The sequence below is a fragment of the Limanda limanda genome, chromosome 8, assembly GCF_963576545.1.
Source record: "Limanda limanda chromosome 8, fLimLim1.1, whole genome shotgun sequence".
In the NCBI taxonomy this organism is placed as follows: domain Eukaryota; kingdom Metazoa; phylum Chordata; class Actinopteri; order Pleuronectiformes; family Pleuronectidae; genus Limanda; species Limanda limanda.
In genome coordinates this window covers 3,128,254-3,200,342 of record NC_083643.1, presented here as the reverse complement: position 1 = coordinate 3,200,342, position 72,089 = coordinate 3,128,254, and the positions used below count along the sequence as shown (strand labels likewise).

Below are 72,089 nucleotides of genomic sequence, written 5' to 3'. Positions count from 1 at the left end.
CCCTCCTCACCCTCCTCCTCCTCCTCTCCCTCGTGCTCCAACCTGTCTCTCACTCTCCTCTTCCTCCTCTCCCTCCTCACCCTTCTCTTCCTCCTCTCCCTCCTCTTCCTCCTCTCCCTCCTCACCCTTCTCACCCTCCTCTTCCTCCTTTCCCTCCTCACCCTCCTCGCCCTCGTCCTCCAGCTTGTCTCTCACCCTCCTCTTCCTCCTCTTCCTCCTCTCCCTCCTCTTCCTCCTCCTCACCCTCCTCCCCCTTGTCCTCCAGCCTGTCTCTCACCCTGATTCTCAGCGAACGGCTCAACAGACGCGTCAAACTTTGTTTCTGAATCGTCCATGTTGTTGTCACTGTTGTGTTACTTCAAGTTAAGACTCTGCACTTTAATAACTTTTTGTTGGGGAGTAAAGGCTGCAGGAGAAATAAAACAATACATTCCCAATAATGCATTTTCCTTCTTTATGTGAATTTTCACTTCACATTTCACGTTGATTTTGACACTTTAGCGGTTTGTCGCTGGAGCCATGGTTATGTGGTCTCGAGTCAGTCTCAGCTGTAAATCATCCAGTTACGTAGCATCAAATACTAAATTAAAACAAACTTATCAAAACACATGAATACATGAACTTTCAGCAGTGAGATAAGAGCAAATGATGTGATAATTTGACGCATGTCGTCCATCTTTATTAACAGTCCATGGATTCACCTTGAGTTTCATTGCTCGTGTGTCTTCACAGTGAAAAGCGAGTTTGTCTCATCCAGCTCCGAAGAGAGAAACTGTGAAATCCCAACAGATCAGTATCTTCTTCTCTCTCACAATGTGTGTGTGCCTGCATTCATTTCATTATTAACATTATCATATGAATCTCCACCTGTTTCTGCCTGAGTTCCTCCGCCTGCAGCTGCATCCTCCACCCCCCCCCCCCTCTCTGTCTCCACTTATGCCTTGTGGGCGTTATCTTGTGTATTCTGTGCATCTGCAACGAGTCTTTTTATATCCCTGCGTCTCCCTTTGTTTGTCTTGAACATGTTCGATGTCTCCTGCTGTATTATAAGTTATGCTTAAATATGACAATTTATACTTTCATGAGTAATGGTCTGAGTAATACTTTGAGTCAGGGTCAATTAAAATGCAGCCTCCGTGTGTGTTTTGCAGCCAGGATCAATATATGATCATTTCTTAATGCTTGTTACACAGATCCAGTCAGTGGGCGGAGTCTGTGGCTCCTTCACTGCCACAGACTCCAGACTCAGTCCAGAAGCTTCACTGCACAATGAGCTGAGACAGTTTGGAGCTACACAACAATACAAAGTCACAGAGAAACCAGCGTGCACGTTTGCATTGCACCATTTCACTTTGTCAATGTGGAACCCCGGGGGTCCACAGCTCCGAGCAGCTGTGTGAGACGCAGGAGGACGTGGTGTGTGCCAGATGTGCTGGGCCGGGTCGGGGGGGCAGCAGGTGAAGCGTGGTAGTCCAGATGCCCTCAAATCCACACAAATTTGTTCCCAGCTCCTCCTGAGGGAAGTGAAGGTGTCACCGAGCCAGATGACACAGGGTTTGTTCTTCAGGTTCTGGGATTCAGTTTGAAATAGAAAAATGGATCCTGCATGGAAGAGTCACGGCTTAACTTTAATTTGAGAAGTTTGGGGAGATGCTTAGAGGTTTGAAGAGAATCAGAATCTGTTATTGGCCAAGGAAAACAAAAACTGGACAAACAAGTTAAAGAATTCATCATTTATACTGCTTACGCTTTTAAAAAAGTAAAAAAGGACAAATGAAAATAAGAATTTGTGATGATCAAAAACATGTTAATTGAGGAAATCCTGGAATTCTGAATGATGAAATCAATTTATTGCAAAGATATTTACAATTAAAACTCCATCGGGTCATTTTTTACCCATGTGTGTAAACTTGATGTAAAAATACAAAAAAATAGTTTAGTTCATAAATTGAGAAAGATAAAATGGAAAAAATGATTTGTGGTAATAATCAAAAACAAGATATTTAATGAATACTTTAAAAATCAAATGATGAAATAAATTGATTTCCAAAAATATAGCAAAGAAACACTCAGCCGTGCATGAAATAACTAAAACTGGACAAATATGTTAAAGATTGATTCAATCATCCATTCAACATTCATGCTGCTTGTGCTTTTAAGGGTCATGTGGCGAGTTGGAGCCAATCAGAGATGTCATAAAAGCTGTATAGAAAGAGATGAAAACATTCCAGAGTTAATGAACCTCAGATGTCACGAGAGGAATCAGAGCTTCTCTGGATCGACCAGCTGAGGTTGTCATCCACAGATCTCAACTGGAGCAGATTTGAGTCACTGTGGAAGCCTCCATCATTTTATGCAGAATCCATTAAACAAACAGAACCTGAGAGACACGAGTGCTGATTGCTTGAATACACAATAGAGTCACAACAGTCTCAGAACTCAGTTAACTTCACACACAAACATTTAGTCACTCTCTCTCTCCATCTCTTCTGCCTCCTCAGATTCCTCTGCTCTGTGTTATTCTTGTCATTCCACTGCTGCTTAACACTTTACCAGCCGGAGATTTGATGATGACTTGTAATCAGAGCTTCGTCCCGGCCTCAGTGTGGGAACTGACTCCGGCTCACATCGCTCTTCATTAGCGCCGCTGCAGCCAGTTAGATTCTGCGCCAATCAGCCTTGATGTAATCAGTTGTGTTCAACACACCGATCGAGCCGCATGACAAGATAATTACGGCCGGTTGCCGAGGGAGACGTGTAGTGGGGGGGGGGCCACGGAGCCCGAGTGGGAGCCGGAGCTGCACCATTAGGAAACAGTCCCTTCAGTTTAATCAGGGTTTTTTCCCTGGATGCTTTTCAGAAGCTTGGGTGGGGGGGTGCAGACATCATGGAGGATCTAATTACCTGCACTCTGTCATAAAGCTCCAAAATTCACTGTTTGGTTCATCTGCTTATGGCTGGTAAACAGAATAAAGATCTGCATGAGTCGGTGCTGAGCTGAACTAAAGAAAAAACACATGATTTACGACTGATTGCCAAGTTGAATGAGCTTTTAAAAAGCAGAGTGTAAATCTGGAGTTATCACTAGATTCCACACTCACACAGAAACAGGCTGCTGGTGAACGTGAATGGCGAATGTCTGAAACTGTCCTGTGGAGCATGATGTCACTTTAACACTTTAATTCATATTTTTTACACAGTAATATAGTATTTAAAAGTTGGAATATCAGATTTTTGGAGGTGATTTTGGTCTCATCTTCCTCTCCTCTCTTTATCCAGTCTCTTTTGTTCACGGCTGCTTTATTCCATTTGGAAATCCTGCAGTTGAACCACTGCAGCCCTCTGAAGACATCTCCAGCTTCTGATTTGAGAACTGCCATCTGATTGAGTGTCCTTAAATATGATCATCTGCTGTTTTAACTTAATATAAATCAAGTGCAAACAGAAGTCGCCTCAGATTCTGTTGTTTAAGAGATGTTGGATCACATTTCCTCCTTTCTCCCAACTTTCCTTTTATAGTAAAGGATGTGCTATATGTTTTACTCTTCAGACGCTGACGTGTCACGTGTTTACAGTACGATGTGAACATTAACGCGTGGGATACAGTGGAAATGGAGACAGTAAAAATAGCCTCGGATTGATGTAGACGTAAAAATAGCTTAATTTACATATCTGAACAGGTTTAATAAGAATCCACATTATCTGTGGAAATAAGATACTGCTCATACATGCTCTCGACCAATCGACAGTCAGTCTTAGCTCATTTCAATCCATTTCATAGCCTCTATTAATTAATTAAAACAAAACATATCAGAAGTATGAACAATTGTACATATTTCCAAGTTTGGTCCATGTCCCATCCACCAACACAGAGGACCTGTACTGCAGCCAGCCATCAGGGGGCGATCAAGACACCTTTGTGGAGCTGTCACGTCGTCCATCTTGACAAAAAGCCTCATGTTGTTATTACAATAATTAAAATTGAATAAAGTCAAGGATCTGAACAATTCCTCGACCGGTAATAAAAAATGTGCGACACATAACGGGAGCCTGAACAAAAGAAAAGAAAAAGCTCCTAACGGATCATCTTTCATAAGAGGGTTATTCGGTGAAAGCCATTTCAGAAGATGACATATTTCCTGTAGCAGCTTCAAGCCTCATGAAAGTTTAATGAGCAGGAGAAAAACCTGTTAATGTTTCTGAGTCTGAGCAGGGAAGCTGCAGCTTAACAGAGACGAGAGCACAAAGAGAAGCAGTGAGAGAGCTTCTGTGTCCGGGGCCGACTCCACGAGGTCAGAGGTCGGAAACATCTCCATCTGCCTCCGCCGGGCTCCACAGATCCTGTCTCTTCTTGCTCCGGCCCTGAAAGAGGATGTGAGACTTCCGTGTTTGTTTCCGAGAGGCGATAAACTAAAACTCCGGCGACTTTATTCCCGCGACGGGTCCGAGGGCAGAGAATCCATCACTCGCTCCGGCTGAGTCACACCGCGGCTCGGCTCAAGGTCAAAGCAATTACTGGACTTTCCATCCCACCCTGACCTTCCTCTTCTCCCTCTTCACTGAACTCCACTCCTCTTGCCCCCCCCCGACACCCGTATTTTCTTCTTTGCTCTTTTCTTTTTCCCGACTCTGTGAACTTACTTGCCTTTACTGCTCCCTCCATAGGAAACCATTCAGTTTTTCATTTTTATGCGTTGTCTAGCTATTACTTTTAATAGTCATCTCGCGGGCCACAGTTATCACGTACTCCATTATTACTTTTCGGCCCCACCAGCAGAGGTAACCCAGGGTCAGTAGAGTTTATGAAAACACTCATGTTCAAGATGTTTTCCTGCCGGCCACAAAGTAACATGTCCAGAAAATGTCTTAGTACATGTGAGGAGACAGGAAATCCACACTGAGCGAGTGGTTGATGGTTTGTTGTGAGGTTGATGATGTTTCTAACACACAAGGACGAGAATCGATGGCTTTTGATGATAAGGCGGATGCTGCTTATTTTTATACGTATGTCCTCCCTCCTCCTGCTGCTCGACCCATCGCCTGAATGTTCCTGTTGTTCTGAATGTGTCTGGCTCGGTCAATCTCCTGCCGTGTTCCTCATATGTGAAAGTCTGGAGCATCTCCAACATGTCTAACCATGTTTGACCATGTCTAACCCTGGTGGACCATGACTGATTAAGTCGTAACCACGTCTAATCGTGCCTGACTCTGCTTGACGCTAACCAATCTGACTTAAAGTATTTTCCGTCCCTCCTTAAAGATCCATTTTGACGCGAAGCCGTTACATCTGCTCCTTTTGCTTTTAGTTTTTTCTCACCCAGAGGTTTTCTAAGGTCGGCCCATCTACTACAATATAACACAAAATGAAACTGCCACAGGCAATTTCTGAATCATCACCTTAGCTTCCAGAGACAAAGCACCGGTTTCCAGCCGAGCACATAACGACCTTTGCCTTCTTCCCAAATGAAAGCAGAGGGAAGGTTCAAGTCGGTGGTTTGATCAATTGTCTGCAGTAAAGTCTTCATTCATAACCTTGGATAGAAATGTCAGAGACTCGTTTCCCTCGAAACACCAAAGTAACTGAAGCAGTTTACTGGACCTAAGTGATGGTGAGGGGGTGAGAAGAAATCAGACAGGAAGACGGGACCTGAATCCAGCAGCAGGACGGAGAAAAGGACCAATCAGTCCCAAATCCACTTCAGTCCCAGATCCACTTCAGTCCCAGATCCACTTCAGTCCCAGATCCTCTTCAGTCCCAGATCCACTTCAGTCCCAGATCCTCTTCAGACCCAGATCCTCTTAGGTCCCAGATCCTCTTCAGTCCCAGATCCACTTCAGTCCCAGATCCACTTCAGTCCTAGATCCTCTTCTGTCCCAGATCCACTTCAATCCCAGATCCTCTTCAGTCCCAGATCCACTTCAGTCCCAGATCCTCTTCTGTCCCAGATCCACTTCAGTCCCAGATCCACTTCACTCCCAGATCCTCTTCAGTCCCAGATCCACTTCAGTCCCAGATCCACTTCACTCCCAGATCCTCTTCAGTCCCAGATCCACTTCACTCCCAGATCCTCTTCAGTCCCAGATCCTCTTCAGTCCCAAATCCACTTCAGTCCCAGATCCACTTCAGTCCCAGATCCACTTCAGTCCCAGATCCTCTTCAGTCCCAGATCCACTTCAGTCCCAGATCCTCTTCAGACCCAGATCCTCTTAGGTCCCAGATCCTCTTCAGTCCCAGATCCACTTCAGTCCCAGATCCACTTCAGTCCCAGATCCTGTTCAGTCCCAGATCAACTTCAGTCCCAGATCCTCTTCAGTCCCAGATCCTCTTCAGTCCCAGATCCTCTTCAGTCCCAGATCCACTTCAGTCCCATATCCACTTCAGTCCCAGATCCTCTTCAGTCACAGATCCTCTTCAGTCCCAGATCCACTTCAGTCCCAGATCCTCTTCAGTCCCAGATCCACTTCAGTCCCAGATCCACTTCAGTCCCAAATCCTCTTCAGTCACAGAGCCACTTCAGTCCCAGATCCTCTTCAGTCCCAGATCCACTTCAGTCCCAGATCCTCTTCAGTCCCAGATCCTCTTCAGTCCCAGATCCACTTCAGTCCCAGATCCTCTTCAGTCCCAGATCCACTTCAGTCCCAGATCCACTTCAGTCCCAGATCCACTTCAGTCCCAGATCCTCTTCAGTCCCAGATCCACGTCAGACACACATTCAAAACACTTTTCTGCTGAAACTTCCACTTTCCTCAGGAGCTGTAACGCCGGGCGATTTATTTTTACTGTAAAGCCGACGCCTCATTTCTCGTCTCGTCTCCTGAACGTGTTTCTCTTCTGTTCCCTCATCTGTCATAACATGTTTTTTCCATTTCCCTCTTTTTTTTCTGAGACGACATTACTGCTGAATATTTCTTTCTGGGAAGTTAAGTGACTCCGTAAACACATAAAACAAATCAGAGAGTTATATTTAAAACAGGATGATCTGTGGGTTTTTATGCTTTTTCTTCGTGTAAATGCAAAATACTCGTGCACACACAGCAGCCTGATGTTTTCATGGCATCAAAGCTCATCACGTTGCATCATTAGTCAGTCTGGAGGCCCCCCCCCCCCCCCTCCAGCTCCATCTCTACATGGACAGAAACAAACTGGTCAGGGATCTGAACTCCAGGTCTAAGGGTTTATTGAGTTGTTTGCTCTGGAGACTCAGTCGTGGTTGATCAGACCCCGAGTTGGTCACAAGCATCATGTTGTGGTGAAACTTAATCTACAGCCTGTTGTTTGGCACCAGGGACGGACCGGTGGAGTCAAGACCCTGAAGGAGAAACCCCCCAACTGGTCCCCAAGAATTAAATGTAATACTGAAGAGAAAGGACCCAGTGATTCCTGTGTCATCCTGCAGTACTCCGAGTATTACTACAGGTTTGCAGTACTCTGACACACTTGAGTTTATATCATTTCTCTGACAGTAAACTTTAATTTTCCAAAGATGGGATTTGAAGTGTCTGTCAGCTTTGTAAGCACAATAATGCATTTTTTTTCACATCTGCTTTATGGACAAACAGTGAACGCTTGTATTTTTGTTGCTTTCGTGGTATTTTGTGTGTTTGTAGTTTTGCTGGTTTCATGTTGAGGAGAAGCCGAGCGCTGCACACACACACACACACACACACACACACACACACACGTCCCTGCTGTCACACATCCAACCAACTCAGGGAACACGGCACTTATTAAAAACTCTGCCATTCTCCAAGTAATAATAAAATGTTGTGTAGCACCGTTTATTAGAAGGATGTTGTGAAACCTTTAGGATTTCAGCAACACTGGCTTCCTGCTGAACAATCCTTGTGTAGATAACATCAGAATGTGAGGGACTCGGCGGTTCGATCCCTGTCCTCCGGGACGTGTGGACCGAGCTCCGTCCCTCCGACCCTGTGTCCCTGTGGTTGGACATAAACCTGCTGGAAGGTTCAGACTTCCACAGATCTTGGTTGATCTCTTAGTTGATCTCACGGTTAACGGCTTATTCCACGTCCACGCCCTCCTGCTTGTCGTCTTCCTGGATCATGTGACACGTCTCCATCCCTCGGGGTATATTTCTCTCTCCGAATATGTCTCTCTCAACCCTGAGACTTCACTTCCTCCCTGTCCTGACCTACGAGAAAGTAAAAGTTTTCACGGGCGTCACTAAGGATAAACAGTGGGTGTGATTTTTCGCTGACGCAGCAGATTTACAATATCTATAAATCCAGGAACCAGCAGGGGATTTGTTTCCTCTACACAAACACCGGGGCCTTAAATTGGCTCTATTCAATAAAACAGCGTGTTTTTTATAACCTGATATTTCCTCCTTCGCCTGCAGCACCTTCGCTGCCGTGGTTACAACAGGAAGCGGTCGTCAAAGTCTCGTAAAAAACCTCGGATCTAATTGTCGCCGTGCTGCATTGTTTTCAACACTGAGGCTCTAAGTGTGTTTAATGTGGAGCATTAAAATTTAACGCAGATTGCTGGAATATGAGCTATGGGGGGGGGGAGAACGAACACATATCTCCAGGGGCAACCGCGAAGACTTGATTACCAAAACAGAAACATTTCAAACACACAGCCTGAAACCTACATGTGAAACGTTAAATTATTGAAAATTGCACCGTGATTTGAAGGGAGCCGGGTTCCAGGGGACGGGAGATAAGTGCTTTGTTTATATCAGATGATGGCGATGGCGTCGCTTTAAGGAAACACGGGTTCTGGTTCTGTACAGTGACATCACAGCGGGGGGGGCTTGAGGGACAAGTCAATTATAATGTAATTGGACAGATGATACAGATTCATATCCGTGTCACAGGTGGTTGATAAATAACCAAATAACCTGCACAGCTGAAGTCGATACGTGTGTGTGTGTGTGTGTGTGTGTGTGTGTGTGTGTGTGTGTGTGTGTGTGTGTGTGTGTGTGTGTGTGTGTGTGTGTGTGTGTGTGTGTGTGCGTGTGTGTTAGTGTGTGTCAGTGTGTGAAATAATATCTGACAAATGATTAAAAAGATGTTCCTGGATGAGGGGAAATAACGATTTATTTTAATGTGCCTCTTTCATCACGTGTCATTAAGTGTTTATCTTTGTGGTGTGTGTCTTAGTGAATTGTTACATGTGTGTGTTTGTGTGTGTGTGTGTGTGTGTTCCTGTGCAGTTTGACCTAAGCTGTGAATTGTATCCGACTGAGTAACAACGTATCGGCCCACTCATCCATCTGCTCTTGTAATTGCATTAGTTCAGTGTTGATTTATTATTATTAGACACCTTTTCCCAAAGTCCCCAGACTCATTTTCCTTTATTAGAGCGAGTGTGAAAAGACAATCTCCCCCCCCCCCCCAAGCCCAACTTCATTCCAAAGTGAGTGAGGGATAAGGGGGGGGGGGGGGGGGGGGGTATCCTGAATCAGCTGGTTCATCTGTGTGAAATACGCAGCGTCTGAAAAGTGGAAGCAGGAAAGTTAATTCTCGACTTGGGAAATAGCATTTTGATGCAGGTCTAACAAATATGTATTTTTATATTCACAACCATCAATTATGTTTGGTCAATATGTTATATGGAAAGGAAAAGAGGGAAGGGAAGGATGGAGCAAGAGGGCAATGGAGGGAAGGAAGTGACATAATCCCTCTCTCCTTCCATTGAATACATTCTTCTCTCTCTCTCTCTCTCTCTCTCTCTCTCTCTCTCTCTCCTTCCTTGTTTTTCCTTTTCTTCTTCACCCTTTTCTCTCCATCCTCTCTCATCTCACCTTCCCCTCTCTCACTTTGCATGTTAATGGTTGCTCCCTCTCTCCTTCCTCCCCCAGTTGTTGTTCTCACCTGACCTGCCTCTTCACCTCCTTCTCCCTCTCACTCCGCTCTGTTGTTTCTCTTGTGAAAAGGACTCATGAAAATGGAATGTGTCTTTAAACAAGGGGTAAACCACTGTGATTCTGGGCCATTACAATAATTTCTATCAACAAACGAGACCATTACAGGAAGATCTGCATCTCCTGCCGGCCTCCACCGAGGATCCTGAACCACCCGGCAGCGAATCTAAAACCTGCGCCGCTGTTTCACCAGAATAAGAGGGTGTTTTTCTTTCTTTTTCTTTCAGACTAAATGGATGCAAAACATTCACAGTTACTGGTAATGGTCGATAGTGAATGGAGGGAAAGAGGGATAGAGAAAATCGCCCTGTTTATCCTTTCTAAATATTTATCTAGAAGGCTGGAAGTGTGTGATTACAGACGTTTGAGCTTTCAAGCTTGGGAAAAACACGAGTGTTGGGTTGAGTCTGAGATGGTAGAGCATCGCTATTACTAAATTAAAGTAAATTAACGTGTAATTTGGACATTCTTATCATGGTGCTGTCCCTCACTCTCCCATCGGACTGTAGGTGAAGATGTTCCGGCTCGTGAGGAGAAATAGAAGCAACATAAAACCGACTGTTGGTGGGTTTTTGTTTTTGATATCCTTGGACAGATGAAGTCCAAAAGGGAAGAGAGAGAGAGTGGGGGGGTAGACACACAGCAAAGGGCTGCAAGCTGGAATCGAACCCGCGGCTGCTGCCAAAGACTGAAGCCTCAACCCACCGGGCCCCAGCTCCACCAGGCGGTCAAATAAATAAAACATTAAAGTTCAAATGAAACCGAAAGCATCTGAAACACTCTGAGTGATTCCTCTCGAGAGCCTGAGGAGGAAAGTGCAGCTGAATCCAGACAGACGTTCAAATTCTGTTTCTCCGACACATTTACACATCGCAGAGTTTAACAACATCCTGTCGCTGATTCTCTTTACACCTTCATCTTCCGTCTCTGTGACGACAGCAGCTGTAGTGACACCGGATCACAATTGGTTTCTGTCTCATTAACACAAAGGGAAAAAACACAACAATTCAATTCAATGCACTTCTGCAGCATTTATCTGATCCCGGATCAGTTCAGCTGCTGATCAGTGAATTAGAACCCGTGCAGACGTTCCACTTGTTGTTCTCAAAATGTGATGAAACACCGAGAAAATCTGGGCGTTGAAAATTGAAACAAGCTGTGATCATGCAAATCCAGTTTCTTTGTGTTTCCCTCTGTCGCTCTTTGTCAGATCGTTGAATGACTTTTGGTTTTATAACAGTTTAGTTATTTTGAGCTGTGAAGAATCCAAAGGACACATGATGAATACGAGTCTCTGTCTTCATCTCATTGGCTGCTAAATGATCCAATACTTTCCTCAGACCTTGTCATACTTTAATTTTACACATTTGCATGTATTTATGTAATGTATGGCATTTCTTTTTTATTCTAAAAAATGCTAAGTGAAAGCATTCTTAATCCATAAGTGTCTGATGCTGTTATCTCTCTGGTCGGTGGATTCATCCATTGCTCAGTCGTCCTTCTCTTTCTTACTCACTATATCACTCTGCCAGTGTGTGTGTCCCTCTGGCTGTTTATATTCAGATACATGTCTGTGAGTATGTGTCTGTGTGTGTCTGTGTGTGTCTGTGTGTGTCTGTCTGTGTGTGAGAGGATGGTGTGAGGTCTGAGAGGCCGCAGAGCCCCCGGCTGAGAAGATGGACAACCACTTGTCAACTTCTTTTCATCCACACGCACTGAAACACTCACACACACACACAGGCAGGCAAACACCTGCTAGCACGTACACACACATAGACACACACAGACACACACAGACACACACCACACTTGTTTTCTCCACAGCGCCCCAGGGAAGCGAGAAGGCTTTCAAGGCGACTCTGGAACCTTCAGTCAGCCAGAAAAAAAGGATTTTCTTTTTGGCACATCTCAAACTGATGCTGTTATTTGTGTGCATGTGTGTGTGTGCATGTGTGTGTGTGTATGTGTGTGCATGTGTGTGCGTTTAAAATAGAAAGGACACATAAAGGAGGAGAGAAAAGACTCTTATTAAAACAGAAAAGACAAGTGGACTTCTCACTTGAGTCCCAATCAGCTGCTGCACTGAACTAAATCATCTGTGTCCCCGTGTTCGGCTGAAGTATTACCCATGATGCATTAGAATGTGCTGTTCAGTCCATAAAGCCGCCATAAGGCTCTCGGGGGGGCTTCAGAGAGGAGCCCCCCCGAGAGCCCTCAGCCCGGCACGGTGACAGACGGCTGTTATTAAACAGCACGGAGCCATTAGGTTCTGATAAGAGACACTTTGTCCAGGTGCCTGAGCCTTTGAGGAGTGAAACACACGTCGCCCTCTGTCAGTTTGTCACTTCACCTCTTTTCTTTGCCGATGTTTCTTATTTTAGTCTCTTTGTTGTCACCAATTTACTGACGTTACTTCTCTTTCTCTCTTTCTCTCTCTTTCCTCTGCAGGGAGATGAAGTTCTGACTGTCATCAAGACGAAGGCTCAGTGGCCGGCCTGGCAGCCGCTCAACCTGTGAGTATCACTCAGCGTCACATTCATGAAAGGAGAAAACACTCCTGAGAGAGATGCGACAGAAATATTCAGTCCGTCGATAAGAAGAACAGCTTTTTTATTCCTCAGGCAAATTTAAATTTAACATATTAACTGTTAAAGGTTTAAAGAAACGTAAGTCTTTGCAAAATTACACAACAAATTCACAAAATGAATACAACCTAACCAAACTACAATAATTTAACACTAAATAGCAGTTTCAGTGCATAATATAGCAAAATACTCATAATACTACTAATAATATCATATATATATTATCAATATGTTGTTATTACCAACTGTTTGTTCATGTTTTCAACAGTATTGTGTCCAAGTCCATGAGACTGTGTGTAGCTGCTGGAATAAAAGCTCCATCTTTAGTTTAAGAAACTGTTTATAAAGCTGAAAGTGTTTTTTGTCACTTCATGAAAACTGAGTCTCATAAAACACTTTGTCATCTTTGTGTCTGTTGAGAAGCTTCCTGTTGGTTGAAGCCAAGGTTGTTATATCATCAGTTTGCTCTGAATCAAACAAAGACATTCAGAACTCTTGTTAAATTATCTGTATGTTATAAAAAAACCTTGTTTCCATCATTCAGGACATTCAATATTAAACAAAGCGTATTCAATTTCTCTGTTAATGAAAAACCTGTGATAAAGAATCACCATGTTTTCATCTTCCCTCTGCACAGCATCAACTCACCATTAACTAGCACTAACGTTTAAAAAGGGTTTTAATTTGTGACCCAATTATCAATATACAACTGTTGTATGAATATTGATATAAGTACATTGTATTGTTTCGTGATGCTGTCTTTTCAAAAGCCTCTTAAAGCCTCACTGACGTGTCTGAACACTCTCTGGCATCGTGTGCACACTTTGGAATTGGTTCAAGAGCAATTAGAAACCTATCACAATTCTAGCCCTCAGCACAGAGTGGGTACACACACACACACACACACACACACACAGACACACAAAAACACACACAGACACACTAATGCACTGTATCTTTCACCAAACATCTGCTTAATTGCCCCTCCTAGCGTTTTCTGTCATTTGCAATATATTGTGCCACTATTATTTTTACTAATGAGAACATTTACACTTACATGTTTCCCCCACACAGACACACACAGACACACACACACACACACAGACACACACACACACACACACAGACACACACACACACAGACACACACAGACACACACACACACACACACACACACACACACACACACACACACACACTGTGAGTGTGAGAAATGAGCTCATTTGGTTCAATTTTTGCCAGCAAAGTTGTCAAAGTTGTTGTAGAAAAGTTGTTTTCGTGTGGAAGTCGTTATTAAGATGCCAGAGATGTTTTTCCAGCAAAAAACCCCCCCCCTCCAATTTATCCGGTTATTACACTGAGCAGGTTTCAGACATGCAAAGACAATTCCTCATTATGAGCTATTTTCTGCCTCTAATTGGAGATTTCGGAGCTTTAATTATTCAGCCATTAGCAGAGTTAGTCATGGGTCAGAGGTCAGAGGTCATGACATCACAACTTGCCATTGTTAAAGTAATTCATCGAAAAAGGAAACGCTAAGAGAATGTAAGTGAATCTGAAAACAATTCTACTGGGATGAGGATGTTAAAAACACATCTTATCTGTGCTCTTTGTTTCTTCCTCTCTCTCTTTCCTGACTCGCCCGCTCACCAGGCGAGCAGCTCCGTCGGCAGAGTTCTCCGTGGACCGCTCCCGCCACCTGATGTCCTTCCTCACCATGCTGGGGCCCAGCCCGGACTGGAACGTGGGCCTGTCGGGGGAGGACCTCTGCACCAAGGACTGTGGCTGGGTGCAGAGGCTGGAGGCGGAGCTTATCCCCTGGGACGCAGGCACGGACGGAGGCGTCACATACGAGGTAGAATCAGAATCAGAATCAGAATCAGAATCAGAATCAGAATCAGAATCAGAATCAGAATCAGAATCAGAAACAGAATCAGAAACAGAATCAGAATCAGAATTATAATCAGAATCAGAAGGTATTTATTGCCAAGGAGGTTAACACCTACCTGGAATTTGCTCTGGTTATTGGTGCATACAATGAAAATAGAAACATAAAAACACAATAAGTACACCACACATAAGAAAAACAATAAAAAACAATATATGTTTACTAGGGTTGCAAAATTCCAGGAATATTCAAAGTTGTAAACTTTCCATGGGAATTAACGTGAATTAACGTGAATATACGTGAATTAACGGGAATAAACTGGAAAAGTTGTGGGTAATTTATTCTAACTGTATTTACCTTGTCATATAAAGACACAAATATAAACATTTTGTTTTGTAATAACATTTATTTGAGCCCTGAAGAAACTTTGGGCACTTGCCATACGCAAAATTTAACAGAAACTTTCCGCCCCTTTGCAACCCTAATGTTTACTCACTATTTACTTCTTATTTACTCACTTTTTCTAATATTTATACAAAGTAACATTTATTTAGACATAAACATATCTATATAAAAATATATAAAAGATAAAAGATATAAAAAGTGAAGTAAAAAGTGAAATGCAAAATGCAAAACAGTAGAACAGTGTCCAGTTGCAATATGCAATGTAATGCAGTATAATATAATATAATATAATATAATATAATATGTGTTAATTTTACACATCCTTGAGGTGTGGGGGCGGAATAAAAGTCCAAATCAGGTAGTTAACCCTTATTGTCCTGATCGGTTTGAATGTTGTAGAAACGTTATCAGACTATAAAGGGATAGTTCACCCAAACATTTTAATTCAGTCATTATCTACTTGCCACTTTAATGGAGTAGGTGGATAATGGACTCCACCTACACTTGAGTCCAATGGAGGTGGACTCAAGTGTTTTGAGTCCACAAAACACTTGTGGAGTCTCGGAGGTAAACAGTGCTGAATCCAAATCCAATACAACTGAAGTAACTGGTAATCGATTGGATCCCAGCATCACAGCCGACTTCCACCTGTTTGTATTTTCCCTTCATGCTCGGTATGAAAGGTGCTCATCCATATTCACCTCCTGTTTGCAGACTACAGCAATTTATTTATAGTTTACAAGCTCATGAATAAGCAAGGAGCTTGTATCCGGCTGAGGGGAGACTGGGGTAAATAACCGTCAGATAAAAGGCTCCAACACAAAAGCAGACAGCGCCTCTTTAATACGTTTCTACTTTGGAACTCAAGAGAAATGTCCTGTAAAGATACAAACACTTTCACCATGTCATCACCTCGATTTGAGACCCACCGTTTTAAAAACCTTGAAGCCTGAGATGTTCTTTCACTCTTTCTTCCTGGAAAGTGTCCTTCTAAAAATAAAACATCTAGTTTTTTAGGTATCGTTCACTTTATTGCAGAGCCGATATTAAATGACTGCCACCTACAGGCAGAGAAATGCCATTACCCCTCCTCCAGACTCCTCCTGTGTCCTCCTGACTCGTCCTGACTCCTCCTGACTCCTCCTGACTCCTCCTGACTCCTCCAGGCTCCTCCAGGCTCCTCCTGACTCCTCCTGAGCCCTCCTGAGTCCTCCTGAATCTTCCAGACTCCTCCTGACTCCTCCTGGCTCCTCCAGGCTCCTCCTGACTCCTCCTGACTCCTCCTGACTCCTCCAGATTCCTCTTGGAGCCTCCAGACTCCTCCTGACTCCTCCTGAAGCCTCCAGACTCCTCCTGACTCTTCCAGACTCCTCCTGACTCCTCCTGTGTCCTCCTGACTCCTCCTGACTCCTCCAGGCTCATCCTGACTCCTCCTGAAACCTCTTGACTCCTCCTGACTCCTCTTGACTCCTCCTGACTCCCCATGACTCCTCCTGACTCCTCCTGACTCCTCCTGACTCCTCCAGGCTCATCCTGACTCCTCCTGACTCCTCTTGACTCCTCCAGACTCCCCCTGACTCCTCCAGACTCCTCCTGACTCCACCTGACTCCTCCAGACTCCTCCTGACTCTTCCAGACTCCTCCTGACTCCTCCAGACTCCTCCTCACTCCTCCTCACTCCTCCTGACTCCTCCTGACTCCTCCATACTCCTCCTGACTCCTCTTGACTCCTCCTGCAGACTCCTCCTGACTCCTCCTGAAGCCTCCAGACTCCTGCAGACTCCTCCTGACTCCTCCTGACTCCTCCAGACTCCTCCTCACTCCTCCTCACTCCTCCTGACTCCTCCTGAAGCCTCCAGACTCCTGCAGACTCCTCCTGACTCCTCCTGTCTCCTCCAGACTCCTCCAGACTCTTCCTGACTCCTCTTGACTCCTCCTGCAGACTCCTCCTGACTCCTCCTGAAGCCTCCAGACTCCTGCAGACTCCTCCTGACTCCTCCTGTCTCCTCCAGACTCCTCCAGACTCTTCCTGACTCCTCCTGACTCCTCCTGACTCCTCCTGACTCCTCTTGACTCCTCCAGACTCCTCCTGACTCCTCCAGACTCCTCCTCACTCCTCCTCACTCCTCCTGACTCCTCCTGACTCCTCCTGACTCCTCCATACTCCTCCTGACTCCTCTTGACTCCTCCTGCAGACTCCTCCTGACTCCTCCTGAAGCCTCCAGACTCCTGCAGACTCCTCCTGACTCCTCCTGTCTCCTCCAGACTCCTCCAGACTCTTCCTGACTCCTCCTGACTCCTCCTGACTCCTCTTGACTCCTCCTGACTCCTCCTGACTCCTCCAGATTCCTCTTGGAGCCTCCAGACTCCTCCTGACTCCTCCTGAAGCCTCCAGACTCCTCCTGACTCTTCCAGACTCCTCCTGACTCCTCCTGTGTCCTCCTGACTCCTCCTGACTCCTCCAGGCTCATCCTGACTCCTCCTGAAACCTCTTGACTCCTCCTGACTCCTCTTGACTCCTCCTGACTCCCCATGACTCCTCTTGACTCCTCCTGACTCCTCCTGACTCCTCCTGACTCCTCCTGACTCCTCCAGGCTCATCCTGACTCCTCCTGACTCCTCTTGACTCCTCCAGACTCCTCCTCACTCCTCCTCACTCCTCCTCACTCCTCCTCACTCCTCCAGACTCCTCCTGACTCTTCCAGACTCCTCCTGACTCCTCCTGTGTCCATCTGACTCCTCCTGACTCCTCCAGGCTCATCCTGACTCCTCCTGAAACCTCTTGACTCCTCCAGACTCCCCCTGACTCCTCCAGACTCCCCCTGACTCCTCCAGACTCCTCCTGACTCCACCTGACTCCTCTTGACTCTTCCAGACTCCTCCTGACTCCTCCAGACTCCTCCTGACTCCTCCAGACTCCCCCTGACTCCTCCAGACTCCTCCTGACTCCACCTGACTCCTCTTGACTCTTCCAGACTCCTCCTGACTCTTCCAGACTCCTCCTGACTCCTCCAGACTCCTCCTCACTCCTCCTCACTCCTCCTGACTCCTCCTGACTCCTCCAGACTCCTCCTGACTCTTCCAGACTCCTCCTCACTCCTCCAGACTCCTCCTCACTCCTCCTGACTCCTCCTGACTCCTCCTGACTCCTCCTGACTCCTCCTGACTCCTGACTCATCCTTTTCATTGTGTGAAAAATCAAAGCCTCTTTTCTTTTCTTTAGTTTCTGTGTAACTTCTAATTATCTCCAACCAGGCGGAGATGTCTTCTTCTTTGTTCTCACACGAGATCTTTTCCTCCTTTTGGTCAGAGGAGAAAACTTCCCATCATCTCCCAGCAGAACAAAGAGAATAGTGGAGGTTTCTACAGCACTGACTTCACCTCCATTCTCCCTTTGTAGCCGTCGTCCTTTTGTCTAATTCAGCGACGCCGCGTATATCAAACCAGGAAGTTGGTTTCAAACTTCTTGATTTGAAAAAAACACACATTTTTTGGCTGAGAGAAGAAAGAGAATGATTCATATTTGTCACGTTTCATCAGTTCTCTCTAGGGTGGTTGCTTTTTTTTAAAGCTATGTTCAAACACTTCTATCGCACTCACCTGGAAAAACAAAGCCACATATCTCTTATTTAAGAGGTGTTTAAAAGGATATTAATAAAACATAGTGACATCAAAGGGAGAGCAGATGGCTCCTGGTTCAGGATCCTGACAGATTCTCTCCATTCCGTCGGAAAGGAGGAGAAAACCAATGCAGCTATTGTACTATTATTACTTTTTATTCATTCTGCTTGAATAGCCGCTGCCCTGCTGTTCCCCCCCCCCCCCAAGAGAAATGATGTTGTTCTCATTTGAGAAGGTTTTTCCTCACACATCCATGCTCTACACCCTTCTGTTGGATTTGTATTCTGTGACACACAAAATAAATCCCATGCCCTCAATTCCGTCTGGTTTACTTTGATTATTCTCGCCGTTCCCTCGGGTATCTCCGGTCGCCCGAACAGATGTTTTCCTCCAGGACGACGACTAATTTACCACAACGATTCGCTACACAACGCTATCGTGGGAATCGTTCTCCTTCAAATCGCGACCTGATCTTCACCTGTGGCGTCTCGTTCGCTCACGTACGTTTCACCCCTGATTGTTAAAGAGCTGTCAGATGAGTTTCACCTTTAGATTCACATTGAGAACTCGGAGGCCTCCACCCACCTGGGGAGGAGACGACTGTGGAAACCCGAAACGCCCTTGTTCTGATGAAAGAGAGATTTGATTTGATGTTCGGTGCATCGGGGGGGTTGGATTCATGTCCACCTGATGTCCCGTTCTGCTCAGAAATATTATTTATTTCCGGAAAGGTTACCAGGGGGTTTAAAGTTATTCTAGTGGCATCAGCTCTTTTAAAAATAAGATACTAAAAAGCTGAATTAATTAAATTTGGCTGCCGGGGGGCAAAGCAGCTACAAACCACTGGTGAAGGGCAGAAAGTTTAGGAAACAGCAGATTCCCGAAATATTGAAAAGACATGGGGCAACACGAGGAATCACATGGAGTCTGGTGTCCACTCCCTTTATTTGTACTTTCCTTTTTTAGCTCTGTTTTGGTCTCCACCACCACGACTGTCTAGTTGTTAGGTTCACGGCCACAAACTCAAAACAACGAGTTGAAAGAAGCTAAAAGAGAAGCGTTGCTGTGTTCCTTCATTTCCCGGTTTCACTTTCTTCCTGAGTCCTCCAGACTCCTCCTGACTCCTCCTGACTCCTCCTCTCTCCTCCAGACTCTTCCTGACTCCTCCTGACTCCTCCTCTCTCCTCCAGACTCTTCCTGACTCCTCCTGACTCCTCCTGACTGCTCCATACTCCTCCTGACTCCTCCTCTATCCTCCAGACTCTTCCTGATTCCGCGTGACTCCTCCAGACTCCTTCTGACTCCTCCTGACTCCTCCTGACTCCTCCTCTCTCCTCCTGACTCCTCCTGACTCCTCCTGACTCCTCTTGACTCCTCCTGACTCCTCCTGACTCCTCCAGACTCCTCCTGACTCCTCCTCTCTCCTCCAGACTCTTCCTTATTCTTCCTGATACTTAAAAGCCAAATTAATTAAATTTGGTTGCCTTGGGGCAAAGCAGCTACAAACCACTGGTGAAGGGCAGAAAGTTTAGGAAACAGCAGATTCCCGAAATACTGAGCAGACATAGGGCAACACGAGGAATCACATGGAGTCTGGTGTCCACTCCCTTTATTTGTACTTTCCTTTTTAAGCTTTGTTTTGGTCTCCACCACCACGACCCTCTAGCTGTTAGGTTCACGGCCACAAACTCAAAACAAGGAGCTGAAAGAAGCTAAAAGAGAAGCGTTGCTGTGTTCCTTCATTTCCCGGTTTCACTTTCTTCCTGGGACCTCCAGACTCCTCCTGACTCCTCCTGACTCCTCCATACTCCTCCTGACTCCTCCAGACTCTTCCTGATTCCACGTGACTCCTCCAGACTCCTTCTGACTCCTCCTGAGTCCTTCAGACTCCTCCTGTGTCCTCCTGACTCCTCCTGTGTCCTCTTGACTCCTCCTGACTCCTCCTGACTCCTCTTGACTCCTCCTCTCTCCTCCAGACTCTTCCTGACTCCTCCTGACTCCTCCAGACTCCTCCTGACTCCTCCTCTCTCCTCCAGACTCTTCCTTATTCTTCCTGATACTTAAAAGCCAAATTAATTAAATTTGGTTGCCTTGGGGCAAAGTGGCTACAAACCACTGGTGAAGGGCAGAAAGTTTAGGAAACAGCAGATTCACAAAATACTGAAAAGACATGCGGCAACACGAGGAATCACATGGAGTCTGGTGTCCACTCCCTTTATTTGTACTTTCCTTTTTTATCTCTGTTTTGGTCTCCACCACCACGACCCTCTAGCTGTTAGGTTCACGGCCACAAACTCAAAACAAGGAGCTGAATGAAGCTAAAGGAGAAGCGTTCCTGTGTTCATTCATCTCCCTGTTTCACTTTCTTCCAGTCGCCAAACAAGCCGTCGATCCCCCAGCAGAAGATCCGCCCACTGACCAGCTTGGACCATCCGCAGAGCCCGTTCTACGACCCCGAGGGGGGGGCAGTCACCCCTGTGGCCAGACTGGTGGTGGAACGCATCGCTAGGAAGGTAACGGGTCGTGTGTTTACGTGAGATACGGAAAATATGTGATGAAAACGAAGTCTTCTCATAAAAAAATTAACAAACTTGATCTACTTTAAGTGGGATTTGGTTGAAAGTGAATTACCGGGCCCTTAACGTTTGGTTCATGTTATAAGAAGAAGCCATCAGGTGCACATCTGTTTACATGTGTTGTCTCTGTGTGTCACAGGGGGAACAGTGTAACGTGGTCCCAGACACCATCGACGACATAGTGGCTGATATCGGACAGGAGGAGAAGGAGGAAGGTAAAGTTCTAGTCCCTGTCCTCACCTGATGTTTGTTACCTGAGTCTCGTGTGTCACACATAGGGTTGCAAAGGGGCGGAAAGTTTCCGGTAACTTTCCGGAAACTTTCCGGAAACTTTCCATGGGAAGTTTAAAATATTTTCACAGACGATTCCAATAGTTTAGCTAACTATTTATATCTCTGGCATTGCATTAGTGTTTTTTTACAAACTTTTTTCTCATCTTATTCTACAGAACAATGCCACGTGCACTCTCTCATGTGTGGAGACATTTCACCCCATCCAATGTAGAAGGAAAGGCTGTGTACATTTGCAAATACTGTGCAAAGACCTATGTTAAGAATGACACAACGATGCAGAAGCATATAGTCAAGTGCCCAAAGTTTCCTCAGGGCTCAAATCAGCCTATGACACAACAAAATGTTTATATTTATGTCTGTATATGACAAGGTAAATACAGTTAGTATAAATTACCCACAACATTTCCAGTTTATACGGGAATTAATGGCCCGTTAATTCTCGTATATTCCCATTAATTCCTGTTAATTCCAATGGAAAGTTTCCAACTTTGAATATGAATTTTGCAACCCTAGTCACACACAGACAGTGACGGGTTCAGGGTTCTGAGATGTTCGAGGACTCCCAGTGAGCTCATTAGAGTCACATCTGGTCTAACTGGAGTCTCAGGTGGGAGGTCAGACAGACAGAACACACATCTGGAAAAGACCCTGAGCAACACAACTGCGCCTGGAGCAAGTCCTGTCATTATCAAAACCCGTTTAATATTCTGAGATCCTGTCGGTCGGGACACTGCAATTCAGGAGAACTCGTGTGAGGATTCTCTGTCTGTATGTGCACGGATGTAATTTCCTCTGTAATTCCATCGGCTCTGCTTCAAACTGCCGTCGCTCTGGTGAAACTTCCAGAATCTGAAGCAGGAAGCGAGCGAGTGGCGGACGTGAAACTGGAAGAATACAAATATCTCCGGATGAGCGAGAGGAGACGAACACGTAGAAGAGGAAGATGAAGCTTTTGACAATGAAGCCTGATGCCAGTGTTGATGTCAACAAAAACACTGAGCTTCCCAAACCATTATCTACACCATGTGCTGCCCCCTGCTGTTTATACCCCTCACCGGAAGCTTCCTGTTGTTGTGAATGTGACCGATCTCCTGCTGTGTTCTTCATATTTGAAACTGAGAACAGTCTGGACTCAGTTTTCTACACATTTTCCATTTATGACTCCTGTTGTCCTTGTTTCTAAACGTTTCTCCTTCTTGGACCTCGAGCTTTTCCTACTTTCTTTTTCTTCTGATGCGATAAAAACATATTTAATGTCACAAGTTGCACAAACTCTTCCTCTCTGAGTTCGATAGAAACCCAGTTCTCACAGGGATCAGTCGAATCCTGCAGAATCCTTAACAAGGATCTCCTGCCGCCTAACAAATGTCCTCTTCAGTCAGTCATGAACCTTTTCCTTCTTTCCCTCCTCCTCCTCCTCCACCGCTCCCTCTCTTTCTCCCTCGTCCTCCCTCTCTCCCTCCTCTCTGCGTGAGATGACACTACAGAGGATCCATTCAAGCCGGTCCCTGCGGCGCTCGCTGCTTTCACTTACAGTCCAACTCCCCGTCCACCTTCCACCCCCCCCGGCTTCTCTCTCTCTTCCCTCGTTCTCCTCGACTGTCATGACACTTTATCCCAGAGAAGTGGAGCCGCTCAGGTTTTCCTCCCTGAGGCCCGATGGTATATTCCTCCTCTCCTCTCCTCTCCTCTTCTCTCTCTTTCTTCTGTGTCCGAACCCCTGAGAGAGCTTTGTTAATTGAAGCCAGACCCCCTGCTGCTTCTTGTACTGCTGCTCCCACTGGTAATTGGACCAGACATTCACACATCACACCCTTTGCTCCTTCCTCCCCCCCCCCACTGAGATGTCTCCCGTGGCCCCTCATGGTCGGCTACCTGCGCTAATCACCTTCGAATGTGATGTTAAATAATCAGTGTTGGCCCAGTCGCTCGTCCTTCAGCCCCTTATCGAGCTTAGGGGAAAGAAATAGAGAATCAAGTTGTGGAAAAGCAGATTTAACTGCCGACAATGATCTGGGTTTTCCTCCTTCAGCCACTCACCATCCCTCTGTTCTGTTTCCCTCTCTCTCTCTGCCAGACGACACACCGGAGACGTGCATCTACTCGGGCTGGTCTCCGTGGTCGGCGTGCAGCAGCGCCACGTGTGAGAAAGGTCGCCGGATGAGGCAGAGGATGCTGAAGGCTCAGCTGGACCTCAGCGTGCCGTGTCCACACACTCAGGACTTCCAGCCGTGCATGGGCCCGGGCTGCAGCCTGGAGGGTAAACACACACAAACACACACACCTTATAGACTTGTTACCATAGATCTTTAAAACATGTATATATAATGTGTACTGTGATGTCTCTGTCCAATCCAACAACATGGATCTTCTAATGTGACAAACCTTTTTCCTTAAAGTGAATGTAACTGTAAGCGTAACAAACACAAGGTTTAATTGTTGTTTTCTAAACTTTTCATAGTTTCCGTATTAGTGGGCGTTTGTTTCCCAACAACAGAGACAATCAGTGAAGCCACAAACTAATGAGCAGATTAAAGTCGAGGTTTTATCTCAGACTCGGGGACTGTGGGTGTTTCCTTCTGACTTAATCTGATGGAATCCGTCTTTGCTTCATTTGCATTTCACAGCCCGGTGGTTTCAGTTTATTCAGAAATTTTAATTGTGCTGCCGTCAGACGACAATTGAGGTTGTTGTTGTTGTTGTTGTGAAGGATTATTGTGCTCCAGGGCCGGACCTGCCTCAGCTTTGTGTGCATAAAAAACTTTGTGTTCATCCTACCTGGTTAATATGCAACTAAGATTTAATACTCAATGTTTATCATAAAATGGAACAGAAGTTGCTCTATTTTTCAAAATAAAAGCTCTGTATTTCGTCCTCAATCTAAAGCTACAAAACAAGCATTGTGCTTTTACGTTGAAGACAAATTGCTAAAGAGGGAGTGATTACTTTGACTCTCTGGGCCCCCTGGTGGCTGCCGGACGCATAGCAGCCACTTAGTGAGTTTGTCGTGTGCAGAGAAGCAGATAATAAGCAAACAAGTGTCTTCTCTCCGTGCTGTGTGTCGAGAGAGACCGAGATCCACGACATGTATCTGAGGCTGATTCGGTCACATCCACAGAATCTATCACTAAACACAGTAAATCCCTCATTTCACAGAGTCAACACTGATTGGATCCGTCCGGTTGCTTCAGTGAAACAGAAAAGATTAAAGTGGATTCGCTGCTGACGCCGAGCGGACTCCGGCATTAAAACAGGATTCGACCATGTTTGTCTTTGATTGTGTTTACAGAGTCGTGTTAATGAGAACAACAGGAGGATTGTGTCAGAATCCTTAATCAGGACACGGAGATAAAGAAACAACACAAACGTCTTTAACAATTTAATGATGTTCACAATGAATCCAAACGACAGATGGTTGGTTTTTTTAAACCTAATTGGCAACAACTTCTTTCCTGTTTCTCGTCAAAGGAGAAACTTTTCTTTCTGGTTTCAATCAAAGTCGTCAATTTCATGCTCTTTTACCGCGAGGAACAAGCACCCGGCGATCCCACAACACACACACACACACACACACACACACACACAGACACACACAGAAAAACAAACACACATCCCCAGGAGTTTGCTTTCGTCCAATTTACAGTGAAGTTGTCAGTTTGGAACAAATGCTGAGCGGCAGCAGAGTCAACGTCTGTCTTCTTCCTCCTCACTCCTCTTCCCTCGCTCTAAGGAAGTCGACCAATCAGACGAGTGAAGCTCACGCACGCACACACACACACACACACACACACACACACACACACACACACACACACACACACACACACACACACACAAATACACACACACGCACACTCACTCCACTCACTCCTGCTCCTCTTATCGATTGTCCGACAGCTACACAGAAAGCTTTTTGTTCCCGAGCACCTTCTCCTTTGTTTTCATTTAGCGCTCCGTTAGCGTTTCGGCGGGAGATTGATAATCGTGGAGTTCACGCTGCGGCCGATCGGGGGGGGGGCCGAGGCCGAGAGATGATTAATATTCCTTCGGAAACACTCCGTCTCTCTGGGGACCTCGTCCAGATACCTGTGTCTTTTATTAATGATTCACTTAGTTCGGCTTTATTAGGCCACAGCCGGTGAGCAGCGCTGCTCCTGGTGGGCGGTGGGGGGGGGGTGGGGGGGGTGGTTCAGGAGAGTCAAGTGTTGTGAGTCAAAGATAAAATCCATGGCAACGTCTCCAGGAGAAAACTAAGTGTGTGTTCTTTGAAAGCTTCCTCTTCTCACTGCTAATGGACTCTCCGCTCCGAGGCTCCGAGGCTCCGCCCCTTCACTTACATCCTCTCGGCTGCTCCGGCCTTTACTCGCCCTTGTGCACACGGAGAGAGAAAGTCCCTGAGACCAAGAGTAGAATTCTTCTCACTTTATAACGTCTGTAAACATTTACCTCAGGAGTTTATGTCTCAATCTCTGGTTTCTTCACGTCTTCTTTGATACGGCTGATTCTCATTCTGTGAATTATGATCCAATCATAGTCTAATAAACCATAAAGCAGCGTTTATATTAAGGCGTGTGATTGAAAGCTAGTGTCGTCCAATGGGTGCAGAGCAGGTGGTGATAATAAACCTATAAGTAATTTGCCTAAGACTGAAGATATAGAAGAAGAAGAATCTGGCGAGTTCCTGTGAGATTTCAATCCTCAGTGTGAAATAGTTTCCCTCAACCTTCAAGTGTGTGTGTGTGTGTGAGTGTGTTCTGAAGATTATAAGTTTAAAAATGGGTTGAATTTGTCGGTGGTGTCCAGTGAAGAGTTGAAAATCCTCTCGTGTGAAGAAGCCCTCAGGATTAAATCCGACATGGAAGTAAAAAGCAGGTTCTGGACATTGATTGGACATTTTAGTTTTAAAACTTGAATCTTGTTGTTATGGATTCCCTCTCAGAAGACGTGTTCGAAGGAGACGACAGTGAAACGGACTCACACAGTCACACTAAGTGAGCAGAAGGATCTCGAAGCCCGGCGCTGGTTAAAAGTGATAAAAGACTTTGTGGACCTTGTTAGGAGAAGCTGCAGCTGATGCACAGCCGGGTCACACATATTGACTCTTCCTCCCTCGGGCTCACGCTGGGAAGACGAGCGTCCCCGCGGCTGCTTGACTTATTAAGAGACGGCCGAGGCAGTGAAACGGCAGCTTCCACTTTGAGATGACTGAGGAGAGGAAGGTGCTGGAGAGAGTTCAGGGTGAAGGGAGAGGGTCTGAGGACCAGAGGAGGCGGGTCCAGAGACTCCTGTCAATCATCTGAGGCTGAAAAACTGAAGATCTTAAAGGGGTCATAACATTCCCATTTTACCAAAGTTGATATGGTTCCTTGGGGTCTTAATTAAATGTCTGAAACATATTTTTGTCAAAATACCACAAGGATCATTTAAAACAGAACCCTTTTTTACCCTGTCTAAAGAAGCCCTCCTCAGATTGACCTGTTTTGAGTGCCCCGCCCCCAATGCTAATGCTAATGCTAGCTCCACCGTCTCTCCCCGGAGCCGGTGAGATGATGGTGATGGTGGTCCAAGGCCATGTAGTGTTAAAAAGACGTGATCTTTTATCCTTTAAGAGAAGTAGAGCCGAACTCGGTTTGCTCAAATCAAGTATTTATTTAGAAAGCAATGAACAGGGAACATCCGGCGCCTGTCTATTTTATAACAGTAGATCTTCGTTCCTCCTCCTCGGAAGTGCGCAGGCGTAATCCATCCCCCTGGCATTTGGAATACGGAAGTAGAACAGGGAGACACTCCCAATGGCGCTATAGTTGCTCGGCAACCTGTTTACTTCATAAAAGTCCTTGAACCACAGATGCAATGTGGGGCAAAATTGTTGTCCAGCGAAGCAAAGAATATTATGTTTCAGCTATATCAACACAAACCTGACTGTGTTAACGTTCGGATCCTCGAAACCAAAGCAATGAAACAGAATTAAAGTCAACAGCGTCACTCTGTCTGACCTCCTATCAAGACAGCTGTGAGACAGACCATCAATATGACGCACATACAATTCCAACTAGTTACAAGATTGAACATTCTGAGAATCAAAAGGTTATTGCCAATATTCTGTATGAAGTTGTTTTTTTCCAGAGTTTTCGGGACTGTAGACAAGCTAGACACCCAAATTAACATGTAGAAGAACTACAAAAGTGGAATTTTCATTGTATGTCCCCTTTAAAGTCCCTGTTGTTTCAAAGCTTTCGACAAGAGAGAAATTTGAATTTAAAATGTTACATCTTGAGATGTTCCTGTCCTGGTATCTGTTGCTGATGTCCTGCTTCTGTCCTCTCCTGGTGGACAGAGCCGTCCACGTGCATGATGTCGGAGTGGATCAGCTGGTCGTCCTGCAGCCTGTCTTGTGGGATGGGGATGAGATCCAGAGAGCGATACGTCAAACAGTATCCTGAAGACGGCTCGCTCTGCCAGCTCCACACCGAGGAGACGGACAAGTGCGTGGTCAACGAGGAGTGCTGTGAGTCCTGGTTGATGCTGTATATTACAATATCTATAACTGCAAGACTAGAAAAGTGTTTGGGTGAAGTTGGCCTTTGACCTTTTGGATTTAAAATGTTATCACATATTATTTTATCATTTTCCTTAGCGTTGGTGTTTTTATTTCATTCACAAGCAAACAGAGACAAACTCCGAAGAATCTTCTAAATTTGTGTCCTTTCAGAAGTCATAATAATTAGCTGTAACATTTTTATCCAAACAGTGTAATATATCTACAAACTGTTTAATGAGTGTTAGGGTTAGTTGTGTTTAGATCTGGAATAGAGAGCATTTTTGTTTTTCTTCTGAAATCTCCTCTTTATTTGGAGAAGATATTAGAATTTCCATAACTGCAAGATTAGAAAAGTCTTTTGGTGAAGTTGGCCTTTGACTTTTTGGATTTAAAATGTTATCACATCATTATTTTATCATTTTCCCTTGCCGTTGGTGTTTTTATTTCATTGAAAAGCAAACAGAGATGAACTCCCAGGAATCTGCAGTTTTCTAAATTTGTGTCCTTTCAGAAGTCATAATAATTAGCTGTGACATTTTTATCCAAACAGTGTAATATACCTACACACTGTTTAATGAGTGTTAGGGTTAGTTGTGTTTAGATCTGGAATAGAGTGTATTTTAATTTTTCTTCTGAAATTTCCTCTTTATTTGGAGCCTTTTGACTTATAAGATTTCAGAATATTCATAACTGCAAGACTAGAAAAGTGTTTTGGTGAAGTTGGCCTTTGACCTTTTGGATTTAAAATGTTATCACATCAATATTTTATCATTTTCCTTGCCGTTGGTGTTTTTATTTCATTCAAAAGCAAACAGAGACAAACTCAGAAGAATCTGCAGTTTTCTAAATTTGTGTCATTTCAGAAGTCATAATAATTAGCTGTAACATTTTTATCCAAACAGTGTTATATATCTACAAACTGTTTAATGAGTATTACGGTTAGTTGTGTTTAGATCTGGAATAGAGAGCATTTTTGTTTTTCTTCTGGAATCTTTTCCTTATTTGGAGCCTTTTGACTTATAAGATTTCAGAATATTCATAACTACAAGACTAGAAAAGTGTTTTGGTGAAGTTGGCCGTTGACCTTTTGGATTTAAAATGTTATCACATCATTTTTTTATCATTCTCCTTGCCATTGGTGTTTTTATTTCATTAAAAGCAAACAGAGATGAACTCCCAGGAATCTGCAGTTTTCTAAATAACCTGGATCTCTGTCATTTTAATTAGAAGTGACATTTTCATCCAAACTGTGTAATGTACCAGTTACAGTTAGTTTTTGTTTAGATCTTAGATATTAGAATATTTATAAGTGCAAGTCACGAGAGTTTAAATAAAAAAATACAGTTTTTACAATATTTTGACATTGATAATGACTAGAAAAGTATTTTGGTGAAGTTGGCCTTTGACCTTTTGGATTTAAAATGTTATCACATCATTATTTTATCATTTTCCTTGACGTTGGAAGTAACTAACTGACTCTCCCTCAGCTCCCAGCAGCTGTGTGGTGACGGAGTGGGCGGAGTGGGATCCCTGCAGCATCACCTGTGGGATCGGCATGAGGAGACGTGAGCGCATGGTGAAGATGCCTCCGATCGACGGATCCATGTGTAAAACCGAAGTGGCCGAGGTGGAGAAGTGCATGATGCCCGAGTGCCGTGAGTCAGCAACACTTTATCTCTTCATGCATTTAGTTAGGGGTTAGTTACAGATGTATTAACTTGTGTGTTTTTGTGTTTGTGCAGACACCATCCCGTGCATGACGTCCCCCTGGTCGGACTGGAGCGGCTGCAGCGTGACGTGTGGCCGCGGCGTGCGAACCCGACAGAGGATGATGAAGTCGGATCCCGCCGAGTGCACGGAGGAGCTGGAGCAGACGGAGAAGTGCATGTTGCCCGAGTGTCGTGAGTGAAACTTCTGTCGCTGTGTTGAAGTGAATTTCTGTTTTTTTTTGCTGTTGATGCTATGACACGTCCTCCCTCCCTCTCTCTCTCCCTCCCCCCCTTCAGCCCAGGACTGCATGGTGTCCGAGTGGTCCGAGTGGTCCGAGTGCAACAAGTCCTGCGGGAAAGGTCACACCATCCGGACCCGCATGGTCAAACTGGAGCCGCAGTTCGGAGGCAGCGCCTGTCCCGAGAGCATCCAGAGGAAGAAGTGCAAGATCAGGAAGTGCCGGACAAAAAAAACGAAGGAGGAGAGAGGAGGAGGTGGAGGTGGAGGTGGAGGAGGAGGTGGAGGAGGAGGAGGTGGAGCAGGAGGTGGACAGAGGAGGAGGCGGGGGAAACAGGGTAGAGAAGCAGCACTGGAGGAGCAGCCAGGTGAGTGTTTAAAGTCTTTTACACGACATCAACAACTCTTAAATCTTTTTTACGTGACCAGTGAGAATCCTGTTGTTTTTTCTACTGTAGAAAAGTTAAGTTGGACAGAACTTTGTGGCCTGAGCTGCACTTTAATCTCTACAGTCGATGAGAAAACTTAACGATAAATCTGAGCAATATTTGCAAATAAAAACTTGAATTTGAAGCAGAATATCCAAACACTTTTCTCCTCCACTTAAAATTGCAGCGATGGTTTCAGTCTAATTGTTCTTGGTTCTTCAGAAAATAATCTTTCAGATCTGTCTCCAGTCAAACAGCATCACCTCCCTCCCCTTCGTGTTCCCACTGTTCCCACAGGGTGCAGGATGCAGCCGTGGACCAGCTGGTCGGACTGTTCCAAACCCTGCGGCGGGGGGATCCAGGAGCACTTCATGATGGCGAAGAAAAGAACAAAGGGCGCTGTGGCGTCCAGCTGTAAGGACCGGAAGGAGATCCGTGCCTGTAACGTTCATCCCTGCTAGGGGGCACTACTGAGCTAACAGAGGAGTTGAATACTCAAGATATGATGATGGGGTTATGCTTGCAGGGGTTTGAGAGAAGAAGAGAAGGAGTGTGAGGGAGGAGGTGAAGACAGAGAAGAGGAGGATGCTGTTTAGTGAAGCCATTGTAGACAGTTAGTGAAACAGGGCTTTTTACTTTAGACCACGACGGGAGAATGAGAGACTTGAGTCTGAGTCCTGCAAAAAAAAAAACTAAAACCATCTGAAATGGAAACTGAGGAGAAAAATCCACTTCAGTGATTTTCACTTTTCATTTGGATCCACAGGGACAGAAAAAAGGCTCATGTTCTCACAGGAACTTTAGGTTTTTAAAATAAACTTGTGTTTTTCTTCAGTTTATCTTTCCTCAAGTGTGTCCACAAAGTTTTTAGTGAATCTAAAAGTTCTGCAAAGCTAAAAAAAGCCTAAACATTTGAGCATGTAAACCTTTTAACACTAATTAAAATCAACCTGAATATGAGCAGAATATGTCTCTTTTAGTTCCTTAGCAACTGGATCAGCTTATTGGTTTTAAATTTAGTTTTGAAACAGATGTACGACGAGAGGTTCCAGAAAAAATAAATAAAAAACATTCCTGGTTTAATTTCAAAGACAAATTAAATCAAACCAAACTGAACATTTGGATTCTTCCTACTTGTCTTTATTTTTTCTGCAGGACCTAGACCCCGGTGTCTCTTCAGTCTTATGGATGTACTGTATATCTAATATCTAACCAACACTTATAAATGACACTTGTACGTAATTTACGAAAAACTCTTTCCCTAATAAACGGACACATTTAAATGGAGATGTTTTATACTGTTGAATTTAGTCTTTATATCCTGTGCTGCTGTTTCTCTGTGGTTTCAGCTGGTGTAGCATTAAACCTGCGATAGCTCTGCGTCCGTCAGAAGATCTTACGTTAGCATGTGTGGAATGAAAACAGATTATTTTGGGTTAGTCGGCTGTAGATGTTGTGAAACAGAGACGTGACTGTATCTAACACCAACAGACCATAATGTGTCTGTGGGACAGATTAATACAGATGACTGTTACCGGGGCCTTGGTTCAAACTCACATCACCTTCATGGGTAGTTTTGTTTTTATTCACGTTCTCCATCATGATCTGTTGAATCTGTTTTTATCATGAAAACTCATCAGTTTAAATCGTAGTTTGTTTCTGTTGTCGTTAAAGTTTCATCAGGAGAATTCTCTGTAGATGTTTTTCTTTCATTCTCTCACTTTTCACTTCTCTTTCTTTTGTTTCTTTGCTTCTGTATCATGTGACTATTTTGTAAGAAACCACCTTTACAATAAAAACGATGTAAATGTGAAGAGCTGGATCTGGTTTTGGTTTCATGTGTTTGACTCTCGCCTGTTTCCACGTGTTTGAATCTGCAGTTTCCTCAGACACAAGTTCATTATCTTTATTCCACAGTTTGTTCAGTAGCTTGATGCTCATTGGCTCAAATGATCTGAGTCCTGTTGGTTCAGGAATCGAACCCTGAACCGTTTTCTCCATGTTAAAGCTTGTATGTGGTGAAAAGAGGAAAGAGCTTCGTCTCTGATTGTGACTCAGAGATCACTCACACAGTGTTGCTGTCGTCTCTAGAAATATTAACTATTTTATGCAGTTTATTAAAATACTATATATCTAAAATAAATATTACAATAATGATTTTGCATTAATTCCTGTTTGCTCATGACTGGATGAGCACTTACAGTTTACCTCCACTAGATGGAGATAGAGGATAGGGCGAGCCTGGGAAAATAAACAGCAGCCAAACTTGTATCTTGTATTTTCAATATTAAAATATTATATAGGTTAAATATCATAGGGTCAAATATTATTACAGCTTTTTTTCTGCATCAATTTTTACCCTGGACATGAATTATTGCTTTAGTTTTGATTTACTGTCATTTTAACCATCCAGAGATCTGACATTCTTCTTTTCAGTCAATAACAAAAGTGACTTGTTTGGGTCTAGTTTAGGTTTTAAGTCCTCCATGTTAGTGGATGGGACATGGGCCAAATCAAAAAGTTAAGTTTTTTTTTGTGGCTGTGGCTCAGGTGAGAGCGGTCGTCTTCTTACCAGAAGGTTGAAGGTTTGAAGTTTCCTTGGGCAAGATACAAAGCTGCAGCTCCATCAAGTGTTCGCTCTGACTCCGGCTCCAAATATTCAAGATGGCAGCGTTTGATTGGGAATATTTAGGCTTCATTTCTGGACAGTTGGAAGAAGTAAAGACGTGTCGTCCATCTTTATTTTCAGTTCATACACGTGCATGTTCACTGGCGTTCCCCCCCACCCTCACCTCCCTGTATGTATATATAATGGAACAGTGTAATTCTCTGAGCCTCCAGGTGAACTCAGCCTCCACATCACGGCTCATGAATAATAAAAACCTGATGAAGACGTCCAGTTGCTTTTTATCGGCTCCTGATCAATATTGAATGATGTTTTGCTGCAGCTGCTTCGTGGGTTTCAGCCTCGAACACTGAGAGCAACAGTTACATTACAAACACCACAATTACAAAGGTCACATTGTTTTGTTCCAACATGTAAATCTGCCTCTAATATCATTTATTATACAACTCTTTGTGAATTTGTAAATCATCACAAATAAAACTAAACTAAATTTCTGGACTAAAATCTTTTCCCTGTTTGGATTAATGAATAATTCACATTTATAAATGATAGAAATCCTCAAATAAATAAATGTTTCACTCGAATGAGTCTGAAACTCAAACACATCAGACCTGAGGCTGAAGGATGAACTCTCATGAGGCCCGTTAGTTTTACATCTGAGACCAAATGTTCTTCTGCAGCTCAGTTTAGGTTCCAGTGGGGCGACACACAAACACACACACACACACACACACACACACACACACACACATACACACACACACACACACACACACACACACACCTGCACCAGACACAGATGTTTATTGGCTCTAAAAGGATTCTCAGTTTTTGACGAGCATGAATTTACAGCAGCAACGTGTGAAACATTCACAGAAACCAGCTGCAGTGAAATCCACTTGTTCTCCGTTCTGTTTTTTAAATGTTCTCTGATCCTCACAGAGACGTGTTCTACAAGCTGCTGTAGGAGAAGGAGGAGAAACATAAACAAACATTTGAAAGAAAGCTTTTTATTCACGTCTGAATTATTGACACATTCTGAAAAGCATCTGTTATTCTACATCTTTTGTTCCCATTGTATCTTCTATAGACGTTTTCCTCTGCTCCTCTTTTATAAAGCTCATAAAGAGATGAGTGTTACATAACCCTTCATGTTCCCCTCTCTCTCTCTCTCTCTCTCTCTCTCTCTCTCTCTCTCTCTTCCTCTTCTTCTCTGTTATTCCTCTCTCTCCATCACATTCCTGTGGCCGTGGAGTAAACACACTGTTGCTCTCTCAGCTGCACGAGGACGTTTTCCAGAGAATAGAAATGATTTCCTCAGCACACTGGTCAGTTTCCTGATCAGAGAGATGAGGATGGAGAAGGAACAGCTTGTGTTTGGGTCTCGTTACAAATCAACACGATGTAGAAGCTTGTTGTAAACATCATTTTATTTAATGTTTGTACGATTCCTCTGTTTGTCCAGAGGCTGAAACACGATGCAGAACATCCAGAGATATTTTAATGATGTCGATGATGCAACTCGACCCAAGTCTGGATATGAACAGAAGCTTTTATAACATGAGAACCACTCGATGGCTCAGGACCACAAGTGAAATAACCTGGTGTGGCTGCAGGGGGCGCTGTTGCTCAGTAACAGCTGCACATAGATAGATAGATAGATAGATAGATAGATAGATAGATAGATAGATAGATAGATAGATAGATAGATAGATAGATAGATAGATAGATAGATAGATAGATAGATAGATAGATAGATAGATAGATAGATAGATAGATAGATAGATAGATAGATAGATAGATAGATAGATTGATAGATAGATAGATAGATAGATAGATAGATAGATAGATAGATAGATAGATAGATAGATAGATAGATAGATAGATAGATAGATAGATAGATAGATAGATAGATAGATAGATAGATAGATAGATAGATAGATAGATAGATAGATAGATAGATAGATAGATAGATAGATAGATAGATAGATAGATAGATAGATAGATAGATAGATAGATAGATAGATAGATAGATAGATAGATAGATAGATAGATAGATAGATAGATAGATAGAGTACTTTATTCATCCCCGAAGGGAAATTAAGTTGTCATAGCAGCCGGTATATTTGAATACAATAAAATACAATACAATACAATACAATAAAATTAAAAATATTGAGGTAGAAAGAATAAAAAACAGAAGCACAAGATAAAATACAATAAAATAGGTAGATAAGGTGCATTGGCAAGATCATGGTAAAAGTACTGATGATATGATGGTAATGGTATTGTTAGACAGTATATAAGAATAGTACAGTATATATAGTGCCCAGACTGCTGAAGGCCAAACTGGAGGGCACGCATAGTGTTGCTTTAAAGTTTAGTTTGAGTGAAACTAAACTCTGAAGGTCCATGTCGACACAGAGGATTGTGGCTCCGGCTGCTTATGGACTGGAAGGGAAACTTATCTCCTGATGAAATTAAAGAGACTTTTTATTACATCTGGAAACTTCACTTCACAACAATGATGATTTCCTGTCTGTGTTCGTTCTGCCTGAAACAATATTCATCCAAATCTCCATCTGAGTTCTACAGGGTCAGTGTTAATCAAAGGTCCAGTGGAAACATAATGAGGACCTGTCAGGTTGTACTTATAAATGATGTAATTGTGAGGCGATGGGGAACATTCGTCTAAAAGCTTTTTCTGCTCCAAGTGTGAAGTGATTGAAGGATTCGCTTTAAATAGAAAGTGTTGAAATGACGGCTGCTCACGTGGTTCCAGTTTCCCAGTGACTGAGCTTCCAGGTGATCGGAGCTGAACTGAATCTGTGATCATGTAACAGTAGAATCACGTGTGCAGGTGCACAGCGGCTGCATGTTCGATGCTGTGCAGGTGTGAGAGAGAGGGAGCGATGGAGGAAACACTGTCACTGCTGCTGCTCATCAGGTGGAGGAAGAATCTGCATCAGTGCCTCAGCAGGAAAACACTCCACAGGTGTGAGGTAAAGTAGAAGATGTAGTAAAGAGGAAAAGCTGCTTATCTTTGTGCTCTTTATGTTTGAGAGTACAGCCTTTGTGTTTGGAGTGTTTTATATCTTCCACTGCTTCTTCTTCTGCTGCTGGTACAATTAGAATTTCCTTCAACAGGATCATAACAGGCTCAGTAAGGTGACTTATATATAGAGATGATGATAAAGAACATGAATATTGAACAGTGTGCTTAATGGTAAAATAAATAATGAGAAATTAAAACACAAATTAATGCCTGACTCACTTGCCTACGTATTATAGCACTACAATACATTTTAAGAGATTTAAAATCTGATATATTGTTGCTAAATTAGTTTTATTCCTGTTTGAAAAACATTTTAAATCGATCAAATGTTATATAATATAAAGTAAAGCAAACAGTAATGTTGTTTTCATTACTCTGCGTCATTTGCAGATGTTCTTTACCACGGTTAGAATCTGTATCTGCTTTTATTCAGGTTCAGGAAATGGAAATTATCTGGAGTTGCCCTAAAGAAAATTTAATTAAATAATGGGAATTTTATAAAATGTCAAATTGGACTTGAACTCGTCCATTTATGGGAAACGGACCAATGAGCCGGCTGCAACATCACAAACAGGATCCAGCTCTAAACGAGTTTAAAACTAAGATTTGTCTCTGTCCTGAAGACATTTCATTTAATTTAATTGATTCTGCAACATGTCACACATGAGTGGAGAGAGATGAGGATTTAAAAACGACAAAAACAAAACCTGTTCGAGCCTCAAGGGTTTATGACTGAAATGATGTTTAGCCGTGACAAGGAAATCAGCAGAAACTAGTCATTACCTAAAAGTCGATGAGTCATTTTTCCCTCTGCATGATAAACCCCGAAACAACTTGATGGGATCATCATGAAACCTGGTGTGAAGGATTTGGTCAGAGAAGAATCCATTAACATTTGGTGCAGATCCAGGAAGTTTTTATTTCCTTTTTTTACATTTTCACAATTTTCCAAGTGAATAATTCATATGAATCTTCAGGGAATTTAAGGACGTTTGTGCCTTTTAGTTATATAATGAATAAAAACAGGCTGAATCCTTATGATTGACAGCTGAGACTGAATTCATTGTTTTACAACATGAGGAAGTGGAGACCGATTTTAATATTTCATTTATATATGTTGGATATAATGTAAATATAACAATTCTGCAGTTTTAGACAAGATATTCATGTATAAATTCCATCTACATGACCTTTTTAAATCTTCTCACCATGATGCTGCTGTAACAGGTTCACATGTTGAACGGATCTGTTACATTATTCAGTTTATGTTCAGTAACAATGAATTCTCATGTTAATTTGGTGCGTTCAATTCATGTTTATGCATTTTTCCTGCTCGGGATCAAAAACAAGTCAGTAACTCGCAGCTCAGAGACAGGAAGAGGTGAGCAGTGCTACCATTAGCATCCCTGGAGAGAGAGAGAGAGAGAGAGAGAGTGTGTGTGTGTGTGTGTGTGTGTGTGTGTGTGTGTGTGTGTGTGTCCGTCCCATAGGTGCTGGTGTGATCACAGACTAAGTAACCTCGTTTTCTTCTCAACCAAATTGATTCTTACTGGTGAGATGAGCTCGGTACAACCTCCCCCACCTCCCCTCTCTCTCTCTCTCTCTCTCCCTTTCACACACATGCATGCACACACACACACACACACACACACACACACACACACAGAAACATGCACGTACCCACTCATGCATGCACACACACAAAAAACACAGCGAGTCTCCATTAGATGAGATGGTGAAAGTGGAGCAGCATCTCCCCTGATAACGAGCTCTGTATTGGAACATGCAATATTCATTCATTCATTCGTTCATCCCTCTGTTCATCCCTCTGTTCATCCCTCTGTTCATTCCTCTGTTCATTCTCTCACATCACATCACACAATGACAAGTTATCATCAGATTCCTTGACGTTCATTCCACTCTTATTGAAGGAGCCCAGTTGACCATGAACACATCAACAAGCCCGGCTCTCGTCTGGGGGACAAAGAACAGAATCCACTGAAAGATTCCAAGCTGTTGAAAACCAGTTATGACTTCCTCATGTTTCTCTTGTGCCTCCAGAGACTCGAAGGTTTCCTCCTCCTCCAGGTGTTCGGCTCCACCTTCTACATCAGCCTGATTGAATTGAATTGAAGGCGTCTCCCTGCTGGAGCGGTTTCTCCGTGGTGATCTGTTCAGAACGGGAACGAGGAGATAAACAGCTCAGGGCGGCAGCACGTGGGAGTGTATTCAAATGAAGCCGAAGCCGAACACCTACACGTCTGCATAAGCAGAATTAACGAGACTAACTGTAACTGACAGCGTTTACGATGAAGGATCCAAATGCGTCTCTGCAGTCGCCTCAGCCAAACTCCGAAACACTCGTCTGGTTTCAGGAGGCATCAGAGAAACCTTCCTGGTTCCAGATCGTGTGTTAGAACACTGACTCTTCTCCTCAGAGGCTCCGGAGGAAGTGTGAGGCAACGGAGGAGAAAGAAGTTTGAAGAGGAATGAATTCAACTTTCTACAGTTTTATCCTGAAGGTTCGAACCCGCAGAAACAACTGTAAAGATGCAACAGTTCTGCAAATTTTGTTTCTGTCCGAAGCAGAAACGACGTAAAACTCAACAACTGACCTGGAGTTAAACGTCCTGCAGCTTTAATGATGGGGCAGCTGGTGTTATAGCAGAAAGGTCAAAGGTGAAACAAGCGTCTTTTGTTCTTCAGTCAGCAGGATTCATTTTTACCCGCCCTTCCTTGTTTCGGTTACATAAAGGATGACGCTTTTCCTTTTGTGCCGTAAATAGAGTCGTCATTTATCCGTGAAAACCAATGTTCCGGTGGCAAAGATGAAAAGTCACATTTTGAAACTGATGTTGCTTCGCGTCTGTTTTCTACATCGTTGGGGAGGTGTTTTTATTTTTCAGTTCATTTTCCTCCCTGTGCTCCTCTGTTTTCTGTGGTTGCCATGGTCACAGGGGCAAGTAAAAAAGATGAACGTTCAAACGTTATCATCGTCTGTTGGTAACACAGTTGTTTCAATAGAGAGAAATCTCTCTTTCTCTCTCTCTCTCTCTCTCTCTCTCTCTCTCTCTCTCTCTCTCTCTCTCTCTCTCTCTCTCTCTCTCTCTCTCTCTCTCTCTCTCTCTCTCTCTCTCTCTCTCTCTCTCTCTCTCTCTCTCTCTCTCTACCTCCTCTCTCTCTTCCTGACCCTCTAACAGTTTCTAACCCTCTGATCCTTGGTTCTGTTCAAATCCATCTAAAATAAAAACCCTCATATTTAGAGCATTAAGTTTCTTTGGAGCAGAAAGCCAACAAATGGACAGGAGTGAAAACATGATCTCCTTGGCGAAGGTAATAATAACGTTTTACATATACTGTTAATACCAGACTTCATAGTAATCCATCCCATAGTTATTGCGTAATCCACACAGACGTGTGTACAAGTTCCCACAGAAGTTACAACCCTCTCTACTTTCCTGGTTTCCAGTTTATTGAGGAACCAAATCTCCGCTGACAGAAGCTCGGCCTGTGGCGAAGCTGCTTGATTCGTCCTGAGATGTTTGTGATTTATGTGTTTTCATGAAGCTCCTCTCGCTCCGAGGCCTCACGGCGACCGTCACAGGAGCCGGAGCAACACACACACCTCTCAGAAACAGCTCCACAGCAGCTGTCTGCAAACCGCTCCTCAGCTCGACTGGGAGGAATTAGTCGGACGAATTGGCTCGTGTGGCGCCTGCCGCTGTCGAGTCGCTGCTGAGTCTCTTCTGGCGCCGGTTGGATTTCATCCGAGATTCACTTTGTCTTCAGCGATGCTCCGTCGTGTTTAAACGTGGCCCAGATTCATAATGATCTGTGGTTTGGAGCCGTCGGTCTGAATGAATGATGTGTAGCACAGTTACAGTTTGGTTGGTTTTATCTGCAGCCGTCTCATCGTGGAAACACTTCCAATGTTCCCCTGCTGCCTTCACACACTCTGGAACTGAAATATCATCCCACTGTGTTTGCAGCGAGGACAGAACGTTATCCCAAACATCACTCAGACAACCCTCCCCCCCGCAGAGTCATGTTCCTGTTCCCGCTGCAAACATCACTCAGCAAAAAGCTTCTTCAGCACAACTTCCTCAAGAAGTTTATGAAACAGATTTAAACTTGTTTAGAAAGTGAAGGGTTAGGGTTAGGGAACCAGCTCCTGACTGAGAAAAGACAAAACTCTTCAACTGGTCAAATAATCCACTTACACCTGACTTTTCTCTGGCTTTTGTGTGTGTGTGTGTGTGTGTGTGTGTGTGTGTGTGTGTGTGTGTGTGTGTGTGTGTGTGTGTGTGTAAAACAGCCAGTTCTGTGTGCAGCTCCAGAGACGAGAGGAAACGCACACTGCAGCAGTTTGTCCACTTGAAGCCACCGCTATTTCATCTTACATTGAATCTCACAAAGGTGTAAAACATGGACCTTTGTATTTAGTCATGTTTTTGTGTTACTTCATAATTTAAAGACTTGGTGTTGGTCTTCACCGGTGAGACCTCAGCTCCAACACTGTATGTTTGATGTGTGTTGGCTTTGTAATATGATGAGGTGTGTTTGTATCAGGACTCTGTGAGCGCCACTCCGAGTGTGTGTGTGTGTGTGTGTGTGTGTGTGTGTGTGTGTCCAGACGACGCAGGTGTGAGGTCAGTGGTGTTCATGTGCCGACTCTATTCCTATAACAAGTTCTCTCTGTATCTCTCACCCCCCATAAATCAGTCCATTCCATATATAAATAGAAATATTTATTAATAACATCGGATGGACAGTTAGCACAGTCTGCCTTAGTTCCATTATACATCTGGTGTTTACACTATGGTTAGTATCTCACAACTAAAGAGATTTTCAAAATGACTCACAGAAAAATGATGCATGCACTGTTCCTACAAACACAAGAGAAACTGTCATTAACGGTGACACGTGTCCAATACGAAGACATTAAACAAAACTGGTTTTAATCCGACTTTCTAAAAACAAACATCTGCAGAGTGAGGTCACAATACAAAGGAAAACATTCGGTCCCGTAACAGCAGAGTTTGTAGAGTAGAAATAATCTAGTCCCTGGTTTTCTGGAAACAAAGACGTCTTCTAATTTGACGACATGATTCTGAGTGATTGATTTCAGTATTGGTTTTTTAATGGGAGACCTTTGACCCCATTAAAAAGTGATTAACCAACGGGTCGATAAGAGCGATGATCGAGATATGAAGTCTATGAAGCTCCATTTAGACGTTAAATAGATTATGGATGTTTTTACGACCTGTTTTGAGGCATTTTTTAAAGTCATTATAATATCGAACAACTGTGAATCCTGATCTGCTGCCCCCTCGTGGTCAAATCAATTAATGCAGCTGTATAAACATCGTCATCCGACATCTTTTAAAAGCTTGTTAAGACGTAACGCACTTAATGTTAAATGTTAGTTTTCATACATTTGTTATTCTACATCTTAATCTCTTTTGCTGTAAAACGGTTTCAATTGTTTGACGACTCTTTCGGGTTGCTCACTTCTGAATCTGAATTTACTCCCAAGAATTTCGGAAAGTTAGCGAACATTACACCGGGGCCAACAAAACGCAGAGTCATGAGTTTCCACGAGCTGCTAATTACATCTCGGCCACAGGGGGCCTAGTTTCTTGGGGCCTTTAGTCTTATTACAACATGGATGAAGGAAACAAATCAGAACGTCGAGGACATCACTGAGAATCATTAGAATTCAAACTGAAAGTTAGCATCTACGTTTCCTCGGAGGAGATCCGATGATTTGAACCTCAAACACTGATAACAACAAACCTGTGTTTCCTTCTTTCTGACCGCACCCTGTAAACAAAGTATTTAACATGCAGTAAATCAAACACTGTATGATCCCGTCAGCTGCTTTACACATTCTTCACTTTACATCTTTACAGGAAGAGTTCTGTGAGAAAGTCTCTCTCTGCAGTGAAACTAAGGTTAGAACTAAAAGTATTTGTTTGAGTTTAGGTCGTGTACTTTATAATCAGTGCAGGAGAGGGTTCGATGCTCAGAACGTGGACTTAGTGCCCTCTGGTGGCTGGCTGCAGAACCCGACCTTTGCACAAATATAGTTTCAAAATGATCTGATATCTACCCTCTTGTTCTTATCTCCGTTCCCTAACTCTCACTGATCTCACACACATCACTAACCACAGCTCCACACGTTCACGTAGAAATTAATGATTTTGGTCCTAAAACTGTGACGTGCTGAGGAAACCTCGACCTGTTGGATTATCTCAACTTGTTAATCGTGTCAGTAATGTTTTTTAAAAGAGAGAAAGTTCTGTCGTTAGTTCAGCTGGAATGTAGTTAAGTGTTTTTGGTTGTGAAGTCACATGAGTAAGTGGTGATTATTCCACAGTTCAGACTAATGACACATCGGTTAGAGGAGATGATGTTACTACTGGTTAGTCTCACCTGGTACTAATACACCTGGTACTTTATGTTTTAATATTTCACTATCTGCAGGCCCATCGCCCATCATCACTCTTCCACCCTGAGGCTCTTTGTGTGTGTGTGTGTGTGTTTGTGTGTGTTGTCATGGTGACGGTGGCGTCTTCAGTGAAGTGGTGGATCCTCCTTGGCTTCCGCTCCCGGCCACTGTCTGTACGACCCACTGGACCAAACGCACAACACAGAGAGAAAAAAAGAGAGGGTGACCCGGTTAGTTACAGACAAACAAAAAGTTTGATTCTCTAAATGTCTTCTAGCTCAAACGGGTAAAATCCCAGGGTCAAGAGGTCAAGGTCGGGTCAGGCAAGTTGTAGTTACACGGTTAAGGTTAGAATAGTTCTCCAGGGAAAGAACGCAAGTCAATCTAATGTCACAGTTTGTGAGTGTGTGTGTGTGTGTCTGTGTGTGTGTGTGCGTGTGTGTGTGTGTGTGTGTGCTTTAACTACGTGGATCAAGCTGTTGAATTATTAATACTCGCAGTTTGTGGTCAGAGGGTCAGTGAAGCTTACGCCACATTTTCCAAATGCCATAAAACTCTCAGCGTGTGTGTGTGTGTCTGTTTGTGTGTGTGTTTGTGCATGTGTGTGTCTCTGGGTGCGTGTGTGTGTGTGTGAGTGCGTGTGAGTGAGAGACGTGTCCAATAGTCTGGATCCCATCAGGGCGTCCGTGTAGATCCTTTAAGGAAACACAGATAAGCCATTAGTGTGGATCTCAGGTCCGGCTGCTCTGGTCCAGTGCTGCTGCTAATGGCCTCGAACAGGACACAGCTCCAGGAGACTGAACGAACCTGTGTGTGTGTGTGTGTGTGTGCGTGTGTGTGTGAGTGTGTGTGTGTGTGTGTGTGTGTGTGTGTGTGTGTGTGTGTTCTAGTGCTAGGCAAATGGCCCTTGAGGCAGCAGGAGAGTTTTTATGTCCCACCAAATCTCAAAGTCCTCTGGTAAACACAGTGATGACTTTTACCTCCACTGGGGAAGTTATGTTTGTTTTCATGGAACTTGCTGAAAAAAAAAAATGTTCCCCACAAAGGAGATGATGATTCATGATCTGTATTATTTAGCTGGCTTTGCTATGCAGCTGGTTTTGATTCAAGGTGTCTTTTGGGCCTTGGTGGAGACGTTTTGTCCACTGAGGGACTTTAATTTACTCCTGCACCTCCATGCAGTGCTCAGCAAAACAGTAAGTGTTTAATTGGGACAAACGGGAAGAATCCTGGGGACAGGAGGCAAATAAATGAAATAATATGACGACTTGTGGTTTAATAAGAGCCTGTGCGTTTTGTTTTATACACAACCAAATCCATTAGGATCTCCTGTCACTCACTGTGACTCAGTGGAGGTGGAACAGGGAGGAGTAACGGCTCCTCTGGTTCTGAGGCTCCGTTCAGACAGTCTATGGTTCAGACTTGATATTAACAAACGTCGTGAGAGAGCAGATCACAAGTGGACGTCTCATAGCATCAGTTCACTTCAATCTGTCTCCTGTGACCACTTGTGATTGGCTTACATACAAAAAACACGTACATAATTTCTGCTCGTTGAAACCTAATGTTGAAGTTTCAAATTAACACATCATTCTGTGAACCTGAGCCATTAAATGATATTCAATCTATAATTTTAAATTACATGAATTCCGCTCATGATCCTTTTTAAATTTTGTTTTTTAAATAGATTTTTCACGGCTCAAATTTTCTCCGCTAGATAAAAAATGCTTGCAGCCGCAGCATCGGGGGGGAAAGCAGCGCACGCCAGTTAAGCACGGTCGGTAATATGATCTAAATATATGATTCTCATTATATGTTATACGTTGGCCTTCTGTCAGGTGGAAATGTCGATGGGGCGGCTGAAGAAAATCAGCGACATGATCATTAGAGATGATGATAATAATCCTGGGGTCCTTGACCTGTCTCGTAATGAGCTTCCCTCCGCTGACCTCACACAGGGAACACAGGGATTAGCCGCTAGATGCTAACGTCTGTCGCGATTTCGCTCCGAAGTGTTTTTATCTCTCGACCTTTCAGCTGAATACCGACACATGCAGCTGTGGCAGCATGAATTTACATGAATCAGTCCGGCATCTGTTTTAACGCGCTCTGTTTTTTTAATGAGTGTGGGCTGTGGGTTCAGAAATAGAAAGAGCTCAGTGTCTCTCTCTCTCTCTCTCTCTGTGTGAGCGAGCGAGGTGCCTCTTGTTCTGGAAACCAAGTCCACGAACCACCAGGTTCATTCTGAGTTATGTCATCACTTTATTTCTTCTTCCCACGGAACCTTGACTCAACACAGACGACATCTTAGCTCTCTTCTGAATTAAAGCTCCTCACTGTGTGTCAGTGCCTCATTAAAAACCAGCGCTCATGCATTTTGGTTTTCGTTGCTGTTTTTACTGAAATATTCAGATTTCTGAATCGTTTTTATTTCATTTCACGCTCGTGTTTAAACGGCTGAACAAATAGGACACGTGGGCGGAGACTCAGAGGCGGATTCCTTACATCTGAAATCAAACCAATTACCGACAGGCTCGGCTTTTTACCTCCGCATCAAACAATGAGCACTTATTATTAATGATGAATATATGATCTTATTTGATGTTCATGGCACTAATAGGGTACCATAGGGTCAGACCCATTCCTGTATCTGTAATATGTTCTCCCTATGTATATGTGATTTATGTATGTCTGTCGGTGAGGTGTATAAGTGTATAAGCTACTGGACCTCAATTTCCCACGGGATTAATAAAGTATCCATCTATCTATCTATCTATCATATATATAAATCATTGTTTATTGGCACAACACTTTAGTCCAGAGTAATATATCTCAAAAGGATTGTTGTCTTAGGATTTAATGCTGACATTCATGGTCCCCAGAGGATGTTGCTTGTGCAGGGAGGCTGCAGGTGAAACATTTTAAATCCTAAATTATATTTTTACAAATGGGCCTTAGAAGATATCAAACTTTCTCCAGGAAGGAGGAGGAATCATTAGTTTCTCTTTGCAATATGTCGTTTATTCCTAATTCACTTTAAGCCTTAAAGGAATGTCTTTCTATTGAGTCTAGTTTATGTATCTGGGGAAAAACAAGTTGAACGATAAGCGGCTAATTACAGTGAACTAAATACACATGTATCCCCACAGGGGGGCGTACCTCTATGAGATGGTGCCAGTGAGCGATGGGTTTCCTCGGGTACGTCAGCATCTCGCTCCAGTGGTCTCGTCCCAGACTCTCAGCGTCGTTGCCCACTCGGCAAACTCCGATCACCTCGTTGTGTCCGACGCTGCAGGACGCCAAAGAAAAACACACTTTCATCACATGGAGGGACACGACAAAGGGTGAACACACATCACTTAGTGGCCTTTATTAACCCTACGCATTCCATAAGCTTCTAAAACAATAAACAATAACCCTAACACAGGGCTTTTCAACCGGGGGTCCGCGGCCGGTTCGCTTTGATATTTCAACACATTTCCAGACTACTCTTGAATATCATGAAAAATATCTAAATTAAGAAAAATATGTCTAAAATAATTTAAAGGTGCTGGTGATCATGAGGTTAAACTTAAGTCAACCTCAATTGTTTGTGTGATATTGTATGATTATCATTTGTGAGATATTCTGCATTACTTTGTCATCTTCCCTCTTCAGTTGTAGCCCCAGTTTATGTTGATTGTTATTGATCACCGTTACTTTAACGTTCTCTCAACATGTCAGCTACATGTCTGTACATTTAAGTCATGAACGTTGTATATTGATGTACATATGGTTCTGAGATGCAGTACAACTACAAACTGCATTATAATTTTGTTTTGAATTCTTAAGCTCTGAAAATCAACCGTTTTTGATGTTTTTTACACAGATTTTTCAAGATTTGTTTGAGGTTTTTAAATAAAACCAACATGGAAACCAAATGTTAAAACTTCCTTCTATCCACATGCACACACACACACACACGTAGGCACATCAGTGGGCCGCGGATTACTTTCTAGTCAGAATGGTCCCTGGGACAGAACCAGTTGAAGACCCCTGCTCTAACACACTGACGGGGAAACTCACGAACCGATCATAGTCCATGACGGCGATGAGCAGGCTGATCTGGTCGATGTTCTCCGGAGGAACGTCGAACACGATGGCTTCGTTGTACACCGGGTTCAGGGTGTTCCTCTTGGTGGACGTCTTCCTCTTCTTCAGCCGCCGGCCTTCACACATCAGAGACACCTTCACGTACGGATCTGGAGACGGAGAAGGTGGCGTTTTCAGTGAGGCTGTTAAAATGTACTGACACATGAGAGAAGCTGGCAGCAAAGATCCACAGTTGGAAATCGGCTTCGACACCCTGGTGTGTGCGTTCAGAGTGTTTCACCATCGCAGCAGGATCAGTGACGTGTCAGTCAGAACCCACCTGAGGCCCCGGTGATGTCCATGGCTTTGAGATTTCTGGCTTTGATCATGGTGATGGTGAGCCGGCCGGCAGTGGGGAGATAACACAACGAGAACATCAGCTCTCCCAGGTCCACGTTGTCCTGCAAACACAAATACCTCAGTGGTAAGTGTTCGTTATTATTATAGACGTAACTGCTTTTTACAAACTTTAACTCGGAGTTTCATCCTTGTTGAACATAATCTCCGTGAGAAACAGGATTTTAGTTCCGGGAGTTTACTGGTTACTGTTTCTAGCTTGGATCACATTGAGCTGTTGGCTTTTTAATGTATCTGCAGTACTATGCTAGTCGCTGTTTACTAGAGATTAAACAAAACATCGCAGTTTGTGTTTTTGTGTTTCAACTTGTGTGTCAGACTGTAAACCGACAGAAGACGGTTCAGCTCCAGGTTTATTTCAGATCCACCTCTCAGACTGAACGTGTGAATTTAACAGAAGGTTCATTATAAGTCTTTGCACCACAGACGTGGATCAAACCTGTGACATCTCCAGTAACCAGGGGCGTTAATGACTCACTGTAAAGACGTCACGACCTGAGCGTCTAAATGATACGAAACCTAGCAATGTGTTTGATCTCAGCACCTGCTTCTACGTAACATCTCCTGTTTCCCTCGGAGAACTTCCCTGAGTTCACAACTTCTCCACATCCAGGCTCCTCCCGACCTCGGCAGCCAATTAACACGTCTGAAAATAGCGTGCGATGATGGTGTGAGATCGACGCTGAGCCGGCGAGACACGAAGCACACGAGGTGTCTGACAGGAGGGAACTCTGGATTCTTTATGTTCTTGTTCTTGCTTAACGTTTTCTACCAGTTTGGCCTGAACCACAGCTTCCTCAAACCAAATCTTACACTGGGAGTTAAAGAGGGATTTTACTAAATGTTTGCATGGAACCTGGCAGGTGTGGTTCCAGCTGTTTCTACATCTGTAGAAGTAGAAGTCATTTAATTCAATTAGAACTGTTATTATACCACAAACTTTAGCTGATTGGTGTTTTGATGGACACAGTGAAAAAGTCCAATTTATGTCTTTGTTGAATTGACGACACAGCGTTTCCATAGAAGTAGCCATTTTGTCCAGCGCCCTCTTGGTTTTTCGACACCATACGCAACCATATTTGGTGTAGCAGGGGGAGGAGCCTGACTGACAGCTTGAGGACACTGCACCCATTGGACGGTACTAGCTGTCAATCACAAGGTATCCATGCACCCAATGCATATGGTGCCTTATCGTCTATTCAACTCTAAATCTGATAATAATTTACTAAATTAACATCTAGAGATTGAGACCTCTTGAAAAATCTATCAGTTTCTCATAAACTGTCTCCGAATCCAGGTTAATTTTAAAGAAAACAGGTTTCTACCTCCATGGGCGACAGACTAAAACACCTGTGATTGGTCCTTGTCTGTGTCTCAATCAGGTTTTGGACACTCGCCCTCCTCTGGTCGTACACATAACCTCTTCCAACATCTTCTGTATTCTTTCAGTAAGTAACCATCGTGGTTTTGACGTAACTTGTCTTCACACTTTCTGTCCAATCTGTGATTAATTCACACGATGTTAATTATTTATTCTCTGTCGGCCAATTATCTCCAAAGCCTCGTTAAAGGTCAGCTGTCGTGGTTTTACCGGAAAATAATCTCACTCCGATATCTGTAAGTGTTCTGTGTCGTGCTGATCAAGATGAATTGGGAACAGGCAGCACACACACACACAGACACACACACACACACACACACACACACACACACACAAACACACACACACACACACACACTAGGATGTAGCTGCTCCGGGTCTTCTGCTCAAAATTGCTGAAAAGGACAATCAAACCACGGCCCTCAGCACGTGTGCCCCCCCGAGCTCGTAAGAACACAAGCATCATGGCCGCTCGGAGCCTCGGGCGTTAATGATGCTCGGCTCATAACGTCTCCGCTGTGTAACACACACCTTCACAAGCTGGAGATTGGCTCTCTTCAGATGATGTGATAACCTTCTCCCTTGACACACACACACACACACACACACACACACACACACACACACACACACACACACACACACACACTCGTACACTTAAGTTTTCAGACTACAGACTGCCAGGCACCACTCAAATCAAGCCCTGCGGTCGGGAGTATGGTCACTTGTGCTCGGCCAATGAGATTACACGGCTGCTCTTAAGCGCTCCAATACAGCAGGGAGCGAGTCCGGACAGTCTATATTCTCCAATTATAACAGTAGCACCCCCCCCCCCCCCCCCCCCCCCCCTCAGGATCCACCGGGGTTCTTCCACCAGCCTCAGTCTAACTCCACCTCTCTCCTCTCTCTCAGTTTGTTCTGGTTTGTTAAACACACAGAACTTCAGGCCACAGAAGCTTTGACAGAAACACGAGATGTTTCCAGACAAATCTCAACGATTCCACTTGAGCTTTAGAACCATAATTATGTATTTTTGCCACGGAAGCTGAAAGAACTCCTTCAGGTATGAGTTAATTACCTCTGCCAACGAGGTTGTGTTTCTCCTCAACTGATTCTTTATGATTTCCCAGAGAGTAATTCATGGATCAGGCATATTAAGATTTATTTATTTATGAATGTGGGTAATCTGGTGCAAATCTAAATATAAATCTGGATTTAGTGAATTTAAATGTTTCCTTAGAGGACTGGTGGAGGTACGAGCTCTATAAGAGTTTATTAGATGTTAAATTGCACAAATATCGTTAAGAGGGTTACAAAGAGTCAAAGAAGTGTATTATAAATTTAGAGGAATACTTCTAAGTTAAATACATTATTAAAGGGTTGCACACTCCAACAAGTATATTAACTTTAGTATTGCAGAAAGCTTGGGGGACCGGAGTCTTTCATCGGAGCCCCGGCTGAGATTTGGTACTTTTCATTTGAAGTGGGGAGGTAGAATTTTCAAGTTCCAAGACAATAAATCTCAACTTGAACCCTTAAGTCGTGGATTTCCTGCTTCAGAAAGTCAAAAGCTTCTCACCAAGCCTCAGAATCCCAGATGTCTGCTCAATGATATGTTGTTCATCAGGAGTAAATCCATTGTACACAGAACACTTCCCAGAGAGTAATTCATGGATCAAGCATATTAAGACTTGTCCAGACAAATCCACACATAAATCTGGATTTGGTGAATTTAAATGTCTGTTCGTTAGCGGACGTCTGGTGGAACGAGCTCTCTAAGTGATTCCCAGATGTTAAATTGCACAAATATCGTTAAGAGGGAGATAAAGAGTCAAAGGAGTGTATTTAATACTAAGAGGAATATTTCTTAGTTAAATACATTATTAAAGGGTTATACTCCAACAAGTATATTAAGTTTAGTATTGCAGAAAGTTTGGGGGACCAGAGTCTTCCATTGGAGCCCCGGCTGAGATTTGGTACTTGGTTCATTAGAATTTTCAAGCTCCAAGACAATAAATCTTAACTTGAACCCTGAAGTCAAGAATTTCCTTCTTCTGAAAGTCAGAAGCTTCTCACCAAGCCTCAGAATCCCAGATGTCTGCTCCATGTGCAGTTATATATTGTTCATCAGGAGTAAATCCATTGAACACACAACACTGTTCAACCTCCGGACACGTTGCTGTTTGTTTGTTTGAGCAGAAAACCACATGTGTTCTTTTCCACATTATTTTATCAGTGTTCACAGACGATAGAGAATAAATCTTTTGATGTCACTGAAGCTGCGAAAAACATTTCTGAGACTAGTTAGTGAACCTCTGACATTAAAGGATCCGTATCCATGGTAAACTAGTTTCAGGTCTTTGTTGTTTTCTCAGCTTTGTTCCAGTTTCACTGCATTTTCTTAGCTTTCTTTCTTAATAAGATGTTTAAAGGCCAGAAAGTGACTTCAAATCATTTATGTTTTCAATTTAAATGGTTCAACTTGAATCATTGCATCGAGGAACTGAGTCTGTGCAGCAGGATTTGAAACTGAATTAGTTTAAAATTTGATTTTAATAGATACCTATGCCACTTTTTATGTAATACATATTTATGTGTTTTGATATATCTATATTTGATATATTTATTTATATTTATTTTGTAAATCAATGATGTGTAATTTATTTATGGAGCTTGCCTGCAAACGTTTTGCACACGATTACACTTTTACAACCAGTGTATGAAACCATAAAACATCTTACAGCTCTTGGATGCTATCTGAAAGTTCACACGTTCATTGAGCTCACAGACAAAATTTAGTTCTGTCAATTTAACGTTCGCTTTCTGTGAAGAAGAGAAACACTTTTTAATTGCATTTAATTGCAGGATTTCGATTTCGCTAAAACTACAGAACAGGAACCATGAAGGTTGTTGGAAAGATGCAACATGAGAACAGAAAGAACCCATTAGATGTTGATATGCATTCGGACAAAGGGGCAGAACATCGTGAGAGAAAAGGTTCCGCCCCTTTGAGAATGTTGTGTGATTTTGTTTTACATTTTAACTTAATTCCCAGGAAATGATTTGTGGATCTTAATAAAGAAATCCGAGGAGACTGATCGTGTGGAGCTGCTTGATTGAATTTAAGGAGAGTGTCGGGCTTTGGTGGAGAAACGAACTCTACTGAGAACTATCCTGGTTTCATCTTGCTTGTTTTCCCCCCCCCCCCCCCCCCCCCCCGCTGCTCTGGAGCTTTACTGCTGTCCCTCAGTTTCAAGTCTGTCTCGGCCAAATAAAGCAATTGTAATGATTCACATTCAATTTCTATTGACTCATATTTCAGTCGGTTCAGTTAAAGAAAAGAGGAATAAATCCGTTTAGCGAACGATGTGAGTTTATAAGACGTGAACAGATGGAGTGTCATTCTATCTTGTATCTAATATTTCACTGAACTTCAAAATTGTAATAACCGTACAATTCATTTTCCAATGATTTTCTCCTCAGTTGCTAGGACACGCACCCCCGTGAACTAACGTATGCACCGGCACTGTTGGGTTTGTGGTCTGACTTAAACTGTAAATGGTTGTCGTGTCGTTTCTCTATGTTAAAAGTGTGGTTTGATTAACAAAAGGCCTGAAGTGAGAGGAGTCTCTGCCGTGAGGAACACAAAGTCGTCTCTGAAAAGCTCCCGTCACACGAGGACTACCAGGACCGAGGATCTGCCTGGGTGAACATGGTGGAAGTAAATAAATCAGCGCCCAGGCTGAACTTCAGTGTACAAGTGAATACACCCTGGCAGAATCAGGTTAGGCTGAAGGATCCTTCATAACGATAAGCAAGGAGAGAGAGAGACAGGGAGAGAACATTGGGCTGCGTGGACGGAGCTGTTTGTCAAAGGAGTCGATGGAAGTGAAAAGGTTCCAAAATGTGTGTGAAGACTTAATTTAAAAGTCTCATGTGTCTCACTTCAGAGGGGGGGAGTCGTTTCAGAGCCTGTAGATGAGAATGGGATAGAGGCCAATGAACAAGTGAACCTCACACTAATATGACTGATTCTGCAAATAGCGTTTCAATAAATTAACATCGTTAGAAAGGTGAGTAAACTTATTGGGAAAAGTTGATATTATATTTAGAGCTACGTGGTTAGAAAGGCTCAATGAAAAACTAATAATTATTCACGTTCTTGCTGAGATATAGATTAGAACATTTACACCATTCTATTGATTCTGAATCCTATAAACCTATAAACCTATAAACCTATAAACCTATCCTATAATCAGTCAGATCCAGTCAACACTTGAGGGAGATCTCCAATTTGATTAACACTCGATTGGTGGCACTCACTTAAAACGAAAAAGGTTTTCATCCCTGATTTATAAAAACTTACACACATACAAACCAACAACTTTGAAATGCAACTGAAGACATAAAGCAGACGCTTTGGTTATTAGTTTTGCTTACGTATTCATTGACAATTGTTATTCCATATTGTTGGAGATATATCTGATGAAATGAAGCCGGTTGCCCTCAAGCTTCCAGTCTTCATGTTTAGCACACAGACATAACCGTGGTATCGTCCTTGTGTAAGTAAAGTAATATGTCTTTTAGAAATAGAAAACTTGTATGATTTGGCTGCTGCCAGAGGAAATGGTGGCACAAGCAACAAATGGTAAATATTTAAAAGGTAATAAAACCCTGTGCTCACACACAGGTTGCACGTCCCTGTGATTTATTCAGGATCTCACAGACTCAATGGGCCATGAGCATCTGGAGCTTCATATTTCCCACTTAGTCAATAAGGGCAAATGGGAGGACAAGTGCTTGTTATATGGTTCCATTTGTCATTGTTGGGAAATGGGAACCTCCTTCACTGAATTAAACTCACACACACACACACACACACACACACACACACTGAACCCATTTATCAAGGTCCTGATTACAGGCCGACCCGGCTGCAGTCAATAGTATTGAGCGGCTCTGCAGGAGCAGCAGGTTACAGAGTCTCTGAACTCCTCGTTGTCTTTGTTTCCAGCCGAGGAGGAGAAAGAAGGGACGTGTAACAACGTGATGGACGTCCAAAAGAAAATTGAATGTCCTGACATGCACGCAATAAACACGCTGGCCGGTCTCCTGATACTTCACAGCGGCTCAATACACAAATCGGCACCGAGCTGCAGCTATAGTGAGAGGAGCGAGATATTCAATTTACTGGCAGGAACATCATGGGAAACGATGCAATTAGGGGGTCGAGTCAGATTGATGTGTCCTGACCTGTTGAGGCAACGTCTATAAAGAGACGTTTAAAAAAACATATTTCATATTTATAAGTGGAATTGCACTCAGGAGAGAAAACGTACTTCCACCAAGGCCAAACACTCCTTAAATCGAATTTATGTCTATATCTGGATCCAAACCAACATTAAACAGGTTCTTTCTTGGCCCAGGTTCGGCTTAACGAGCTCCAAATTCATATTGAAGGTAAAATGTGGCACAGACAACGATTTTAAATTCATAGTTTTAAGCATTATGGGACTAATAAGCCAAGTCAGCTTTATTCTGAACCAAAACAGGTACATGATAAGTAACTTCGAGACGAATCCACTCAGACTCTAATCAAACTTCAGGTCGGAGTTGATTAAAACTCACAAAAGAGATGTTCCCGTTTAATAAGTGTAAACAATCATCATCTTGTCTAATTCAGTTTACAGTAGCAGCCCTTCACACTGTGTCAGTTCTCCCACAGCTGACTTCATAATGTCCACCCTCCAGGATGAAGCTCATTTATTTTTCCATAAGCAGCAGCTCAGAAATATACATTAAAGTCTGGTACATGTGGCCGGGATGGCGAGAGGCTCCTTCCATGATTAATGCACACGGCCTGAGACTGGACCTGCGCTGGGTTCGTCCTTGTGATCCCAGGAGAGGTAACCTAGTTCTGCTGGTGACAGAGAGACGGAGCGAGAGGAGCTGGAAACTTCACATTTCTGCTTTTCTTCAGACTAACCTTCCTCACAAAGGTTAAACACAGATATTTACACCTGCACCGATCAGGTTGGAGAAACGTCAACAGCACACGATCAGTTTCCTCAGTCCGGTTTCGTATCCAAAGATCAATATCACGTTCGAGGAATCATTAGAATGATAATCCCTCAAAAATTCTAATAATCTGAGAATTACAGATACAGACAAAACTCTATTATTTTAAAATGATCGTATAAAATGTTTTGTATTGAATCTGCAGGAAGTGGCGTTGATAGTGTCTTGCTCTGACAGAGAACGTGTTTCCGAGCTGCTGGAGGTAAACACATTATCTCCTGGATCTAAAATGTCGTTTGCATTGTTAGTTACCGTCCATGTTGGGTAAATAAATGATTAACAGCAGATTATATTTAGAAAGTGGACTCGTCGGCCTCGGAGGAGACGCGACAGCTACGGTTCACCAGTCGGACGCCTCAGAGGAGCTTCTAACCCATTTCTACTGACCTTCTTCAGCTGAGATGCTTTTAGAGTCGGAAAGGTGTTAAAACAACATTTGTGCACGGACATGATTAGTGTGTGTGTGTGTGTGTGTCTGTTTGTGTGTGTGTGCGTTATCCTGCTGGGTCTTTGCACTTCAGTACTTAATGATCAGGTCGGAGCCGGTTTGATGCTGACGAAGCTAATGATCGTTTTCAGGCTTTGAACTTAATTACTGTACGAGGAGCAGCAGTGTCGTGGATTTAACTTTCAAAGACCTGTGGTAAAAAGATCAGGTTGAGCAGAGGCAACTTCCTGAAACACTCTCTGGTTCTTTATGGGTTTAACAGCAGATGAACTCATAGATGTACTGATTGGTCACATTAAAAGCAGAGGGGCACTCACACAATACATCTGGCAAACGATGGATCTCACAACTTAATCAAAGCTGCTCCAAAAGTCCAAATGAGTTCTTTCTCGTCCTGTCCATTGCTGCAGCTCTTCTGTTCAGTCTCTGACTGAAACACATCTCCTAAGCTTCTGTCTCTTTAAAGCCCATTCTGCCCTGATTGGTCAACACTGCCAGACCATAGTTACAGATACGAGTTCCCTAAATATGCCTGATTTTTTTATCTATGAATTATTCCCTGGACACATTGTGAATATGTTAAAAAAGGGCCGGAACAAAGTCGTATCTCGCAATGTTAAAGAAAGTGAAATTAAATTCCCTGACCCGGATCTGTACCAAGTTTACTGAGTTCACCAAGTTTCATGGAAATGGTTCATTTCTTTTTGCCTAATCCTGCAAACTACCAACTAACCAACCAACCAACCAACTAACCAACTAACCAACTAACCAACCAACTAACCAACCAACCAACCAACTAACCAACCAACCAACCAACCAACCAACCAACTAACCAACCAACCAACCAACTAACCAACTAACCAACAAACCAACTAACCAACCAACCAACTAACCAACTAACCAACCAACCAACCAACCAACCAACTAACCAACTAACCAACTAACCAACTAACCAACTAACTAACTAACCAACTAACCAACCAACTAACCAACCAACCAACCAACTAACCAACTAACCAACTAACCAACTAACCAACTAACCAACTAACTAACTAACCAACTAACCAACCAACTAACCAACCAACCAACTAACCAACCAACCAACCAACCAACCAACCAATCAACTATCCAACTAACCAACTAACCAACAAACCAACCAACCAACTAACCAACCAACTAACCAACCGACCAACTAACCAACCGACCAACTAACCAACCAACCAACCAACCAACCAACCAACTAACCAACTAACCAACTAACTAACCAACCAACCAACCAACTAACCAACTAACCAACTAACCAACTAACCAACAAACCAACTAACCAACCAACTAATCAACTAACCAACTAACCAACAAACCAACTAACCAACCAACCAACCAACTAGCCAACTAACCAACCAACTAACCAACTAACCAACTAACCAACTAACCAACCAACTAACCAACTAACCAACCAACCAACCAACTAACCAACCAACCAACCAACTAACCAACAAACCAACCAACCAACCAACTAACCAACCAACTAACCAACCAACCAACCAACCAACCAACCAACCAACTAACCAACTAACCAACAAACCAACTAACCAACCAACCAACTAACCAACTAACCAACTAACCAACTAACCAACCAACCAACCGACTAACCGACTAACCAACTAACCAACTAACCAACTAACTAACTAACCAACTAACCAACCAACCAACTAACCAACCAACCAACCAACCAACCAATCAACTAACAAACTAACCAACTAACCAACAAACCAACCAACCAACCAACCAACTAACCAACCGACCAACTAACCAACCGACCAACTAACCAACGAACCAACCAACCAACCAACTAACCAACTAACCAACTAACCAACTAACCAACCAACCAACCAACCAACCAACTAACCAACCGACCAACTAACCAACTAACCAACAAACCAACCAACTAATCAACTAACCAACCAACCAACTAACCAACCAACTAACCAACCGACCAACTAACCAACCAACCAACCAACTAACCAACTAACCAACTAACCAACTAACCAACTAACCAACTAACCAACCAACCAACCAACCAACTAACCAACTAACCAACTAACCAACAAACCAACTAACCAACCAACTAATCAACTAACCAACTAACCAACAAACCAACCAACCAACTAACCAACTAACCAACTAACCAACTAACCAACTAACCAACTAACCAACCAACCAACCAACTAACCAACTAACCAACCAACCAACTAACCAACTAACCAACTAACCAACCAACTAACCAACCAACTAACCAACCAACCAACCAACTAACCAACCAACTAACCAACTAACCAACTAACCAACCAACTAACCAACCAACCAACCAACCAACTAACCAACTAACCAACCAACCAACCAACTAACCAACTAACTAACCAACCAACCAACTAACCAACCAACCAACTAACCAACCAACCAACCAACTAACCAACTAACCAACTAACCAACCAACTAACCAACCAACTAACCAACCAACCAACCAACTAACCAACCAACTAACCAACTAACCAACTAACCAACCAACTAACCAACCAACCAACCAACTAACCAACTAACCAACTAACCAACCAACCAACCAACCAACTAACCAACTAACTAACCAACCAACCAACTAACCAACCAACCAACTAACCAACCAACCAACTAACCAACAAACAGACAGTGGTGGAAACACAACCTTCTTTGAGCAGGTAGAACTTCAAACCCGAGGACTGAAACACTGACTTTCATGTCTCTTGTTTGCTCATGAACCATAAAGATACAAGTTTCTGTTCCAGCCACACCAACCACACCAGTCCCACCAGCCTGAGGTCCTCACTCAGCACGACAGTGAAACCAGGAGGTTTCTCTGGCACGAGGTTCAAACTCTCTCACCGAGTTTCTCATTGTACCAAGTGAATAATGAAATACAGAATGTAATGCTGTATCTCTGGCAGTCCATCCCCAGTCTTATGTCAGTGTGGATCTGGGTCACTTCCCCCCAGTGTTTCCTGCTGCTTTCATTAAACATTAACTGCCTCTAAGTATATTTCTATGTCTCCTCTTCTAGAAACCACAGATGAGTTCCACTCGAAGAGGAAATGATACAAGTCAATTGAAACGTCTCCGTCCCTCTGCTGCTGTAACATGGTTTTCTTTACTCTTTGTGATTGTTTGAGCAGTATTTGGCACGACTGGAGAAAGGACATGGGATTTGGGCTGTGAAGATACTTTTGCCCTCGTTGACCTGCAAATGGGCCTGACTGGAGAGAGGCTAGGCAAACCTGCGACATCGGCAATATGAGTTAGAGGAGAAAGACCGTGACAGCATATAAAGACATTGATAAAGGGTGGTATCTCACCGAGGTTACGTATTGTATGTCTCGGCACAGTTTAGTCTCCCGGGGAAAGTCGGCAAGCTCCAGGAAGTTGTCCAACACCACTTGGCCAATCAAATCGTGGCGTGAGAACCTGTCAAAGTCGTAAACGCTGAAATGCAGCTTCCGGCTCGGCAGCTCCGTGTACGCCACGGGAAAGAGAAAGACCTCGTCGAACACCGGGTTGAGAGTCTTGCGGTGCACCTTGGTCTGGTGCTTGGTTTTGCGGTCAGGCAGCAGGTAGATCTTGACGTAAGGATCGGAGGTCCCTGAGAAGTCCTTGGCAGGAAGGTCCTGTGCCTTGTGGATCTTCACGATCAGCTGCTCCAGGTCGAAGTCGAACTTCAGGATGAAATGGATCAGCCCGCAGGCGCCGGAGTGACGCCCGTCTTCAGCATCCACCGAACGCTGCTTGTAGAGTTCTGGTTTGATTCGGCCCAAACCAGACAGAGACTCCTGGCGCTGGAACTGAGCAGGGTTGAAGTCCGGGTTGGACAAGTTCATCTGCCGGCGGATGGAGTTGTGCCTGGAACAAAGGATAAACATGAAAACATGAAACCATTACAACCCTTCTTAGTCTTGTTCCTTGTTCCGTGTGTCCATCTGTGTTTAACCTGCCACCACCGAAAGGTTGAACAATAGCTTCAGGGATGGATGTGTGCTAACCGTACAGACGAGGTAGGCTCAGTTATCTGTCTCTGGACCCTGTCCCTCGCCAGAGTGTGGACCTGGTTCCTCTCCACCTTGGTCTGGGTCTCCAGCGGGATGTCGGGCGATGTATGGCTGATCTTCAGGCCCGACCCCGGGACCGCCACGGCCGAGGGAATCCCCGAGGACTCCTTCATACAGCATTCCTCGCTGTACTCCCTCTCCTCCCCGTCCACCTGCACATCATTGAATGTAGAAATGACAACTCTCAGTTTGGGTGGTTTGGTAGACAGGAAAAGGAGTTTGAGTTAGGGGTTGTATTTGTTATGATTTGAGGTGTAACAGGAGAAAGAGACAAGTCCTAACCAGGTAATGCTGAAAACTACAAGATATTTTTGCCTGTTAACATGGTCACTGTATCAGATCAGGTGAGGGTAGAGTAAATCAGATATATGAAGTGTACAAGTTGCTCCCTGACCAATCACGTACTCATGACGGACTTCCGGGATCTCTGCCGTGATGAAGCAAAGATGTTGTTGCTATTACTCATTTAACCTTTCCTCCAGTTCCACCTGGCAACTATCTGTCTCCTCCTAATGATAAACCATGATCGATTGTACAGAACAACTCTGGTTCACTTCAGGAGTCATTGTGACCTTTGTGGCTTGTGATGCCCTCATCATTCCTCATGTGTCCTGCATTAAAGCACTAAAGCCCCATAATTTGAATCTTTCCTCATGTATTGTGTTGTGAACCTCTTCTTCTTACCTCTGTGAGCACGGGCTGCTGGTCTCCTCCCAGGAAGTGCGCCCCCTTGAGGATATCTGGGAGGAAACGGCCACTCAGCGGCCCCCAGAACAGCTTCCATGACACGAAGAGGGAGACGCTGAAGAGCGCCAGACCACAGGTGGTGACGAGCAGAGACAACAGACTCACCGACACATCTAGAGATGGAGCAGGAGGAGACAGTCAGTGAACAGAGCTTCATCAGAGGAGCTGAACAAACCAGACTCCTCAGGGAGAACAGATGTGTTTGTTCAGAAGGAAACATGACAAATAAAAAGTATTTTCTCATTGTAGGAAGAAGATACAGACACAAATCTGATTCTGTCATGGATGCTCTGATGTTAACAATTACAGACTTGATGATAAGGTGCTAAAAAATTGATATCCATGCCATGAAGAGCTGAGGGCAAGGAAGCTCCACCCAGTATTAGTATGGTGCTCCTAATAATGTGCTTTATAAGTATACACCTATATGTATTGCTCTCTCTCTTCTTACATCAGGTCGATATATAAAGATGGACACTGCATCTCCAATTTCTCCTGTTATACAAAATGAATAATATCACATGATGCTTTTTATTCATATAAATGCTCAGAGACACTTTCCATAGGTTAAAAAGAGCAAAAACAAGTAACTCCAAGTGTAAAATTCACATCTTTAAGCTAAACTGTCTGAACCAGGTTCATCCAGGACCATGAGGGAGGATGTACAGACACGGTGTTGATCCATTAGCAGAGGATTCTGGGTAAAGAGCCGGTTGCAGTCTGTCGTTTAGTGCTCGTCAGGATCCTGCTCTCTAGTGAAACCTTTTAACAAAGTCAACTAAAAGCTGGGCTCGTCTGCTGAGGTCACATGATGCTTTGGACGGGAAGATCCGGAGAGACGACCGTGCTCTCTTCTCTTCTCCATCACTGCTTCCTCCTTCACTTCTCTTTTTATCTCACGCCAGTCGTTCTCAATCAGACTCATCACAGAGGAGGAATGTTTGCACTGGTCCTGGTTCAGTAAATTGTAAACTGCAGAGTCCAACTTCACAGAAACACTCACATGAAGTCCAGGACGCGTCACCCCCTCGTCCCAAATTATAGTTTTTAAAGTTTCTAAATGCTAATCAACTGTCAGATGTCATATTTATATTCCATTTAACTGTGGTTGGAGCAGTGCTTTCCTTTTAAAGTGTTTGTTGTTCCTCTTTCCTGCTACTCGAGCTGAGAGGAGCTCTTAATGGGACGGAGGAGACTGGTGCTTATGGGCCAGTTTGACATGAGCTAATTTATGGACGCCATTAGAGCTCAGACCTTCAGCTCAAAAGAAAATCATTTTCCAGTCTCAGATCTGAAAGTGCAGGACGCACGTTCACATGACGACTTGCTGCGATGGTTTGTGTAACTAAATGAAAACGAATGATTCCATAATATGTAGTAAGACTGTTTTACTTTGAGTTTTAGAGAAGCACTGGTGATGGATTCTGAAAAAACTGTTGAAATCAACTATGATACACTTTCTAGAACACACACACACACACACACACACACACACACACACACACACACACACACACACACACAGGCAGGCAGGAGTCACTGTTTCACTTTTAATTGCCTTGACACAAAATGTGTCCTTTCATCATTCAAAATTAATTTTATTTATTAATTAGTTTTCCAGCTCTAACTCAGTTGAATCCAGAACTCTGTGTCTGTCTCGCTCAACGCTTAAAAGAAATATCAGAATTATTAAATTCACATTTTACACCTGTTTTGGGCTGGCAACACTTTATTCCACTGAACTGTTTCACCTCATCTGTCCTCAGCACTTGATTTTGTGATTGTGGAATTTAGAAATTCTCAATTATTTATGATTATGTTAGTTTTTAAGTGATCCTGCTAACAGCCAATCAAATGGCAATAACAAATGCAGGAATGCTCTTAATGGGGCCTCACACACACACACACACACACACACAGCATTGAGCCAGGAGGGGGGTTAGAGAAGGTGAAATCCAGAACATTTTGTGTTTGTGTGACACACTGTGTTGTTTCTCTATTCTCCTCCAGTCACAGAATGCTCTGCAGCTCAATCCCAGGAGGGTTTCACGTTTCCTTCCGTCTCGTTCTCCACCCGCCGAACCCAGCCGAGGATTTCTGTTCCAACGTCTTCAGAGGGAAATATCTGAATATTTAATTGTGTTAATGTGTGCGAGCGGGGGGGCGCAGGTAGAGCCCAGCCAGGCCTCGTGTGGCCGGCTCTGCACCGGACGTCCAGCTGGGATGAAGTGAGCGAGCTGGAGAGACGAGAGCCACAGTAAACAGAGCAGAGCTTGTGTTCCCAGCTGCCACAGAGACAGTACAGCCTGTTCCACTGAGCTCGGGCTTTGATCTGCCACATAGTTCATGCATGGGTTTATTAACAAACTAGAGCATTTCACACCCGGAATCAAACTCTGTTGTCTCTGAATGAAGCTGCAGCTTTGGGATATTACTAATTTCTCTTAACGTCCCTGTTTTGTGACATTTTTCCTCTTCCTTTTTCATAAATATTTGAGTCCACACTTAATTATTGAAAACCTCCTCTTTGATAAGTTCAACCTCCCTGTGGCTTCAGGCGATTGTCTTTGTCAGAATCCCTTTCTCAGGACCACAGGGTGTCTCCGTGTTTCAAGTCCTCGTCCTCGGCTGCAATCAAGCCGCCGAGGCCTAAACCCTGTGCAGCTGCTGCCACTTAATTGGATTCAGGAGCTCCGATAATCAGTGAGCTCTCTCCTCGCTGAAGGAAGGCGACAATTATAATTAAAAAAGGTTAGACAGGTTTTGATTAGTGTAATTGCCTGCGGTGGGGTTGCCTGAGGTTAGGTGAATGTTCTGGTGTAACTTGTCCAGTGCTGAGGTTTTAGTGGTGACTTACATCTGAGGTGTGGTGGTGAGTGGAGCCGCAAAATCCAAAACCCACACACGTCCACAGGAAGCAACCAGGATTCATCATTTTGAATAAATGCATTCAACATTTTAGATCTATTTTAAAGATATGACACTAACAACAATGATATAAAGAAATATCCTGGTTTAGAATAAATGACACAAAGGATTTGAGGGGTTAGAAATGTATTAAAAGGTATAAGCCTGATTAAAAGTCACCTCCAAGGCTAATGAGCACTTTATATTAGCTTATGTATAGAGCTTAGCAACCTGTCATATTTCTTATGAAAGATAGCGTTAAGTTTTCTAAAGAAGCTTTATATTAAGTATTGAATGATCCACTCAGCTGCTGTTATGTTTTGATAAATTGTGGGTCGACTATTTCCGAGGTTTTTTCACAATCTTCAGACGAGAGTTCACAACTTTGAATAAAACCTCTGTGGTGCAGATCAATATAAAGCCTTTCAGCATCAAAATTAACATTTTGCTTTTACTTTGAAGAGCAATCAGATCAAAGGAGCTCGGTTTACAGACTTCCTGTTATCCAGGATGTTTTGGCTTCATGTCTGGAGAGTGGGAGGAAGTGGAGATGTGTCATCCATCTTCATACACAGTGTCTGAGTGAAGGTAACTGAGGGTGACAGGCTTCAACCTTAAGGTTCAGGAGTGAGAACAAAGCAGCAGAGCCTCGAAGACACAAGAGGCTACATCCAATAATGTCAACCGACTGTAAGAGCCTTTCAGGTTTGGTCCCAACAGAGGGAACGTCTCACCTTCAGCATCACAACCACGGATCAGAGTCACACTCTCAATTTACAACAATGCTCGAGGATCTTTCCTGATTTGAAGGCAGAGTCGTCCTGAAGTTTTAAACACAGAGACGCTGCTTTCATCCACTTCGACTCAATCTGCCTTCGATGAGACGTGTGAACCAACAACCTGCTGGAGGCTCAACGATCCTCGGAGTCAAATCGCTGAACGTCAGAGAAACGTAGAGACGGAGCCGGTCGCTGTCACTGGGAAATTTAAATGTCACTGCCAGTTCCACATGTTTAATTTAGCTTGTGATTGGGTATACAGCCATACAGTCACATGTCTGCTGTCAGGGACTCGGAGCGGGAGTGGGAATTTATTCATTAACCTCTAAGGGTGTGTGTGTGTGTGTGTGTGTGTCAGGATCACGACTCATTTAAATCAGAAAACATAGACATTATAGAAATAGTGCAGGACATTATATGAAAAATGCTTCCGACGCTTTTAGATCACGATGGATCATGTCCTCTAAATATATTTAATAAAAAAATATCCACATAGGGCCCTTTCACGGCTTCTTCTCTTTGGTCCGGACCTTCAAACTTTTCTGTTCAAATAGTTTGAAGCTGCACTGGTGCACCACTTCCAGCCACATCACTTCCCCTTTGTTTCTCATCATCAACTCCCTCCGTCATGATAATAATCTCTATATCTCACGGCAGCTATGGGACGTGCCGGCTCGTCTTGTTTTTCGTAGTTGGTTGTGTTATCGTTGCCTCGTCTCTGTGGTGGAAAGCATTAGTGGAGATGAGTGGATCCTCAGCAGGTTCATTAAAGGTCCATCACACACACACTTTGCTCCCCGAGCAGAACGAAGCCCGACCAGAGACCAGATCCTTACAGAGACGTTTACTGTCCAACACACCTACACACATATTAACCTGCAATTAAAATACTGTTACTGTAAACATCTCCATCCCACACATACACTTTGTAACTCAACTTAAGACTTTAAATGACAGAAAGATCTGCTTTTAACGATTTGGGTCATTACTTTAAAACTGGATTGAAATGTAACTGTAAAGATACAGAACATTCTGTCTTTTGTCCAAATATATGAACCGAGATTAAAAAGAATTTAGCAGAATCATAATAAATCATACAGTAGTTCTACACAGGGCAGACTGGGCTTTATCAGGAGGCGGGCCTTAAAGAGACAGGAGCTGAAACCAAGGGTTTGAGACAGAGGCTGAAAGGAGGAGCTGCAGCGATGGGCAGTCGGAGGAGAGTGAACATTAGAGCTCGTCAACATGAAGTAATAACACAAATCAAGATGATGAACCTGAGTATGAGCAGGACATGTCTTCATTAAGAGACGTGAAGGTTTTCAAGGCCTCACAGTTCCACTGGTTTAACAGGAGCACTTAAGACTCATCAATAAACATCCCGGCCTCCGCCCCGGATGAGAACCTCCCACCGCTGCCTCTCACAGGAAGAAACGACTTTCAGGTTAACACATCGATTAATAAAAAGATTCAACGGATAAAAGCCCATGATTGTGACCAATTTATTTGTTTTCTGCTGAGTCCAGAGCCTCCTGCAGCCAGAGAAAGAACATGCGGCCACAGCCAGTTCTTTAAACTCTTCATTGCAGATTGGTCCGTCCTCTGAGACACTGAGTACAGTTCAATAAGCTGCCAAGTCAGCAGTGGGTCAATAAGAGACAGGAGCCGGGGTGAAAGGGCGTCGGAGCACGGACCGAGGGGAAGAGGAGATAACGTCCTGGAAACAACTTTGACTGAGATGCTATACAGAGAAGTGTGTGTGAGGAGGCTGCTGTGGAGAGCTGGATTTCAAATTAACAGAAGAGAGGAGCCATTAACTTTATTGGGCTCATTCGAGAGGATCACCAGAGGCTCAAAGTTTCCTAAACCAAATATCCAATAACGTAATGTTGCCAGGCAACAATACCTGGGAAATGCAATCGAGGGTGTAATGAAACCTATTTGCCCCGGTGTTTAATCCATCCCTCGACTCTGAGTGTTTTCTGCTGACGCCATCCGGCCCGAGTCTGAGCACTATTTTATTTTATTTTATTTCTTTGTGTAACTGTGAGACGCGTCTTTGTGAACAGGAATCAGTTTGTTCCCGACTGATCCTTGAGTCACAATCATTAAGATGCAGAAACAATAACTTCCTGTTTCAGGCCTGCTGGTGGAACGATTACTGCCGAGTCGGGACCAATCAGGACGCAGATGAGGACCCCTGTTGAATCGTGTGTGTTCCTGTCCGGTTTCAAATGCAGAGCCTGAGAGTTTAAACTAAAATGGGTTCAGAAGCGTTTTCCAAAAAGTCTCTGTTTCTCTGGTGATGCGTTTTTAAAACAGTAAAGCGTATTAATGTGGATGCAGCCTCAGTGTGAAACCACTTGTCGGAGTCTTCTTGAATCAGTCTCAAAAATCGTGAAACAACGAGGACATGCAGAACCGGAGAGCCGCTCCACCGCTCGACTGGTTTGTTGTTGATCAAACGGTTTGTGTGTGTGTGCATTTAGAACAGTTACAGGAGGAAGTGGGTCACCGGTCCTCAGGGGAACCAGTCTGGTAGCTGGAACTTCATCATACATGTTTAATGATGGATTGTAACGAGTTTAAAGGCAACAAACACATAAAGGCAGGGATGAATAAACTCACAAACACACATGTGCACACTGGACTTCATTCATGCATACAAATATAAGCTCATAGCCTAAAAGCTCTGCATGATATATGTTCATATATGTGCACAGCATCTGCAGCAACCACAAAACCACACGGGCTGAAAATCTAGACTCAGGAGAGAAGGAATCATCCGTAAAGTAAATAAGAAATTCTTATTCTGATATTCACGCATGTAAAATTTATACGGTTTCATTTGGGAATTTGACAGCTGATGACTTTTTCAGTCATAGACTTTAAATAAAGATGGACGACATGACAATTCCCCAAATATGAAGCCACAGCGTCCTGATCACCCTCTAGTGGCCGGCGGCAGTATCGTCCATTAACTCTGAAGAACTGGGGATGTGTTGTCCATTTTTTATTTACAGTCTATGTTCTGTCCTAAAACAGATTGTTAATTCTGCTAAGGACATTCTGTTTCCACCCCTTTGGTTTGTTTGTCATTAGGTTTACAATAAAACTAACAAAAAGATTTTCATGATATTAATTGGATTGGACAAGAACCAAGAAGGAACCCGTCAAATTTTGGCAAACGAATTTGACCTTTCTGTAAGATTGTTGACATTTACACTGATTTCCCGTGGGAACGATTCATGGATCTTGATGAACAATCCAACATGTTTGGTCGATTGATATTCATAAAATCCAGATCTCGTGAATTCAAACGTAGGATTGCTTTTGTGGCTGAAGATATGAAGCTTGAATCTAAGGAACCCATGGGGCCTTGAGGACTTTGATCTAACCAGAGTGCAGTTCTGAACTCACACTGTTGATGGAACCACTTTAAAGTTTCAAACTGTGTCAGGAGATGGATTTTCTCTCTTCAGCAAACTCCTTCTGACCGATCAGAGCCTCGTGTGTCCGGCCAAGACCGAAGACAAGTGGGGCGTTTAAAATAACTGGTCTAGATCAGTGGTCTGCAAAGTGCTGGGAGCAGCGGGGAATATACTGGGTGGGTCTCTCTCTCTCTCTCTCTCTCTTCTCTCTCTCTCTCTCTCTCATATACAAAGTCCAGTGTGTGTTGGATGCTGCAACTACACACACACACACACACACACACACACACACACACACACACACACACAAACACACACGCTGCCTGCTCTATAGATGTGTAATGCTTTGTGGTCGCTAATGGAGCCAAGCAACAAGTTCACAGTTCATACTTCTCTATTGTGTGCGTTTGTGCACATTGTATTTGGCTTTACTTTTTCTTGTCAGCATTTTGTAACATCGTTAAGGAAAGTGCTATACAAATAAGGTTTATTGTTATTATTTTTATAATTATAAACTGAGTTAGAAAAACCAAAAATAAAGCAAAGAACAGTAATAATTGCAGAAATGTTATCCACCTCTAAAAATAACCTAAAAATCCCTTAAATTTAATCCCTCAGTCATTGTAAGAAGATAAATTACATCTAAATAACTGGACTGAGTTAATCCAATGAAATCCCATATTTCTGTTTCATTCATTTTGGAAAAAGTTTAGAAAGAAGCACTTGTCCCTCTAGTGGCGACTCTGCACCTCGCAGCTGCTGACTGGGAACCAGCAGCTCGTTTATAAACCCAGTGGAGCCTGGGAGGCTGGGGGTCTGACCTGAGTCCGTGTATCTGGGTCTGGCCAGGTCCCGGAAGTAGTAGGTGAAGTCCAGGCAGTGGTCGTCCTGCACCTCCCCCCTGGAGCACAGGTCCGACAGCAGCTCCAGCGCCTTGCGACAGATCTCATCCTCGCGTTCTGCGGGCATTGCCCTCCAGCATCCTTCTGACTGGGCGGCCACTCCGGCTGATCCTCCAACACCTCTCTCTCTCTCTCTCTCTCTCTCTCTCTCTATGCACTCACACACTCACACACTCAATCAATCACACACACACACACACACACACACACTCAGGCGCGCACCAGCCCTGGGAAGCTCCGAGGAGCTCGAAGCATCCGCGATAAAACCACAGAATCCTCCTGAATCTGTGAGATGGATTTCTACAGAAGCTGCAGGAATTCTTCAGCTGAGACGAAGGAACTTTTATAAAATCCTCTTGTTGTTAAAAAGCGTTAAAACATCAGCTCCGGCTCCTCTCCTCCACCTCCTTTCTCCTTTCTCCTCTCTCCTTTCTTCTTTCTCCTTTCTCCTCTCTCCTCTCTCCTTTCTCCTCTCTCCTCTCTGGTCCTCTGCTGAATCTCCACCGAGCCTCCAGCTTGTGGCAGCAGCTCCAGTCAAGGTTCCGTCTCTGCTGCTCAGTTCTCTCTGGATGCACTGGGATGCAGAGATACAGACAGGAAGTTCAGCTCCTCCTCCTCCTCCTCCAGCAGCATCAGCACCATCACCCTGACATCCTCTGAGGAATCATCATCTTCTTCTTCTTCTTCTTCTGCTTCACCACCTCACAGACAAAATGTCAGCAGCTCCCTGGCGGCTTTAACCCTATTTTTCTCTCTTTGTCTAATGAGTCATGTCAGAGATCTGATTCCTCTCCCCAGGTAATCTCATGAGTGATGTGTGTGCTGGTGCTGCTGGGGGGGGGAGCAGATCCCCCCCAAACACCTGAGAGGGCCCCTCCACCCGAGCGTGACCTTTACTGATGGAGGTAATGAAGGACGGATGAACGTCAGATTAGAGCCCGGGTGGAGGAGATAATAACGACCTGTGTGTCTGTGGGTTGGTGAAGTGTTGGGAGTGGAGCTGTAGACACATTGCAATTTAAGAATACACATGTAAATAGAACAAACACATACAGTTAAGAAAACAACTTAATTGATTTAACGACACATTGATGCTTTTTATCTCTTAAATTACTTTTTATTACAGTGAAATATACAACGTTGGTTTCTGTGGATTCGAGTCGTTGTTAAAGTGTTTCTGATGAGTTTGGTTTTAATTTGTTATTTGATCAGATGAGACATGTGAAAATCCCACTATTGACAGCTGAGATCAACTCCTGATTGGTCGAGTGTGTGTAAGGGGCGGGACATCAATACTTCAGCTTCATCCCAAGATCATTACTGGCTCCAATTTGACATAAAGTCTGTTATTTTCTTAAAAATGTCTTAATACAGGCTGTAATTGGTTGAAGTGGTTTATTTCTTACCTCACTGGAGCGCTCAGGGCGTTTTTTGATCTTAAGCAATAAGCAGGAGGTCAGAGGTCAAACCCTCTCACACTCCCGGTAGCTTCACCTCTGATGTAACACTGGTCTCAGCCTCATGCGGGTCACTCAGGGGTCAGAGGTGAGCTCGGCTCCTCTCACGTTAACCAGGACGACCAGATATTAAAATTCCACACAAGGATTTCTGACCCGGTTTTCTGTTGATAACAGCGTCAGTGAAATATGACGTCACCTCCAGATTCAGACGTGTGATTCACTCACAGGTCTGAACGGAGCCAGATGACGAGGCCTTAATGAAACTGAATTATTTCCTCTTCTTCTTATTTCTCCAGGGCCAGAAATAGAAGAGAGTGACATTTTGATATTTCAGAGCGGGCGACCACTAAGGCTGACTGGATGACATCATCAGGCTCAAGAGAAGATAGAACCTGAGGGATCACTTCGATGGAAGAGCTGTTTTATTGCACATCAGGGTTTAGCATTCACACAGCGCCACCAGTGTGTGTGTGTTTCTGTGTGTGTGTGTGTGTGTGTGTGTGTGTGTGTGTGTGTGTGTGTGTGTGTGTGTGTGTGTGTGTGTGTGTGTGTGTGTGATTGATTTAGCATTATGAGGGAGGATCAGCGCGGCGAGGAGCCAGCCCAGCTGCCTCAGAGGAACAGGAGGCATCTGTTCCTCCTCCACACAGGTCGCTCTCCTCGGAGGTTAAAGACCAATCAGGAGAATTGTAACTGTCACATGAGTATTTACTAGGATCTGTATTTTTTGTTTGTTTTAAAGCAGCTCTTTCCTATGTTTGTACCTTAAAGCAGCAGTTTGATTAAACAGTGACAGTGAATATAGAGAAAGTTTCCTCTTTCATTCCATCTCTTCTTGACCTGTGCGACTTTTTATCGATGGACATCCTGTTATATTTTGTTAAGTCTTCTCTTAATTAATTTCAGTTACCTTCACTTCCTGTTGTTTAGTGTCCAGTTCACCTGTTTTCAAACCGACCTGTGGTTCACTTCCTGTTTGCCAGTTTGTCCAGTTGTGTATTTCTACTTCAGGTTCTTGTGTGTTTCTGATCTCATCACCTCTTGGTTGATTTATTACCTTGAAATTCTCTCCATTCTTTTTGATTCACCTGCATTTGGTTCTTTGCACGGAACTTGACAATAGTTAAAAAAAAAAAAGAGAAGAAGCTTTAAGTATATTATCAACCAATGAAGTAAAACCACTCAGTGTCGTTTTACAGTCAGTGAAAAGCATGATTTTCTATTTTATAAACGTACATATTTATATATATCTGCAGAAAATAATAAATAATTCAGCAAAAGCTATTTCTGTCTCCAGATGTCCTTATCCTTTGAAATTTCCCTGGATGTTAATTTGAAAGAATCACTAAACTGAAATGAATGAATCAAACTTCAAAAAATTCATGAATAAAATTACAGTTATTAGTCCCATAAGTGATATAAATGTTGACGAGAGCAGCTTTAAGAAATCATAAGAGAGACAGAATGACACGTAAAGATCACTGGTCTGAGGACACTTGACTGTATGTGTCCCTCAGCAGCTGCTCTCCTCCAAAACACTTAATGAACAGACCAAAGATAAACTCAGCTGTTTGTGTGTGTTTGCTTCATATCACCTCCAATAAGAAAATCAATGGGCAGCTCCTCCCAGTTCGATCAATTAACAACCTGGAGAAAGTGTCAGAGCCGCTTCAGATCCCTGAGGGATGTCGTCCAGCACGCCTTGATTTTGAGAATCATTGCTCTGCTGTGCCATTTCCAATGAGAAGAAAACTAATTTCACAAAAATAAACTATGGAAGAAAAAGACTGCCTATTGATAAAGATTGTGTGTAAATTTAAAAAAGTTCAGGAATGATGAGTTCAGTGTTTCGTGTTCCTCCCGGGTCAGACCATGCTTTCCCTAAATACCATGTATTGCAGCTTGTGCTTTATTTTTGTTTGTCCGCACATTTGTATTTTCTAGCTCAGCTCCTCTTCTTTCTCACCAAATCATGCTTTTGCAGTTTAGTGTAACCCATATTAATATCTCCCATATTACAAAAGTAATATTACATTAGGAAATTCCTTCAAACATCTCGTTGTTTTCGTTTGTTTTTACCAAATTGCTTATTTATTTGCTGAATCCTTCACTTCATCTGACAATCCGAGGTTGATGAGAGAAAAGGACGAGGAGAGAAATGGTCGAGGAGAGAAGCTGTCGAGGGACGGAAGAGCAGAACAGAGACTCGAGTGTCGAGTCGAGGCCGAGACTCGAGGTCTGTGATCCACGAACACACAGGCCAGTGTTTGAAGGTTTTGGCATTTGACAGCAGGATGTGAGAGAGAGAGAGAGATGTGAGTTAATTTGTTTTTTTAAATGGAGACAGATCAGTGTGGGAGGACGTTAACCATCCATCAGTCTGGAACCTTTACCACAGACACACTAAACATCAACACACACACTAAACATCAACACACACATCTAACGGTGACAGTTTAAACAGATCTGGGAGGTGAATTTTCAGATTTCAACATTTAACCTTGGCAATTTATATTTTTTATCAAGCCTCACAAACAGGGAAGAAAGATGAAATAACACTTGAACAATGTTTATTTTCACGTTGAACTGGAGGAACTATTTCTTTGGCCACATTTTTGTTCACCTTGGCCTCTGACCTTTAAGCTCCAAAATCTATTCATCTGGAGATAAATTTATGATTAAAAATCCATCCATGTGCTGTGGAGTTATCTTGTACACAAACACACACATAGGGGTGGAAACTAAACCCTGAGACATGCTATTTGAAGAGTGACCAACAATCAATGGACTTTAATGTTACACACTCTTGTGCAGAAGGTGCTCGACACAATATGAAGAGTTTCTCACGATGCTCAAGTCGACCTTCGACCACGAGCGTCCACAGCAGCGTCTCGCTCCTGAACTCACGTGAACTGAGCTGCTTGCCGGTTTATTTATCTTCTGTTTTCTCTGCTGTAACAACCCGAGGGCGTGAACACCATCGAGCTTCTTCTCACCTCGACTCCAGCGTGGAGACGGACACCGAGA

The 72,089-nt window shown here is 43.5% G+C and overlaps 2 protein-coding genes across 2 annotated transcripts in view; one reads left to right on the top strand and one right to left on the bottom strand.

The window, feature by feature from the left end:
* LOC133008877 (spondin-1-like) overlaps nt 1-31,990 on the top strand; it is an 80,370-nt gene extending 48,380 nt beyond the window's left edge. Inside the window, exons 7-16 of the mRNA XM_061076243.1 lie at nt 12,339-12,403; nt 14,130-14,331; nt 20,763-20,903; nt 21,106-21,181; nt 23,338-23,520; nt 27,598-27,768; nt 29,289-29,456; nt 29,544-29,702; nt 29,808-30,116; nt 30,474-31,990. Of these exons, the coding sequence (XP_060932226.1) occupies nt 12,339-12,403; nt 14,130-14,331; nt 20,763-20,903; nt 21,106-21,181; nt 23,338-23,520; nt 27,598-27,768; nt 29,289-29,456; nt 29,544-29,702; nt 29,808-30,116; nt 30,474-30,637 (1,638 nt within the window). The 3' untranslated portion in view covers nt 30,638-31,990. The remainder of the gene's footprint in view (nt 1-12,338; nt 12,404-14,129; nt 14,332-20,762; nt 20,904-21,105; nt 21,182-23,337; nt 23,521-27,597; nt 27,769-29,288; nt 29,457-29,543; nt 29,703-29,807; nt 30,117-30,473) is intronic.
* A 10,423-nt stretch (nt 31,991-42,413) lies between these two features.
* On the bottom strand, nt 42,414-67,669 carry syt9b (synaptotagmin IXb). The gene is made up of 8 exons (XM_061076252.1): nt 67,522-67,669; nt 59,533-59,696; nt 58,771-58,988; nt 58,090-58,630; nt 46,720-46,840; nt 46,378-46,549; nt 45,456-45,597; nt 42,414-42,479 (listed from the first exon to the last, which is right to left on the bottom strand). Exons 1-8 carry the CDS (start codon nt 67,667-67,669, stop codon nt 42,414-42,416), a joined length of 1,572 nt encoding a protein of 523 aa, XP_060932235.1.
* Between the last annotated feature and the right edge of the window lie 4,420 nt (nt 67,670-72,089).

Coding starts and splice junctions, on each gene's coding strand:
- syt9b (XM_061076252.1), bottom strand. CDS start 67,669: ATGCCCGCAGAACGCGAGGATGAGATCTGTCGCAAGGCGCTGGAGCTG. Junction 58,989..59,532: donor TGGGAGGAGACCAGCAGCCC/GTGCTCACAGAG, acceptor AATGATGTGCAG/GTGGACGGGGAGGAGAGGGA. Junction 46,550..46,719: donor GGACATCACCGGGGCCTCAG/GTGGGTTCTGAC, acceptor CTCCGTCTCCAG/ATCCGTACGTGAAGGTGTCT.